This window comes from Thunnus maccoyii, chromosome 16 (assembly GCF_910596095.1).
Source record: "Thunnus maccoyii chromosome 16, fThuMac1.1, whole genome shotgun sequence".
In the NCBI taxonomy this organism is placed as follows: domain Eukaryota; kingdom Metazoa; phylum Chordata; class Actinopteri; order Scombriformes; family Scombridae; genus Thunnus; species Thunnus maccoyii.
Window position 1 is genome coordinate 28,060,238 of NC_056548.1, and position 72,089 is coordinate 28,132,326.

At 38.9% G+C, this 72,089-nt stretch overlaps 1 long non-coding RNA gene across 2 annotated transcripts; it reads right to left on the reverse strand.

The window, feature by feature from the left end:
- Positions 1-36,570: 36,570 nt before the first annotated feature.
- Positions 36,571-41,969, reverse strand: LOC121881230. Of its 2 annotated transcripts, none has more exons than XR_006091723.1 (3): positions 41,912-41,969; positions 40,476-40,591; positions 36,571-37,160 (listed from the first exon to the last, which is right to left on the reverse strand). It is a non-coding gene; the product is annotated as an uncharacterized LOC121881230 (long non-coding RNA). The 2 variants fall into 2 exon arrangements; XR_006091724.1 differs by lacking the exon at positions 41,912-41,969 and adding an exon at positions 40,907-40,961.
- Positions 41,970-72,089: the final 30,120 nt, after the last annotated feature.

Here is a 72,089-nt window from a genome sequence, read left to right on the forward strand (position 1 = left end):
CAACTAAGCAACCAACTGCAGAGTAGACAATCTGCCCAGTGTACGTGAATGTGTGATAAAGTAGAGAGTTTCTCTGAGCTCACTGAAAATCCAAATTTAACATATCAGACACATTATTGTTCCAAGTGAGTATTTTTATATATCTTAATACATGTCTGGAAGGGATCTTCAGATGTTTTGCCAAAACAGTAAAACACAGTGTTAACATGCCCATTTACAGAGCCAGGGCTGTGCATGAGCACTGGATTTTAGAATTGCTGACTATACCTTTAAATCTCTAAGTACAATTGCACACCACACACTCATTCAGCAATGTGACACTGCATGCCAGTTCCATGTCCCTCTGAAGTATCAGTGTCAAAGCTACATCATGTTTTAATCATATCAATTTGTCCTACGGATCAGAAATGCCAAGATCAATAGAGACAGCATGGGAGACAGCAGTGAGCCCACTGACATGTCATTCTACTCAGATTGCATCAGCTCTCTCCAGCTGATAGAGTTTAATTCCCCCTCTGCTGTAAGAGGAGATATAATCAAGGCGAGTGTGGTGGCAGTGAAATTAGAATATAATTCACGTATATGAGAGTTGTTTCCAGCCTTCCTGCTTGTCAGATCTCTTACACCTTAACGCTGCTGTGAATAAATAAGATGTAGCCTCTGCATGGCCTTGACTGCTATCACCAACTTGTCTTCCGAGTGCCACAGATGACTCACAGTTTAAGAGACACAGAGGGGAACAGATAGAGTCTCCTTCATGGGCAAGAAAACTTTCTGATCTGTGGAACATTTTTATGAAGAGACCACATCTGCAGCAAGATATGAGTTGCATCTGTTATTTTTATCTTTATCTCCAACTTTGTTTCCCATGGTGGCACCATTTTTCATCCAGATGAAGGTTTCATGTACAATTCTGCTCACATTAAATCATGTCACATGGTGTAATCTCCAAGAGATATGAGCATTTGCTTTTTAAAGGCTCATCTCCATTTTTTCTTTGCCGTCTACCTTTACCTTCAAAAGATGTGTTCAGATGTACGTGAAGACAGTTTGATTGCATACAAACACAATGGAAAGACAACATGAACAGAAGCAAATCCACCCTAGGAAGCACAAATTGCAAGCTGAAATGTTTCACTTTATACCAAAGCTCCACTACAGTGGAAACTAGCGATGTGCACAGAGCTCAGTATTTGTATTTGTATCTATATTTGTTGAGGCCGCAAAATTATTCATATTCATATTTGTATTTGTATTCGAATAGAAGTGGAAATAGGTGTACAAATCCAGTTTCTGTTTTTATTACGCTCTTAATTTTAGGATATTAAAATGATAAAATAAGTGTTTATGAACAAACTATCTTATGAAGGAGGTCCCCACACCGCGTCTCAAACTGGAGTTGCCCAGATCATAGACAACTGTGCTGACTACTGAGCTAAACCTAGTGCATTGCTGGTACACAGACAGACCTCTACTTTGTTTATACACCCATAACACAGACAGCACAGCATGTAACGTGTAGGGAGGAACTTCAAAGGCAATTCTTGTTTTGCTCTTTTCATTCATTGCCTATTTTTTACAACCTAACTTTGTGGAAAGGAGAAGGGGACCAACAGGTTATGGGGAGTCCCTTGGGAGCACTTCACGTGTGAAGACTCTCAGATAACCAGCTGGAGACATTCGGGTTGTGCCTTTAGGCTGCGGGGATGGAGCCCACGTCGGCCCGCAGCGAGAAAGTTGAACCAGAATCAACTAATCAACACAACCAGTAATGCTGCAGTGGCCAATCACAGCCAGAGATCAGACTGATTAGAGCTGTAACCCTGCCATGAGGGAAGACAAAACATCACTAGGAAGAGAGGAGGACATTTCTCTTTGTTTGATAACGTTAAAAATAAAGTCAGGTTTAGCTGATGTCTTCCCGACTCATTTTAAAAAAGACGAGAGAGAAGCAGTGGTCGAGCGAGCTAAAGAGTGGATGAGGAGAGTGAGCAGTTGTAGCTAGAAAGCTGGTGAATGAGAGGAATGAAATGTTATTACCCCCACCTCGCACATCCACACAACCCTGCAGAGGTGCGCCTGATAATGGTGCCGCAACCACTAACTGCGGCGTGTATCATGGGAGTAAGGTAAAAAAAATAAAATGAAATGACAGTAGTTTTAAATTTTTTTTCTATATCTTGTCATGTATGAAAAGACCCAAAATGAACATTAAGCGGACTACTTGATTACTGTAAGCGAATTATTTAAACAGCATTTGTATAGAAATGATTCTGTCCCGAGCTTTTTGATCACTATAAACTGTTTCCACCGTACATGAATGTACAGAAAGAGGAGGAAAAAAACTAATGGAAAATAACCAACAATTGTAGTTTCTGATATGTGTTGTGATAATCTGCTAAAAGACTAATGTGTAATCATAATAATTACAAAAATACAGTGAAAATAAGGATTGGAAAAATAAAAAAAGTGTAGTATTAAATGTTTTTGTGGATATTTTCAGTATAGGGAAATATAACATGTACATACAGTATGTCACATTTGCAGACAGACTAGGTAATAAAATGAGCACATGGTCAGACACAGACAGAGCTCATCATTCTGACTGTCTGAGGGAAGACCTTTTTCTGAATCTATGTGCAGACTTATGTCTACAGAGACGTTTACCTGAGTGTAGATGCTGGAATAGTACATTGCTCATAATCCTACTAGCTCTGGTTCTGCACCTTCTCCTGTATTGACCTTGACCTGAATGTAATTTGTGCTAAATATTAAAGAAAAATACATAGAAATTAAAGTAGGCTGTGTGAACTGATCGAGGGAAATTAAGAGACAAAACAGGAAACGGAACAGGTGAGAAAGCGGGCAGGCCGAACAAGGGCAATACATCCTGCAGAGTGGGGAGTGAAGATCTGAGGGTACACCACTCTCTACAGGACTCTACAGACCTGAACAGTTCCATCAGTTCTCAGGAGTGTAGTTCCTCTGATGCTTCCTCCTAAAATCCACAACCAGCTTCTTGGTTTTGCTGATGTCCAGTAAGAGGTTATCAGCCTCTTGCCATAGTGACACGTCCCCCACCTCTTCAGATATAACATATTCTCAGTTTTTATTCTAAGTAAATCAGGACCTTTTTCAAGCAATTAAAATTAACTTAGTAATTAATATAAATTATCAATAAAACTCTGTCAGCTCATTTAATTTTGAACACTTCGGCACTGCCAGCAGGGTTTTGGAATTTTTCTTTTTTTTTTTCTGCACTTTGCTCACACTGATATCAGTATCCCAGGGCAACCTAAATTGCTGTCAAGCTTGTAGACAACTGAGAAAACTTGGTTTTGTTCGGTCTGATGAATAAGTAAACAGGTGGGGGACTATGTGGAGGAAAATGTAAATAGTAGACTTGTCACTTTAAGAAGCTGATATATCTTCATGCTGTCTGTAGAGGAGGAGTCACTGTCGAGCTGCTGGCGTGCCGCTGTATGGAAATGAGAGGGCAGGTGTGTTCATCTCCACAGCTATTGGCTGTCGAATTAGTTACACCTCACACAGAGAGCTGTAAATGTATTGCTGGACTGTGTGTGTGTGTGTGTGTGTGTGTGTGTGTGTGTGTGTGTGTGTGTGTGTGTGTGTAAGTGCGTCTCAGATTTACCAGCAGGTGGATTTGAGGTCTTAGAGGGAAAAATGAGTTCCATCTACCCTTAATGGATTCATATCCCCACACACCCCCCTCCTTCTTTCCCTGCCTCATCCCTCTTTCTTTCACTCCTCCTATCTCCTATCTCCTTCTCACATTCACCTTTTCTTCATCCAACATGACAAAAGGTTCACAATTGGTACAATCAAACATCTCCATAGTCTGCACCGTTTATCACAATCATCACTCTGTGTCAGCAGAGCCTTACATAATGGACCAAAAAATTCAAGTCAATGAAGAGAGCCTTTCACACACACGTCTCTGAGTTCACCATCTATTCATAGAGGTGTGACTGTAATTTTATTCATATTGCTTCATGCTTCTGTCTGCCCGAGGCAAATATTTTTTCAATCAGTTGCCGTGAAATGTTATAACTCACAGTAAACGTCTGTGAGAGAGCTCTGGAGGCCTGTGAAGCGTAGCTCTGAGAGCTGGATGTCTGCCATTGTCTCTGGACAGAACATAACACCCTCACTTTTCAGTGGCTTTCCTCTTTGAGTCAAAGCATGCCTATTACACATCACACCTCAACAGTCGCTGTGTCTCATAGTTCAGGGCCATTCTGGTGTGTTCTTTGTGAAGTTGAATAAAACAAAAGCAATCTCTCAGTCTGTGCCTGCTCTTGATTTTCAGTGTGTGCTGCCCCTGTGTGTTTGTCCGTACTGCCCCCTGTTGATCCTCATTAGTGTTAAGTCTGCAAACTTAAAATTCAAAACCAAACAACACAGAGGAGGCAGTGGCAACAGTCACATCACACGTCAATTTAATGCTTCATTATTTACTGTTCCCTATGTGTATATACACCATATGGCCAAAAGTATGTGGACACCAGGGCCCGTATTTATCAAACCGCTGAAAGTGAAATTTTGAACTTGAAGTCCCAGAGAAACGTAAGTTAGAGTATCTTTAGCTTCGGTACTTTGACATATTTCCCAGTGAAACGGAAAATGTGAGTGGTGTACATTCACAAGAGGGATTTAAATAAAATCCTTCCCATTTGATTGGACTGCTAAAAAGTCTTGGCTTAACGAATGCAGCATGATACAGAGCTGCAGAGGGAAACGGAGCTGTGAAGCACTGTTGGCCTCCACACACACCTCCCTCACCTGGAAGAGGGAGAAATGAATGAATTAGACATCAACCACATTCTTGAAAACAAAACTTTTGCTCAATGATGTAACATACTTCCCTCTATCATGCTGCTCTGCCGCAACTACAACCCACACGCGGTCAAGTGCAGTTTTATAAGATGGGTGCGGTTAGCTAGTTGGCCAAAGTGCCATTTGATTGGATACATTTTTGTGTACACCCCTGAATTCAAGATGAGTCATCAAACACTGTAAAATGTTTTACAGGAAGAGAAGACAGGCATTTTGGTATAAAAATACTCAAAACTGATTTTTTAACGTATATTTGGCATATAACAAGAGATAACTGACTATTTGACACAGGGACACAGGATTAAAACTGTGAAAATGTTGTTTTTTTAATTTCTCTGTGTCTTTAAAGTTCAAAAAAGTTTAAAAGTTCACATTTTTTTCAAGTCTATCTTAAAACAATACTCACATGCTCCTATGTGCATTGGAAGATTTTTTGGTCTCTGTAATCATTCCTCCTGTCCATACTGAAACAAAGTTACAGTGAGATTACTATCAAATTAAAGCTTTACTATCCCTGCACAGTGGCTCAGTAAGGAAACACTGTCTGAGGAAACACAAAGAAGGATTTCATACTAAAACATTGTAACTTTGAAAGATACACACTTTATTTTTGTAAATCAGACTGGACTGTGGATTTTGTTCCCCGTCATTTATACTGAAGTTGCTTTAAGTAGGGATCTCTTTTCAGCCAGTATGGACAATGGGGGACGATTACAGCTACCAATAATTCATATACAATATAGCATTAATCATGATGAATATTATTTAACCTGTATTAATATGTATAAAGTAGAACATCATAGTGTTTTATTTGCAGCTACTGCAAAACATTGCCTAACAACTGCACATTTTATAAGATTTTTATTAATCATGGGTGCAAACAAAAGGATGAGAGCTGCTTGATTTAGTTTGTAATCACTTTCCATGTGCCTCCACTGTCTGCATTATTTACTGAAAGGAAGCGCAGACAATTAAAGTTCACCTTATTATCTGATTTCTGATGAACCTTGTCTACCAGCAGCAAACCTTATTTCTATTTCAGCCAATATGCTGTTATTTCATTCATCACTATTAATCTTTATACATTTATTAGATTGGTGGTTATTCCACATGGAATGGATGGAAACTTTCACACAAATAAAATAAACTTTGACAATGTTAAATCATATAATAAAGTATATAAAAATATTAACTATGCAGATTTTTTTTAAAAGAAGGAAAAATGGGGCAGACGAAGGCTAAAACATGGTGTAATTGGCTAGTCCTGCTCCAGCACACCTGTGATTAATGCTGTTAACACAGCCGTAACCATGCATTCTTTGGGTGGTCGTGTGTCCCCCAATACCGAGAAAATACCTATCTGTCCCCAAAATATACATCATAAAATATATTAAATATGTCCTCCTTTTATGGCCCCTGTCAACGGATCTGTCTCTTGTTATTTCCTATTTGTTTTCAATTTATTTACATTTATTAAGGAAAACATAAGTGTGTGACCCCCCTCCCACCCCATTGTACACTTGGTTGGGCCCACGGTTAGCTATCACACACAGTTGATTGTCTGATTTAGCATGTTGTCGTTGCTATTAATGTTCACTAAAGAAGATTCAGAATCAGATCTCCTAACATTGTAATCCACCTCACATTGTTCTGTGTTGTGATGGTAATCTGACAGGGTTTTTTGGTCAGTCAGTGAAGGAACAAATGGATGAAATAATGTTTCCTAAAAAGCAGAGAAAGCAGGACCAGCAGCCAGACATACCAGGTTTTTTTCAGATAGTAAGTAACTAGATACTTACATAGGTAATGTTAGCTTAGTAGATAAGGTGATAGCTAACGTTTCATGTAACTGTTACTACTGTACATTGTAATCTGTTCTTTATACACTTACTACATAGCTAGCTAAACAGCATGATGACATTAAAACAAATACAACTAGTAATACAAGAAGAATATTCAATATATCAAATTAAAATGATCATCAAGGTCAGTCATTGTTCTTCTGGTAAAGTAATGAAATATGGTCACAGTGCAGGCAGCACAGAGAGACAGGCAGAGGAAGAGGCCTGCTGAAAGCAGTGGTGTGACAGGGAAATGCTCTGGAGATACAGATGATTATGTGAGAAATTAGAATGCAAGACTAAACAGCTTGATCACATTAGTTCTAACCCAGGCCTATATGTCAGCAGTAAATAAAACCAGTAATAAAAGCAGAATATTCAAATTAAAATGATCATCAAGGTCAGTCATTGTTCTTCTGGTAAAATAATGAAGTCTGGTCACAATGCAAGCAGCACAGAGAGACAGGGGCAGCCACTATCTTTGAGAAATCACAGACTATTCCTTTAAATGTTAATGTTCTAAATGTGCAAATTTTCATATATAAATATCATGGAGTTGTGGGAAATGCACTTTTAAAAAAATTATGGGGAAGGCTCTCATTCGGACCCCCCAAATGTCTATACTATGGCTACGCCCTTTGCTCCTACATTTCACTGTAAATATGAGAAGTTGCTCAAACCAAATCAAACAGGACTATGGAATCGTAAAGGACTAGATCAACATTTTGAGACTTAGATGAAAAGATTGAAAAACAGCAAGCCTGGCTCTGTCCAAAGTTCCAACAATCTTGGTTTTCCCTTGCTAGCAGCAGGGCTTCAATTAATATTGTTCTATGTTTTGGGAAATACACTTACCCACCTTCTTTCAGAGAGTGAGATAAGAAGATGGATACCAATCTCATGTCTGTGGGTTAAGTACAAAGGTGGAGTCAGGACATGATTAGCATAACTGAGCATAAAGAATGGAAGTAAGTGGAAACAGCTTGCCTGGCTTTGTGCTAAGTTAAAAAAATATGCCTACTAACATTTTATAAAAAATGTTGTAATTAATAACTATACTTTTTTTTAAATCCATACACAAACATTAATGTAAAAAATGACAGAGTGTCAGATGATATGACTCTGCCCCAGTTCTATACTATGTAATAATATAGTTAAGTATACTCCATATACAGTAATAATCTTTACAGTAGAGTGTTTTAACAACTAGCACATAAGTAATTGATGTGCTATCCTATATTTTATATAAGAAATTAGACAGGAAGTAAGTATATCACCAGACATTGAATAACACACTTGTCACACCACTGTCCACATTTTTTTCCACGTATGACATTCCACCATACAGAGGAACTCCATGTTATACACACATTCCTGAATGTGTCCGTGACCTGTGTAGAAATCCACGTTGGAGTCCTTTGGCTAAAGAGCATGCTGGGTAAAATGAAAGGCCATTAAATATCATGTGGCCCAGGTCCATCAGAGTGAATGAAATTGCAATACAAAAGAAGAATTGAATCCCTCATTCTCAGATGAGCCATGATGGCTTCTTTAATAAGAAAAGCAGAGAAGCAATTATTTCAGATTCAACACAGTGGTGCATGTCTGGTGCTGTCAGGCTATAGGCGCTGCCAGTGTCTAACCTGCCAAAACCAGCTCGCCTCGCACTGAGCACTGTGGATAATACCTCAGACCTCTGAAATGAGCTATTCCATCCTAATCTAAATGGTGCTGGTCTGCACCATTCCCTCATTCTTATTATGAGCGAGCTCTGATCTGATTCTGATACTTGAAATGACACCAACTTGGGTTACATTTGTAAATGGTTAAAGAGAATAATTTACTAGTGTTTAACTGGTCAGTAATAAAACAGTAGGTTTAAGAGTTGCCAGGGGTCAAATGACCAGGGAGAAAAATGTGGACTTGAATAAACCTTTTTCACAGCAGACATTTCGATGGTCAAATACAGACATAGCTACTAACATGATTGCTGCATTACAGTGCAGTTATTGCTGAAACAGATCAATCAATAATCTTATTAGTTTGCTCACAAAATTCAAATGTCTGGTCAAATGTCTGACCTTATGGTGATATACTGCAATATTGATGATTTGGCCCATGAATAAAGCCATATTAGCCCGACTAACTGAGCTAATCAAAATTACAAACAGGATATTATACCATAATCATGCAACACATTGGGGGCTGTGTCATTTTTAATAGATCGACAAGTCATGGTCTCATTACATTTACAAAACATATTGACACAGTGTGCAGTGTGTTTCAGTGTTTGCATTGCTATTCCTCTACTTCTAATGTGCGTCAATTTGTTTGGAGTGTGTTTGTTTGATTGACAGATGGGTGAGCCATATTAAGGTGCTGTCCCAAGAACATGAAATGGAAATGTCACTGTCAGTCAATTGTAATTATATTATAGAATCCAAATCCCCCCCCCCCCACCCCCACCCACCCCAGTTTGGAAAACTGGGGGAGGTCCAGTGTTTTTGGACATTTATCCATACTGGGGACTAACAGTCAGGAAATCTTGGCCCCCTTGGCCTTCCATTTTATACTTTCCTCCCCATTTTCTCTTGCAAGTTCTCCAACTTTATGGAAGTGTAGTATTAAATCACTGGAGTTCCTCATGCAGCATCCCATGTGTGTAAATCAGAGCAAGTTGTTTGAAGCCTGAAGCCTGAAGCTGAGAAGCCTGCAAAATCCTTCAGTTAAAGCCTATTAAGCCTATTAATTAAGCCTATTAACAAATTAGAGTTTTCAAGTACAATTACATTAAACCACCTCAGATTTTTTTAGTCCTTAGTTAACTGCTTATAAGCCAGTTTTGTTACACTAAGTAACAAATCTTAATCACATTATTGCCATCATTAAATCCAGTGTCCATTAATCTAGAATACAGTAGCTGTAGAGCTGTAGTGAGCTGGGACGACTTCTTTCTTTGCTTGATTTCAGATTAATTCAATATGCCACTTTAATAAAGTCCTCAGCCATCTTGAATCGGAAGGTGTAAAACACTGATTTATTTGCCACTCTGCTATATTGCCAACATTTAATAGCTTGTGGGTTAATTGTTAAGGCGTACCGAGGGTCCCTGGGAAAGGATCAATCATACACAGCCGTAATAATGACTTTCTAATGGTTCATTGAGGCTGCCTTCCTGCCCTGCAGAGTCCGCCTTTATTCACACATCATGGCCAACTGTGGGGGATATTTTTACGTCCTCCATCCAGATGAAGGGCATATCAATTTCTGCAGTTCAGAGTCTGTGTAATAAATCAGGGAATTTAACATAGAAGGCCTCAGAAGTTCGAAGTGCAGAATCACTCAACTTGGATACACTTATAGGCTTTAGGTGTAGGGGGGTTGTAGCATGTAGGCAGGCTATCCACTGCATCGTTATGCTGTGCGTTTTTCTATGTATTATTAATGGTCTGGGATACTAGTTTGTTATTCATGGGAAGTGAGCCTTGAGGGCTGTTCAGCGGAGGTTGGACAGTGAGTACTGGTCGAAGGCAGGGAATGATACTGTAAGGTAGCAGAGAACATTTGTAAAATCAGCCAACCAAGAACAGCTAGAAACTTTATATTCTCCAAAGAGTTTCCCTATGAGAGGTATTATGAGATTTTTGTTTCTATGTTTGAAATTAGGGAGGCTACTTATGTTAAGGTTAGTGGCCTCAGTGATCAGGCAGGCTCTCCTTTTCACATGTAGTTAGGTTAGATATCGGACCTGGCACGCCACAAAATACAGTTTTTGGGAGACTCTGCATATTTACTGCTATAAAACCCCAAACCAAAAGATACTTTCTCTGCAGCCTGCCCTAATGTTTACAACCTGTGTGCACAGACATGTTTCAGTTTGCCCACAGGCTATGAAGTCTGCCAAAATGCTTCAGAGCCCACAGCAGTACTGTGGCTAAATGGAGCTGGTGCACTGGTAATTGGGAGGTGCCAGCTGACCAGATAGAGCTGAGTGTTCACATTCTCTGTGTCCTCATACTCTGTTAATGGCTAAATCACAGTAGTAGCGTAAATGAGCATCTGGAGAGTCTGGCCAAGTTCAGCAGAATTATACACAGTGATGTGTGTGAGTAATTTGAAAGAAAAAAATACACTGGTGGACTGCAGCCAAGTGCTCTATGATAACATTTTTTCTGTTTTCAGGTAATTATTGTAAGTGCAAACCACTCAGTGCTGTGCTGGGATCAGCCTACATCATCGTCTCAATAACGGCCCACCCCAAAACATGTGGAATGTGGGGATTGAAAAGACCATCAGGTGCAACAATAGTTTGTTTATCATGTGTAGTGTGTAGTACTGAAGGACAAATGAAAAATCTGGACTAGCATGTCAGAATTTTTTGCGTTCTCTCACCTTTGACAGCTTCTGTGACATGTTCTGTAAATGCTCACAAATAGGAGCACTTCTCCTTGTGCAATTGTAAACATGCTTAAGCTAAAACTTAATATTTGGACTAAAATATGTTGATTTGCAAATAACATTGTTAATATAGGTGAGAGCACAACTCAAAGCCCCAAGGGTGTATTCATCATCTGCTCACATCTCAACACTATTTTAAATGTGAATCAGGTGGAGTACAGTAGAGGAGTGAATTAGTGCCTGTGCAGCTCAAACTCTGCAAGTCTACGATTCATTTATAGACAGCACTCAGTGATAACTTCACCAATACTGGGAATATGATTTATATTCCTCTTTAGCTTGCAGTTTGCCATTCCATGAAGTTTCTGTTGACTGCATGAACATCTTTCAAATTCACTCATGTTCCTCTTTCATTGCCTTAGGTTTAACTCTCCTACATATATCTCTCAAATAATTAGTATTCCCAACAGTTTGCAAAAGGTAAATTGCATCATTTATCTCACATCTCCACACATCCCGGTGGTGGTACCTAAAGATATCTGTGGTCCATAGCCTGGCTCTGGTTATAGAGGAAGAACGCTGTGTTTTGACATCACTGGCTAATTACAGTATGTTGATGTGGAGCTCCAGAGATTTGCTTTGCCTCGTTACACTGATAATGACTTGTAACAACTCCCCAAGAGACAAGAGAAAAGTCATCAGATGAAAGAATCCTTATTTGATGAGTTTTACAAGTCTGGAGGTGAAATTCCTCTGCATAGCCTTGCCTTAGGAATAATGGGCATTATAATTATACCGCTTCATCAGTTTCTATCTGATGGCTTTTGGCACCAAGTGAAGCTTTACATTGAGAGGGGGACACTGATGACACAACCTTCCAACTTTAATGACAGTATGCAGTGCCAGGATGTTCTTTTTTTAATTCAACCATCACAAAAGTTGAGGTGATGAAACATAAATATCTTGTTGGAGGTATTACTGTAACATTGACAAGTGATGCTAGAGAAGGATCATCAGGTCATTGAAATGAAATTGTTAATTTTCTTGGGACCATGGATTTACTAAGGAATCTAATAAACAACCTGCTTATTAAATCATCAGATAACATAAATACAAAGTTGAAAACATTTGTCCTGAGGGTGGCACTGACTCATTAAGTTTCAAGAATAAAAGTGTAAAACTTCAGGGAACCATGAATATTATTAACAAATACCATGGCCGTCTGTTCTCTGGATTTTGAATATTTCTTATGTTTAAACTTTCACCTAATGGTGGCACAACAAGAAAGGTTGGGGAGAGTGGGTGGAGGGAAATTCATCCTCTGATGATCATGAATATCCTCAGACAATTCCATGGAAATCTTGTCATTAGTTTTTGAGACACATTGTGATGCATCCAGTTGTGGGTAAAAGGGAAATTTTGATATGAAATTTGCTCTGGATGGAAGATCAGAGGGTCAGCAAAACCAATTACCAATCCTCAGGGAATCATACCAAAGGTAGTGGTAGTTGTTGGACTAGTTGACAAGATCCAGTATGTTGCACAAAAGAAGGACAGTGGCATCCATAGGTTGTATTGCTAATAGATTTTTAGCCAAGGCTAGCAACATAGCTCGAAAGATCACAATGTTAGTTGGTCAGTTGGTGGACTGCTTTGGTTCAGACTGAAATATCTCAGCAACTATTGGATGTATAACCATCAGATTTGGTACAGGTATCCAAGGTCCCCAAAGAATGAATTGAATGAAATAACTTTGCTTATCCTCTGACTTTTCATCCATTTGCCTCCATCAGGTCATATTTTTCACTCATCCATTGCAATACCTCAGCATTGACCAGATGTATTGGCACAAATATGATTCAGGCCTTTAAAGTTCCCAAACGATCAATCTTAATAACTTTGGTGATGCCCATTCAGGGCCAGCATCAGGATTACACTTTTGGTTTTGAGTGACATGTATTGACTACTATTAAATGAAATGCAATGACATTTGGTATACAGTATATATTTATGTTCTCCACAGGATGAATAGTAATAACTTTGGCAATCCCTTAAATTCTCTAGCACAATCATTTAAACTTTTCAGGACAACACACATTGTGGTTGTCGGCTAGTAATTGTGTCAGTTGACGCCTGGAACACAAACCGGACATACCACACAGACAAAAGAAGTGAAAGAATGTGCAGTAGCTAGAGAGTGTCAATCTAGGGAGCAAATGTGTTAATACTGCTTTTTTTGTGTGTGTGTGTGTGTGTGTGTGTGTGTGTGTGTGTGTGTGTGTGTGTGTGTGTGTGTGTGCGTGCGTGTGTGCGTGTGTGTGTGTATGTGTGTGTGAGTCAATGGAAAAAGGATAGTGGCATGATGAGTGTCAAGTGTCACTATGGTATGTATCAAGACGCCACTGCTGTGTTGCCCTTTAATTTTGTTAAAATACAAGGATGTTCAGCCCATATAATAAATAACTTTGTGATTCTTTGTCTTGTCATTTTGAGTAATGACAATGGCCTACACTAATGCATGCTAAGTATACTAAACCCTCTCTGTTTGGCTGTGACCTTGTAATCCACACTGTGGGAAATTAGGAAAAGTGACAGAACCTTTACTTTTTGTATGCTCCTCTATCCCAAATATAACAAACCAGGTAAGAAAATGAATTCTCTGGATATCTGGAAATTACATTTTCAAAACATAACATCCAAAATATTTGGAATAACATATTAACCATGTTCTGTATTGATTTAAGAACTGAACGTGCAGTTAAATGCAGTTTCAGAAATTAAAACAACAGTAACATTGGTCTTAAATACATCTGTGGATAAAATGGTGCAATTCATGACATTTACTTTGTCTCATTTTCCACTCTGCCTCAACTAAATATCACCAGATAAAATCCAGCAACAGCACAGTGTTATTTTAGTTTCATCAAAGTGATTTACCTTTCTGAGAATAAGCCAGCATTACATAGTGAAATTGAGTGGATAATCTGGCATTTACAGATTTTTGCAGACCTTCTAAGGACCTTCAGACACTCATATTTCAAACAGTCTTTTATCTTTTTTCATTCTGCTGCACACATAACCAAACATGCAGCTATTTAGAGCATACAGCTGTACAGGACCCTTTACAAAAACTCTTAAAACTTTACACACACAGTAACATACAGTACTCGCAGCAGTGCTGGATCCCAGCTTGGGAGAGGTCTGTGAGAGCTTGTTTGACATCTTATCATAAATCAGAAGAAGTAGGCCACATTATGTCCCTTGGCTTTGGCTCTAAATGAACTGAACCATGTTTTACTCAAAGAAACAAATGTCTTGTAATAAGCAGGACCAAAGACATTACTCTTCTTAGTTTCCTTCATGGTCCATTGAAGCGTTCTGCATGCTGTCAGTGCATTTCTGTCTGGCCGTACCTTGAATTATCCACCTGCAGGTCATTATCTCTATTCTGCATATCTGACATATCGTCATCTCTCTCATCAAGGAAATAGCCCATTAAGCTGTCCCCTTTATTTCCCCTCCCTGAATAACAGCATTTTCTTTTGCGATCCTGCTCATAGAAATCCAGGGGAGTGTCCCATACAATAGGTTTTGCTTGAGGAATCACTGTAAACTGGCTTCAATTATCATGAGGGCTGACCGATAAGGGGTGAAAGGCATCATTCTGCTGATGAGAAAGTCTTTAATGTTACACCCCTTGTCATCAGCCAGCCATCATCTCACAATGGCACTCCGCAGGTCTGGCATATAACTGTAATTGGGACTTAGTTAGGAGCAGGTTTGGTTATTAGCAATAAGTAATAATTATCAAAGATAATTATTAGTTATTAAAAAACAATAAAAATTATTAATTTGAATTAATAATAATTATTTGTTAGGGTTATAAATGCCTCAATTAACAAACATCTATCATTCAACTACACTAAACAAGACAAACATACAACACCAGCAGGGATGTGTGTGCATGTGTGTGAGAGAGAGTGCGTGTGCAGGGATGGTGTAAAAGAGGAAGTAGGAGGGACAAGATGGCGGACGTGAACCGCTTGGGGTTACGTCACATGAGAGTTTCGGTCGACAGGGTTGACCACGAGATTTGAACAGAGGCTGCGATTAAATGGTGACTGCCAGTCAACATGTGCCTCTGATCACTAAGATGGTGTTGGACAAAGCTGAGCGTCTGTGTTGCCTATCAACACATGTCTGACTACAGAGTAGCGTATGGATGAACATCAGAGCGTGTTTTTGTGTTCATGCAAGTGAGGTAAAGAGGGTGAACGCACCAAAAACCAAACGATCTCAGCAATCATGAGGAGAGGTGGCTCTTGTTTTTATTTCTCATAGAGACGTAGCGTGTAAACGTCCTTATTCTCCAGCTGCGGTCTGATTACAACAAATGAAATGCAACCCACAGTCTCACACATGATGGCGAACCAACACAGAGCAGCCCAAGCAGTTGGACAAACACCAGAATCAGTTAAGTGTGATAAATACAACCAAAAGTAACAACAGCAGCAATAATACTTCAAAAGCATTTACAGGAACACAACCAGCACAGTCCATGGTTTCACAACAATTAGCAATCAATCTTAAAATAACACGCTATCAATAACCTATTACTGCCCAGACATAGCCTCTTACTTGAACCATTTAGGGAAGCGAATAGGTGATTGTGTAGTCCGTCGATTAGGTCCAAACTCAGTTCTTCAGTTCGATGCAGATGGAAGCCGCTGTCCTCGCGTTGTTGGTGGGTTGCGGCAGCTGGTCTTCTCGGCGGGTGGGTTGCTGGTGGGTCTCATCCAACGTGGGTCAAGAGTTTGAGCAAGCTGGACATCACGAGATTGCTATGGCTGCTGGGAGCTGGAGTCCGTTGGCACTCTTTTCACTGGCCTTAGGCAGTGGGAGTCCCATGAGGGCCTGGGGTCAGGCTGCTGTGTGGACACACAGGCCTGGCCATTTGTTCTGGCATGTGTGCGGCCCAACACTGTATTCCTTTGGTACTGTGACAGCATCCATCTCCTGGACTTTTTGTTCCAGACTTACCTAAAGAAAAAAAAAGATAAAACACACACAATTTGTACATGATGATGCTTGTGATTTGCAGTAGTTTTGTAGTAGTTGTATTTGTAAATGTAATTATAAATACATGTAAATCAGTGGTTTAGTAAGGTAATTGTATTTAACATACAGCAAAATGTCATCCTGGTTTGTCATTGCTGGCCTGTGGACATGATGGTTATGATCCAGGTTTCTTGGAAGTGTACATCAAGATGTTGACTCCAGTTCTGCAGTTGATCTACATGTCATACAAATGGCAAATTATAAAACACTTTAAACATATTTTCTCTAATAGATGAGGGATAAAATACTCTCTGATTTCTTCACCTGATATGTCCACAGTGAACCATGTGATTGTGAACGCACACTTTATTACTAAAAATGCAGAACTATTTACTTACCTTAAAGGCAAAAACTTTTCCACATCCCTCAGCCACAGATCAGGGTCTGATGTGCAGTCTTGCTCAGTCCAGATGTTGCTGTGGCTCTTGGGCAGCGTTCAGTGGTGGCAGGTAACATGGTGCAAAACACCATGACTAAAAATCACACAGACAATTTGGGCAAAACAAAAAAGACAGTTCAAAAAGTAAGTAAAGTTTATTTGTATAGTACCTTTCACAGATACAAAATCACAAAGTGCTTCACATTAATAAAAAATACAAAATTAAAGGCAATATTAAAAATAGCAACAATAACAGACAGTGCAAGGTTCACAAGTTAAAATCATAGCAACAACAAACAAATGAGGACAGAGACACATAAACAAGTACCGAATTTCCAAAACACAGATGAGGAAATAAGCCACTATAAGAATGTTTCAGCTATGTTTCAGGAGTCTAGGGATCGCAGCAATAAGAGGAGAGAATTCCATAATTTGGGTGCAACAGCTTAAAAAGCAAGGTCACCTTGGGTTTTATAGCGAGTTTGAGGGACAGCCAGTAATTTTTGTTCAGCAGACCTAATAGCCTGATTGGACATATAAGGGAGGAGGAGGTCAACAATATATTGGGGTGTTTGACCATGCAAGGTTCTATAGGTTAGCAACAGTATTTTAAAATGGATTTGAAATGTAATCGGGAGCCAGTGCATGGTTCAGAGAAGTTTGTTTTAAACAGGTAAAAAGAGTATTACAATAATCTAAATGAGAAGAAATAAAAGTATGAATAATAATCTCTATCTCAACTTTGGTCACCATAGATCTTAATTCAGCAATGTTCTGCAATTTGAAAAAAAAACATAAGCACATAAGCTGGCTGACATGATTATTAAAGGACAGTGATTGGTCAAAGATGACACCTAAATTTCGAAGGTTTTGCTGAACACAAACACTTAACAACCCCATATACTGCTTGATGTTTGGAATAATATTTTCAGGAGCAATTATAAGAGCTTCTATCTTATTTGCATGTAACTGAAGGCAGTTGTCAGCCATGCAAATCTTGATGGCATCCAAACAATCATTTAAAATGGACAGTTGGTTACTCTCATAAGGTATAAAAGAGCAATACAACTGAATATCATCAGCATAAAAATGATAAGAGATGCCGCTATAACAGCTAATAATCTGTCCAAGAGGCAGCATATATAAAGAGAACAACATAGAACCCATGACAGAGCCCTGTGGGACACCACATGACGGAGGCATCACGCAAAGTAATGCGACAGTCAATATCAATAAATAATAAAAGTCAATATAGGCCAATATCTGCAATAGTAAGACTTGAACCAAACCAGCCTCGTTCCCAGCTGTTGCAGTAGAACATCTTCTGCTAATCCTTCAGTTCCTGACAGGATGTCTTCATCTCTGTTGTTAATACACACACAGTGTAGTTTATAGCATATGCTGAAAATTGTTATACTGTGTATACTAAGATGCAATACATCAATGCAAGGGCTGACATCACGTCTACAGTAGGGATAACACCACATACCAGGCTGGCATGACACTTTTCACAGCTTATATTGTGAGCATTGTTTTTAAACATAGGTGAGGAAATTACACACACACATCTGTGCTGTTCTGCAGCTGCTCTGTTTTGACTTTCAATCTTTGTCACTAGCTAGTTCTCTGCTATATTAGAGTAAAATGAAGTTAGCAGCTTACCTGTCCATAAGAAGAACAGCAAGCTCGGCAAGCTCAGCCGCCACTGAATCAGACTTTCACCATCTGAAGCAACGTGTATGCGCATCTGCATTTGTAGAACCGCCTATAGGAACGCTCACTCTCTGAAATGACCCATGATTGGCTTAAATCTCCCGGCTAGATTTTCTAAAGTCTGAATCCAGAGCCAAGAGGAGGTGCAGAATCTAGTGTTCTCTCAGACCATTTGAATTACAATATGCTGAAAGGTTATCATGGAATTTTTGTCCAATGACGCCAAAAATAAACTGCCTACCACAGTTTGAAATTATTGGTTTCCTTCCAGGATTCTGCTGTTTTAAAAGCTGGTGCTGAGCGTTAAGAATACTGACAAAATAAAATACTTCTGTCAGTTTGTTATTATTGTCGGGAAATGATGTCTGATATGTAAAGGATACAAGATCTCTGACAGCATGCATGCTTTGTAAAAAACTGTGCTTTGAGGTTAATAATTAGACCAGCATCCAACAATGATCGTGTCAAGGTACAGAGAACATGTTTGTGAGGCGGAAACAAAGTGTTATGTTATATAGAGCCTGCTCGAGAACGCCAGGTCTGGATTATGAACCATGTAATTACGTCCACAGGGAAGAAATCCTGCTCTGATTAAAAGGAATAGAATATGAGTTGCTCCTTTGCCAGATGTAGCTCCAAACAATTCTTGTCTATTGAAATTTATTCCTAGACCTTGGAAAAAGTCAGCAAACTCTCAGAATATTAAGATGCTATTAATAATCAAAGGAACCAAAGTTCTAGAAACTGAAATATGTAATCATCTTCTTGAATATAGTGATCTCTGTCATTATGATGTATGAAATTATGTATGACTCATCCCAGACACCCTTTTGTGTCATTCTTATACTTTATTGATGAAAAATGTCAGTCTGCATACACCTCGTTTGATTTAGTGCAGGTAATAAAGGCTCTTAATGTTTGTTAAATCACAAGAGATCCAAGCAGCATTTTAATAATTAATCCACTTAGCTGGGGTACACTCTTTATCAGCGGCTGCAAGAGACTCACACACTTCCCTTTGGCCTCTTGAGACCCCCTCCACCGCCTTTCCACCACCTTTTGTCTTTACATTTCAACTCTAATGATCCTGAACAGTTTGTTTACTCTAAATGCTTAATAAGGTGGAATGCATCACTGATGAATATTAATGTTGGTGCATAATCGCGTCCTATTTTGTTTAAATAATGTAAGAGGAAGGGAAATCATTAAGGAAATGAGTGTGTGTTTAGGCCTCTGATGCCAGACATGTGGGCAGTCACAGGAAAATATTACTAATTGCGGAGGTTACTAATATGTTCAATGTAGTGGGATGATTGCCAGTCTGAAACAAAAATAACCTTCTGACCTGTGAAATTTAAAAAACAGGAGGTCACATCAAGCTTGAACAAAGTTTATATGAGGAACAAAAAGCTGGAGGTGAAGTAACTGAGGATGAATATAACCCTCATTTTTCTTTGTCCGTTGCCTTTAATCTTAGGGACTGTATGAAAATTAGTGGTGTAGGGAGTGGGGCTGAACCTTATTTTTCACAAAATACAAGACCCTGCTTAGACAGAAAAAAAAACCTGCAACACCCTTTCCTTAACATCTCAAATTAATATAGTGTTACAGTATGATTTATTACCATTTGTTTCACCATAAGCCATATCTAAAACTGCATGGGCTGAACAATATTTTTGTTGCTTACCCACAGACTCCTAATATTTAAGATAAATATGATCAGACATCTTATGTCCTTCATAACTAAACCAAGTATGTGATGCCTCAATCGCATATTCTGGCATGTTGGTGGCTATGTCATACGTTCACTTCATTTTTTGGAACTTTGATCATATTTAACATAGACATTTGACATCATAACAGCATATAAATAACAGAAAATCACAAAAATCATGATATGTCTCTTTTAAGTGGATGCATGTATTGTGTTTACTGCCACAGGAAAGGAATAAATATCTTGTTCATGTATGACGTTGTCCAGGGTCAGACTGGGAGCAAAATTCAGCCCAGGCAATATAATTCAATAGAAAAGAATTGGCCAAAAAACCCCAAAACAAAACGTAGGTTTCTCACAATTTTAGAGCTGATATTGTGAAACTAATATATTTTGCGTTGTGGACCAACATAGCTAGTACACATTTTGATGTGAGACTGGGTTGCCAATTACTATTGGTCATGCAGGCAGCTTTTTCTCCTCTGTCCCATTCTAGACTTTCATCGGTAGTCAGTGACAGCCTGAAACATGACAACAGCTCAGAAGGCTGCTCCAAGCATATCACTGCACGCTGAATTGGACCCTACTCTGTGCTGCTGGAATGTCCACACAGCTCCAGGAAATATGTTTCCAGTCTTGCGGGGGTTGACAGGCCATGCCGACAACTTCAAATGGCCCTGTCCATCCCAGTGTCTGGTAGCGAGCAAGCATGTGTTAACACATGTTGTGAAGAAGGCCTGAGAGATATGACTCCGGGGGAACTAGAAGACTAAAAAGAAGTGCATTATTTCTTTCTTTGCAAGAGAATGTGCATGATAGGCTTCAATATTGGCCTGTAACATCTTGCTGTTGCATCTGTTTTAATTTGCTATTGATGTAAACTCAACACTTCCTCCATGTTCCTCTGTTGTCTTAATGCAGGATGATGTACATTTGCACAGCACTAATTCCATCAGTACAACAACAGGGTCATGTCATGCTCATCACTCTGCTGCTCTCACTTTCTCTTCAGAACAGAAATGCTGTTTTCACTCTAATTATTTTCAGTTGCTCCCATTTCTCCTTTTTCTGATTGCCGCTAAGCTGCCGTCAATAAAACTCAATACAACTCAACTCAACTCAACAGAATAAAAGTCTTTCTCCTGTTCCTGGTAGTCTTTTGTTGAGTTTTATTGACAGTGCAGCAAAAACAAACCCCAGCAAAGTAGAAAGCAATTTGAATTAGTGAATGAAAACAGTATGTGAAGCAGCAGAGTGGTGAGTATGACATGACTGGCTATTATGTGATTATTTGAATAATGGCTTTTATTTATTGTTTCTCCTATCAACCAAGTTTGTTTGTTTTTTTTGTTGTTTTTTTGTGGTGGTTGATGGAAGTTTTTAGTGGGGAAATGTTGGTTCCACTCAGTCTATCCAACCAGCAACAATACACCACAACATTAAGATACAGTAGCAAAATGTTACAAAGCTTCAAAATATTACAAACAATAAATGCGACAAATGTATATTAATAAATACATGTTTATATAAATTAATATGTAGAGAAATATATCAAAAGAAAAAATGATTAATTATACTCATTGTTCAGCATGACCATGGCTCTCTTTCTTTTATTTCTATTTTCTATTTCATAGCATTTTCATTTCCATTGCTTTATGCCACTTTTACCATTTTTATGTTACCTATGAGGAGGGTGACAAAGTCATGTTTTCAAATCCTGCAGCCACTGGCTTTAAGAATAAACACAGCAAGGGAAATTAAGTTAAATAAGGTGAAATATTGGGGAAAAATATTATTTGCTGTGCAGAAATCATTAAAAAAAACATGAATTTGAAAAAGGCTTTTTATTTATTTTCGTATGTTTCATGTATAATTTATTGGTTATTGTTATGGCCATAGCCAGCTCCCTGTGTGACTAGCCTTGTTCAGTCTTCTTTATGTCAATTAGAATGTGTGGTCTCCTGTGTGAGATTGGCCCTGATCCTGGCCCAAAACCCATCCTACTTCCTGGCTGCCATCCGGACAACTGTGATTGGCAGTCTGGCTCTCGTTTCGTCATCGACATATTACATATACACAACAAAGTTGTCATTCGGGGCAGCTGTGATTTTAATGTGAACAACTGTGTCTCTAGTGCTGTTTGTTAATTAGAGATCCCCTCCAGACATGTTTTAAGATGTATATAAAATACTCTACTTTGAATAATAATTTATGTTTGACATAGTTTTCCCTGAAAATTACATCTACTTACATCTACCTCTTTCCCCTCATTAAAAATTCCAGAATCTATGAATACTTTTTCAGTGTTTGTGCACTGGAGGCTTCAAGTTTCCAAATCACACATGTGTAAGTTGAATACTGGACCACAATTGGCTCTGAACTAGTTGTGATGTCACAAATCATGTTCATAGGTAAGCCCCTTAAACTCATATTTTTGGTGAGCACAGAGAAATGTTCCTCCTTCAACAGATGAATGTGGAAAAAGCCTTCTAGTGTCAAACTCTGCACATACATCATTCTGCACAATGAAGCTCCAACATCTAACTAAAGTAACAATAAGAAAAACACATTTTTGAGTGAGAGGGGGACTTTAATCTTCTGTGTCGACTAGATTTTTGTAGTAGTTGAGAAGTTCTGAGGCATTCACTTGACAAGCTACCTGGAGACTGGCATAGACTAGTTTTCTGTAACTTCTTCACATGTTCACATCCACACATGTATAGATGTATAGATTCACAAGGAGCAGAGCTGTTGGTTTAAATGTGTAGTTTGGACAGGTCAGCTAACTGAGATTTTCTTGTTGTTTTAGAGACCTTTTAAACTTCTGAGTTAAGAGTCCTCTTTTGGGTCTATTGATGTCTTTGAGTTAGTGAACCCATGGGCCTGCTTTTCATTGAACTGTAGTTTGCCTCTTTTGTTGTTATGTGTAAATCTTGCCTGACGATCAATCCTTGCAATAAATAATTGTATCTTCCCAAAGTCTATTTCAATGTTATGTTGCTTCCCTTTCCCCCAGAGAGCTGGTTTGTAGTAACAGATTTCATTTCACTCATTTCCTCCCACAACTCTTTTTGGTGACCTACTCCTTCTCATACTTATTTAAACTGGGGTATTTCTTTGATATATTTGTGTGTTTATGGATGTTGTGAAAATAGAATCACCCTTATTAACATGATTAACAGGATTAGCTTTAATGTGGCTGCCACAGAGGCTATTATGTTACCTAAAGCATTCTTTTCAAGGATGTGAATGTGTATACATGTGTGGATGATTAGCTGCATGTGTGTGGTATGTTTGTTTATTACTTTTGTGATGCCTCCCTGGTGTATCCCAGCATGCACAGTGATGTTCCTGCTCAGCAAGGCAGCCAGTGCTGGGTCATTTGTCTGCATGGTTATCAGCCACATCCAGCAGCTCTGCCCTGAAGCTCTGTATTAGTCCATCCACAGGCCATTAGGGAGTGTCAGTGGTATAGTGTATGTGTGTGTGTGTGAGAGAGAGAGAGTGTGTGACAGAGAGAGAGAGAGAGAGAGAGAGAGAGAGAGAGAGAGAGAGAGAGAGAGAGAGAGAGAGAGAGACTGCACCGACTTTCTAAAACTCTATCCCATTTCCATCGTCTCCCTGTACCACCATACTAGCATCACCATATGATCAGGAAGCTTGATGATACTAAGATTGACACATTGCCAGTCGTGGGGTTGAAAATGTAAAAGTTTGTCCTGAGGGTGGTGCTGGAGGAAGGATCATGTAGTAGTTAAAATCATCATCATCAAGGTTTATCACCTGGAAGGTATGAATGTGCTTTCATGGGAAGCTGTCAATTAGTTATGGGACATCCTGTCTAATGCAAAGTTACATTTTATCCTGAGGATGGTAACAGAAAGCTCTTGAAGTGTTCATCAAGGGTTCATCCTTTGGGGGAATATGATTAACTATGTGAATTTAATTGACAATCAGCCTTTTAGATGTTGATACTTGACATCTGATCATGTGCCTTTGCATTTTTTTAGCTTATAGTAATACATTAACAAGCATTCACATTATTGGAATTGTGCCTGCATTATGATCGTATCTCAATGTACAAAATAGGTCAGAGGGGCTCATGGACTTGTCAACAGCAGTGCAGGATACTATCGAGGGACTGTTTAAACATTCAAGGCAAGGTGCCACATCCTGCCTGGACTTTCTGTTTGTTTTTTGGACTCTGTGTCTTAGTGTTTTCTAGGGTTTCCTGTGTTACACTTCTGTTGTCCAGTCCTTCTCGTCATATGGTTTTGCTTGTTATGATTTGAGTGGTCGGGTTAGAGAACTGCCTTTGTTGGTTAGCTTAGGGTGTTGTGTACTTGGATTGTTCTTGGATGGTTTAGTGTAGGTTGTATTGAGAGTTTTCTGGGTTTTGGTTTTCAGTTTTGCTCTGTGTTCCCCTGCTTTGTTCCTGCGCTCCTCCCTGGCCTGTTTTTCTCTCCACACCTGCCCTGCATCTTGACTTGTTAGCCCTGCTCTGCTCTGTGTTTTCCCCACACCTGCCCTGTGTTAGCCTCGCCAGCCCTACCCTGCTCCCTGTGTTTCCCCAGCCGGTCGGCTCCCTGTCTGTTCCCGTTTCATCACCTCACTCCCCTCTCCTGAGTTCTCCACCCATCTCCCCACCAGCACCTCATCTCCTTGTTAGTTCAGTTGGTTTGAAGTCCTGGTTTTCTGTTCAGTCTTTGTCAGATCGTTTGTTCTGTTTAGATGCCTGCCTATGCTCCTGTTTGCTGTTCTGTCAGCTTTTGTTTATGCTGCTCACTCCTAATAAAGAGTTTTCTTCAGACCTGCTTTGCCTCCGGTCTCTACATTTAGGTCTAATCCTGCTACTCATCATGACACAAGGTCAACGGACAGGGATAGTCTAAGACATCTGTAGGCTACATTTTGTTTGCTTGCTAACTGGGCTAATGCTACCTAAGGGGAATTTAAAGTTGTCCATTTAGGGGTTATGGTGTAGCGACACCAAAGGATATGGATATACCTCAGAGACCACAACCCATCTCCTCCTATACACACATCTACCAAACATGACTCCCCTGCAAATCCAATGGCTCAGCGCATTCACAGCAGAATAAAACAGTGATTGCAGAGCTGTAGTCTCATGTTCAGTAAGGCAAAGCGAGGCAAGTTTATTTGTGTAGCATATTTCAACAAGCCAATTCAAAGACATAAAACATAATGAAACAAGAAAGAATAGAAGTTACCTGGATGTAACTCAGTTCTCTTTAGTGCTGCGGATATGAAGCCGACCCTTTGCTCTTTATCAAAAAGTGAATGAAAGAATGTGAAGACAGGTATTGCGTGGAATGTAATTAAAGCATTATACAGCTAGATCACACATGATACCTTTGACCCGTATTGAGGTGGTGCCATCAATGGATGAAATTTAAACAATAAATCACTGTTACACTGCTGGTTTTTACACCAAGACCGCTGTTATCACCTGGACTGTCTCATTCACTAAGTAGTAAACAGTCCTTGATGGCTCCCATAGAAAATCTCAGGAAAGCAGCCACCCTTCATCGGAGGTGGGCAATTTAATCAACCAGTTAGTCCTCATCCTTGAAAACTTTTCTATTGGAAAACCAAAAAGTACTTTCGGAAGACACTTTTGGTAAAGCATAAACCTCACCTTTGTGTCTATTTTCCATATTTGAGTTTGAGTGTGAAATAGGCTCTTTTCTCACCAGCGGGGCTGGTGAGAAAGGGCTGTTTCTTGCCCTCTAGCCTTACAGGGCAGCACTGAGCCCATTATGTCTGGGCACACCAGTATAAGGTGAAGAAGACGCCCTGAAAAATCTAATTGGACAAGCTACACAAGGTGAGATTTATGCTTTATCGGAGATGTTTTCAAACTGTATATTTTGTTTTTTCAGACCTCAAGGATAAAAACTAACTGGTTGGTTTGGCAGATGTACATCTGATCAACTTGCCCACCTCATTCAAAATCTCCACATAGTGGATTAGATAGTCTCAAATGGTGCTGTAAATCCAGCAACAAAATCAAAATCAGTGGAAAAATGTGTTAACACTTGTGCTAGCTTGGCTACCTGGGTTAGTTATGTGACCCTTGTCTTACACATCATAGTGGTCCCTCAAAGTGATGCTGCATTATGGGCTCTACTTATTATTTCTATGCAGAGGAATCGTTTGTCTGTAGCTTTTTGAAAGCAGCTTGAGATAACAGAAAGAGGGGGAATTTTGGTGACCTTTCAACAACTTTTTTTTTTTTTTTTTTCTGAAGAATGTTGCCAAACTGAACAGATTATATTCAAACTGAGTCAAATTGACTGAGATCCTACCACAACGTTAAATACCATTTCCAAATGTGATCCGGCCGATCCAACTACATTACAATTACAATGCATTCTGCCTTAATATGAATTGTAAATGGTTCTGGAGGGAAGTTCAGGGGGTCGTGAAAAACATGAGGATTCATCATTTAAGGATAATACATTTCTGCAGCAGATTTCATGGCAAACAGTAGTTGATTAAGTAAGTATTAAAGACACATCTCAACCAACATCAGTAATCCCATCCAGCAATGCAAAACAAAAGGCAGAAAAGTTTTCTTTCTTACTGGCTGCTAGGGGAGAGACAAATATACATAGATCTGAGGTGGTGAGGAGGAATCAAGCCAGAGGCATGGACTGAGAAAGACAAATGAGAGGTGTATAATACAGGGAGTGTCAATGTCACCAGCTCACAGTTGAAACCCCATTGAATCATTTCCTTCTTTGAAATTAGGGCATCATTCTCCAGACTACCCACTCTCGTCTCCAAAGACAACACATCATTCAACTGCATTTAGTTTTGAGATTATGGGACCAATTATTATACTGCAGTGACATATTAGGGTCACTAATGGCGAATTTAAGAAATGCAAGTGTGTTTTCTCACTAACCTGACCTGCAAACACCACCTGATAAATGCAATTTTAAACTTTGACAACTTCAAATAGCAGCAATAGACCACGTTTAATGTTCAATGATGAAGAGTTCAGTAACACTCTTAAATAGAGAAGAAAAAAATATGTAAAAAGTATTTTGCCCCCCTCATTTATGTTAATGGAGTGGACAAAATATGAGGAACACCAATCAGTATAATGCACCAGTACACCATAATCCAGTACACCACCACCACCACTATGACCTCAATAATAAACATAAAGGAGAATTATCACCTGTCTGAAAATTTCAACAAAAACCAAAAATGTTTAAGCTTTGTAAATGTAGAATTGAAGACAGAGCTGCTGTATTGGATTACATTAGGTTGCGAAGGTGTTCCTAATAAAGTGGCCAGTGAGTGTGTATATATACTGTATGTTTTAGATGAATGTACAATATTGACATTAGCTTTTGAATGAATAAACTTCTCTCTGTCTCAGTCCTGTATGGGTTGATAAAACAGCTGTTTTAACATGCCCCAAATGGCAGCAAGAAGTACATGTCCGAGTCTGTCAGACTTAAATCCTAGGTGTTGTCAGTTTACCAAAAGTGTTAACCAACTGACACCGCTTCTTTTACACAAAAACATCATATAAGCAGTAGAGACTATGTTCATTCACACTGCTTACCTAATTTATGTGCACTCGTTTTATTTCAGCACAGTGTGAGACTCTCTCCTGCATTTCGTTGTCAGTTATAGTTACGCTGAGTTTCTCTCCTCTCCTCTGTTTCACCACAGGTGGAGCACACATACATAGAGCTCCGTGGCACCATTGAGAGGAGAGACAGTGAAGTAGTTGAGTTGACGACACTCGTTACGTTACTGTTACTCAGTTGTTTACCTACTTTTGAGCCACTTTGTTCGAGGAGATCACTGTGTCTCTCCATCTTTCAGGCCCCTGGTACTGTAGGCTAGTTGTGACAGATGGTGGCTCGCTTAAGTCAGGAGGGGAGCACACTTTCACAGAATTTTAGCACCATCTGTTGTTATGAATGTATGTTGGCATTTAAAGGTCTTATGTCTTACGTGAAAAATTCAAATTCAAAAATTCAATATCTTTGAATTTTGGACTGTTGGTAATTTTGGACTGTTGGTAAAAATAAACAGTGAATTTGATGACATTACCATGTGCTTTAGGAGAGTGTGTGAGACATATTTCACTGTCCTCTGGAATTTTGTTGATCAAATGATTCACTGAGTCTGTAGATTAATCGATAATGAATATAATCATTAGCTGCAGCCTTATATGAAATGTTAATTCAGTGTATGTGACACATTCAAATGTAACCTACTATACAAATCACCCAATTTCAACCTAGTCTGGTGATAGGGTTGCGCTAGAAAAGGCACGCTGCATGAAAGCCATAACTCTTCTCAAATACACATTATTCTTGTATTCATAGCCCTCAAACAATCAGTTGTCATATCTTCTTGTCTGATTCTTTGGAGGGTACTGATCCTGGTTTATCTGAGTGACGGAGCATTCAAGAAAACGCACAAATTACCTCTACAGATCTGCCACTAGACGGGCTGAACCCTCACTGTTTGAGAGTCTATGAGTGCTACCCCACTGGCCGCTTAACTATGATATTATTAGTTTGCATCATTTCTAATATTACTTTGCTATATAGAGGAAAACCAATTTGTCCATCAAACACTTGATGATTATTTGGAAACTGAATTAAATTCCCACGCATTTGCCACTACCTGTGATGGGCCCTTACAGTTTCTCAGTATCATGGGAGAAAAGGCCACAATAAATAACTTATTGATTTCTAAAACATGAGAGCTTTTAGTAGCCCCAAGCCACACGGTTGTAATTGGGCAGGCAAGCAGCATTTATCTTGATTATGGTCAATTTGAACCTATAAGGAGGAGGTAAGTATAAGGTATTTGTCAAAGTCACAGCTGGGGATTACATGGAATCTAGTCCTACAGTAGCTCTGTCATCAGATCTTCAGCTGCAGGTAACTTCATTGTAAGACTGATTGTTGGTGGTGTTGGTTGATTACACTGATAGTTTAGGTGGAATTTATGGATTGCAGCTATTCAGTGAAGTTGATGGTGAAAAGAAGCCAAGCAATATTATAGCATCTTACCTCAGACTTCATGATCAAATAGGTTTTATGGTATAATGCTGCCTGTAACTTTCTTGTTTCTGAACTGAAAGCCAAAGACATTCTGTCTCACCCAAAGCCTCAAACTGCAGTGTCTTGGAAATGGTAATTGAGTTCCCTCCATCACTAGTCACATGTCTCATAACAATAAACACTTGACCTAATTATGTCAACAGTGGAAAAACATGTAAATATGCTTAGCTATGGAAACACATTCCAGAGCTCTTTGTTTTGGTTATGCAATAGCACCGATGCATTGCCACAGCTGAGTAAGATGGCTTTGGGTAACGAAGCTCAGCTCTTCATCGCCTCCAAATGTACTGATTGAGAACGGATTAGTGTGCTGCAGTGCTTCCCCCTGAGCCTGCTAAAAGACACTGTTGGGGATTTGAGGATTTACTAATAGCAGGGTCACATCCTGCACAAACAATTAACCAGAAGAGCGAGAGAGAAAGAAACGAGTCAATAAGGAAGTTACCACTGAGTTTAGAGCAATCCTCAGCAGCTGATTTCACAGTCAGAAGAGGTTCAGGGCACAACTTTCTTTCTCTATCTCAAACTGTTTGAGCAAAGATTAATGAGGATTCTTTGAACAAAGGCTTGTTATAGAAAACACAATTAGGACAGTGGAATTCATGCAGGAGTAAACAGCTATTATAAAAAATGATTGGAGCTGGCAAATATGACCTGCATGAGAAGACATTGCGGTGTGTCCTTCAATACACTGCCAGCATAGATGTGGAGTCATGAAAACGTGAAGAAATCTTCCATTTACTCATATAGTCTGCAAGTTTCTCCATGTTATGCATCACATTATGTAACAGGGAACAGTGTAATCTTAATACATCCCTCTTGTCAGGTTGTTTGAGCTGAAATGCGTGCAGTGAGGCTATGACCTATGTGAACTGACAGTCAAGCTGAGAGGGACACACAGGACATTGAAAATCCACACACATATCAAGTAGTCGTGTTAGTGATATCAATGACTTGCCTGGGGGAAACCAAAAACTACAAAATACAAGGATGTTGACTCTTTTCTTAGCAGAAGAGGCCAACAATAGTCACAGTAAGGTCAGGATGGATGTTGGGTCATGCAAACATCAGACTTTAACACTAACGTTGGTCGACATTGTTTAAAAAACAAACAAACATGATCCCAGTCGTCCCTTTACCACGTGGTTATTATTGTAACCATCAGTGTTGGGCTGAAAATGAGTAATTAGTTACAGTTACTTGTTACTTCTCTCAATTAATTACTTGTTAATTACTTTTATTATCCAGTAATTGGTAAAATAATTCAAAGTAATTAGTTACGAGGGAAAGTACTTTTAAATTACTTTTAAATGTCTGCTTCAATTCTCTTATTAATGCACACATAACTTTATTATTGTAGTGTTGCTGTGGCACAGTGTGGGACAAGACAACTGTCAAATTTGATCTATCATTGTACTCATTATCACTATGATGAACAGTCAGCAGTAGAACAATAAAACACAATAGATATATTTTGATATGTGTATTTATTGTAGTCTCGACAGGCTTTCAAATGAAGCATTATTACACTCTTTTGGCAGTGAAAATTAAATAACTACCGTTTCTTAGACATTTGACAGTCCTAATGAAATAAGTGATAAAAGTTATTTACAAAAACATAAACACACTGAGGTAACAGTAATTCAAATCAACTGAACTCCATTTACCAACTGGAGACATCATCTTCAATAATTCTGGACAAACTAGTAGTTTGTATTTTCAGCCTCACAAAGAGAAACTAAATACAGTAGAGTGTAATTCCTTGAGATGCTATCCAACATAGCCCCGAGATCCAATTATATGGATGTACAATATTTAACAAAGGTACCCTTAACAAAAACAGTCTTACCTCACCTCTGACCATTTAGCAGCTGAAGAAATCAATAGCGGTGGATAAACACACTGAGGTTTATCCTTTGTAACCTTAACTCAAATCACCTGAACTCAATTCACCAACTGGAGACATAATCTTCAATAATGGTGGGCAAACTTAACAGCATTTTCAGCCTCACAAAGAGAAACTAAATGCAGTTATGATTTGACAAAAATAACCTTACTTCACCTCTGGCTATTTAGCTAAAGGAATTAACTGAAGAATTAACTGAATCAATAATGGTGGATAAACTTAAGAGGTGCTTTCAGACTCATAAACTAAATACAGATACCTTGAGATGCTTTTCAGTAAGGCAGCAATGTCTGGATGTGCAGTGCTTAACAAAAGGTACCCAATCTTAAATGGCTTAACAAAATACTAGGCTACCTTATCTCTGACCAGTGACCTACATGTAACACCTCAAAATTATGTTCTTACATTACAGACTAACCTTCTCTAAGTGAAAGTGCGTGTGTGTTTTTTTAGTCTTTCTCTGTCTCTTTTTTTGGTCTCTTTAGTCTTTAGTCCAGCAGAGGGGTTTATGTTGTTCTCTACTCACTCACTCTGTTTGCCTCTCTCCAAATATCCATCATATCAGTATTTTTCCTCACAAAAAGCCAACTTTGTGGATTGCAGAAGGAAGTTTTCCAAGCTCCTCAATATTCCCTCAAATCAATGGTTGTAGCTCAAGAGGAGAAGCTTTTCAAACTATTGATCAGATAGCCTATTCCTCTTTGGAAATAGAATCAGGTTTCCCAGGCTGAAGAGTCTTTCTACTGGGGCACTGGACGGAGTGGCTGCGTTATGTTTAAGAGATATTTTCTTTATCATTGGAAATTGATTCAGAGTGTCTATCCCTGTCAAAAAGAACTCCTCCTCTTTGGTAGAACTCAGGCGCTGTGTTGTTTGTCTTCCCTGGTTGCTGCTCCTGCTCAGGGACATGTTTTCTGGCACTCTGCTACCAGATTTGCCTTTGCCAGGTTCTTCCTCTCCTGGTTGCCAGTGTGTTTCCAGTGTGGGAAGGAGTCTGCCGTAAAACAATTGAAGTGGCTTCATGACAGCACAGTGCTCTTTGAGGAACTGATGTTCCCTTTCACTTATACATTTCAACTGTAGTTTGGAGGAGATTGTGTTCAACTTGACCATAGGTATCTCAGAAATTCGAGCCAGGGCATCATAAAACTAATTCCACCTGGTTGTGCAATGTACCAGTAGCCTCTTCACAATAACGTCATCCACAATCTCCAAGGCCAATGTGGACTGACTCACCTTGTTCCACAGCCCTGCACTTTTTAAGGTAACGTTTCTGTAATTGCTTTTGTTTCAGGTTTTGACATCAGCCATTTATCCACATGATGAGGTGCATAAGATGAGGTTCAATGTGTGTGATGTGCATCTCTGATGTGGAGGTAAAAAAAAAAATCACTTCACTTCTTCCTCCTTATCTTCAGAGTCAGACTCAGAGTGCATGCTGTAATAAATCGAAGTAGACATTTTACACAACCACTGCACACACATAACATTTAGTGCACATTTAAACATGTTGACTGAATAAAGGTGCAAATACAAAGATCCATCTCTGGAACTCAAGAATTGATTGTGGATCATTCAAAAAAATTGTAACTAATTGGAAAACTGTTTTTTTTTTAAATTTTATTTAATTATTTATTTTTTTATCCAGCCCTAACTAAAAGGGCCTGTGACTGCAGAAGACTGTTCAGCTTAGTGAGAAAAGCTCTCACAAACAATGCTTAGAGTATACAGACCCCCTGAGGCCCTCCCTAATGCTTAATTCTGTATCATTACATCTAGATTAAAAATTAAACATCATTAAGTACAAAGTCAACGTTTGCATTGATGAGAATGACAACCATCCAGAAATCAGCATCAACGCTGTTTTAATGCACGGGGGGGGGGGGGGGGGGGGGGGGGGGCATTACTAGCTTTGGTGACTTTTAAGACACTTTTAGTGCCTAGTGACATATCTATGGCTAGTTTATGGTCAGATCATAGAGATAGATATAAGGATGGAGACATAGTGCTAGGGATACTCTCTTAATCCCAAAGGGAAATGCCAGTGTTACAGCAGCTACTTCACATAAAGTCACAAAAACAAATGAGGTGAGAAACTAATTTCAGTCAGAGACACTTGCATCAATGAATTGACCTTTTCTAGCAAACTGGTATACAGTTAGTTTTGGTGGAGGATGCTCTGCTGTTTGAGGGAGCGCTCAAAGAATCTGACCAGCAATATGTAAATGGACAGGTACATACACATTTTCACCTAAGAATTTCTAGGACTTGGAAAAAAACTTAAAAGAATGAACATTCTGTGAATTTTGTGTGACAAGTACATACAATGTATGGTGTCAAAATTACACACAGTTATTCCAAAGTACATTTATATTCAATATTCTACTCTGTCTGTATAGGTCTGGTAGCGGTGCTCGAATGCTGCTTCTCATACGCTGCTTCTCGTACGCTGCTGTGCCAGGGTAAGAAGCTGTCTTTTAGATTGTCATACTGCACTTTCCTGTTCTTGCAGGCTTCAGGCATGGGGGGAATGGGGGGATAAATCAGGGATGGGAAAGGGTGGGGGAGTGATCTAGATCGAGCTGATACTTAGTTAGAAAAGGAAGGAAATAGGATCTTGAAATTTGCCAAGGCTGTGGAGGAATATAGTTATTTTCTAATTGAAAGACCAGAGTGCAAGAGGGTTTAGAGGTGTGACCCCGTTGAAAGTGGCTGATTCTCTGAAGTGTGTTGGTGAGAGGCTAGATGCATGGACTTCCTAATAGGGTGCTCCTAGTGATTTGTAAAAGTTTGAAGTAGGAAGAGTAAAGAAAATGGGGAAAATAGGAGGGAAAAAAGTGGAAGCAGTAATCCCAGAAAAGAAAAATGTGGTAAAAGATGTCATCTATGGTGTTTGTGCTGACATGACAGAAAGAGAAATTAAGGAAAATATTAAGGAAGGGGAAGTGAATGATGTGAAGTGATTTAAAACACGGGAAGGTGGAAATCCCAATGCCCCAGTTTTGCTAACTTTTGATGGAAATGTACTCTCAGCAAGGGTGTTCATAGGATGTCTATCATTTCGAGTCAGGAACTATCAAAGGCCTCCACTATGTCATTTTAAATGCCAAAGATATGGACATATGGCTGCGTCCTGCAGGGGAAGCAGGCGGTGTGCAAAGTGCAGGGAAGTTCATGACATCTTGAGCTGTGAAGTGTCAACTCCAAAATATTGTAATTGTGGAGGAAGTCATATGGCTTCGTTTAGAGAGTGTTGCCACTTTGTCAAAGCAAAACAAATTCAGGAGGTCAGAGATCAGCATAGAGTCACATATGCAGGAGCCCTAAAAAAAGTGGAAGGGTATAGTGGCTCAATCAGTTTTGGAGGAATGCCTATCGGTGGGTCCTTGGTGTCTCATTTGCCTTCATCTGCCATTGCTAATTGAGAAGTAGTTGTAATCAACAAGGAATCGCTTCTTGCATTTATAGTTTATGGTGCTCACAAAAAGAAATCAAGGTTTCATATAATTAAGTTTGTGTCTGGAGCAGCAGTCAGGTCCTTGTATTATTAAGTATTATTCTCCCCAGTCACTGCATGAGTTTATGAGGGCAAGCCAAGCATCAATGAGCCACACTGAGAGGGGGATGAGACAGAGGAAGGAGTGTATATGGATGAGGATGACTTCTTTGAGAATACTGATGATTTTTATTTTTTTTCTGATGATCTGCATTCTTCAATGAAATGCAAGAAGTCTTATTGCCAATGGGCAGGACTTTAAGAAATTAATTTGGGATTGTCAGATTAAAATTGACTTTTTATGTGTTCAGGAAACAGGCTAAAACCTTGCCTTGATGTTGTCATTCCAGGATATACATGTCTGCGCAAAGATAGACTTGATAAGCCAGGTGGTGGGTGTGCTACTTTTAACAAATCAGGGATTCAGTATAAAATTTGTGAGTGTGAGGTATCGTTTTAGCTTTTTCTATCTTTTTTATGCTTAATAGTTGAAGTGTGGAGTTCTTAGGGCAAAATAAATTTAGTCAACTTCTATAATCCGTGTAAGCCTCTAATTTTGTCAGAGCTTGAGGATATAGTAAGTAAGGTTGGCTCCCCTGTCATCTGGGTAGGTGATTTTAATGCTCATAACCCCTTGTGAGGAAGTCGGAAAGAGATGCAAATGGTGCTGTGATTGAAGAACTCTTATAATGGCAATCTATGAATGACAGCAGACCAACTAGATTTGAAATTAATTCATTTAAAATGTCTTGTTTAGATTTGACGCTTGCTTCTCCGGGCCTTAGCAAGAATTGGGGAATGGAATATCCTTGTAAAAGACTCAATGAGTAGTGATCACTTTCCTGTTCTGAGCCAGTTTGGAAGGTCCCTCATTATGGATCCTGAGAGCAGAGTTAAGAGATTTGATTTTTTCCGAGCTGAATGGGACAAGTTTGAGGAGGGTAAAGCAGTAGGTTTAGGGGAAGTCAATAGCATTGGATTGATAGATGAGTACAATAATTCTTTAATTGCAATGATCTTGAGTATGTCTTCAGAAACAATCCCTTGCAGAGAGGCCCCCAAGGTGGAACAGGGACTGTGATAAGGTAGTGAGGAAGAGAGGGCAAGCATTAAGAAGTTTACGTAAGAACCCTACTCAGGCAAATGCTATTGATTACAAGCAATGCACAGTATTATCAAGGAAAACTATTAAAATGCAATGAAGAAATTTTGGAGGACATTTTGCGGGACGCTAGGACCGAATACTCCAGTCAGATAGATACGGTCCAGAATCCATAAAATGTCTGGAAAAGTTGTCAAGACAATAATGCCAGTTCTGAAGTTTTGAGCTGCTTAAACATTTAGATGATATTGTGTTAGATAAAGTCCTTGCTCTTTTTAACTATATCTGGGAGGTAGGTAAGTAACCAACAAAATGGAAACATGTAGTAGTATTTCCAATTTTGAAAGCAGGAAAAGACCGCTCCTCTCCATCATCTTATTAACCCATAGCGTTAACATCTGTTCTGTGTAAGGTAATGGAAAGAATGGTTACAAATAGACTGGTTTATTTCCTTGAAACTAATGAATTTTTTGTGAACTATCAAAATGGTTTCAGAATTTGAAGAAGCACTATGGATTCCATTGCAGTCTTAGATCAGGATATAAGGAAAACTATTATCAATAAAGAAGCTGTAGTTAGGGTATTCTTGGATATTGAAAAAGTGCATGATTCTCTGTGGAGGGAGGGTGTTCTTATTAAACTCCATGATGCAGGTATTAATGGCAGGATATTTTATTGGATAAACAATTTCCTCAATCACAAGTCAATTCAGGTTAGAGCTGGGGGAGTTTTTTCTGAAACTGTTGACACTGAAAATGGTATGCCTCAAGGCTCAGTGTTATGCCCAGGTCTAGGGGCATGAGGGCAAAACATACGGACAAAAAAGCAGATGGCGATGAATGCAAAAAAAAGAAGCAATTTATTGCTACACCATGTGAGCAGTATGCCAATATGACAAATGACTGGGTTCCTCGTTAAAATGACTTAATTTTCAATTAATGAAGCTAGGCTTCAGGGTGAATCAAGGCCAAAACAATAAACAGAACTAACTATCTCACCCAAAACAATTTCTAACTATTCCCTAATCAAACAGAAGAGTAAACAAAAGACATTTTCTGAACCTAACTCCCTATACTAACAAAAATGGGAAACAACAGCAAATGGCGATTCACCCTTACTGCTTCAAGAAAGTTTTAGTGGTCTCAACTTTTTACAGAGTTAGAGCTATTTACAGAGTGCATGATTTACAAGGTCTGAGTGATAACACCACATAAAGCAAGGCAGCTTTAGCAAAGTGCTAGGCTCACATCACAGACTAACCGGAAGGCTACACATCCTAACAATGACCCCAAAACTACAACAAAATGAGAAATCAGACTCAGTCTATGCTCACATTCCTATCAATAATTAACACAGACAACGCTTGACAAAAGGTGTCAAGCGTTGTCTGTGTCGCTGCCAGCGCCAACCCCCAGCATCACCTGGAAAGTTAAGTAGACCGGCGTCTTGAACCAGTCAATCCACAGTGGCTGTGGCACTGAGGGGCAGCGGATCCGGGCTGGTACCAGCACCTGTCAATAAACATAGGTCACACAGAAAAGACAGAGCTCCCACTCTGTTATGAAAAGTGTTGCACAATTCAATAGTACACACAAAACCATACAGCAGAGGGCCGTAACATTTAGTCATTAGTCCACTCCTCTTCAATGTAATGATAAATGACATATTTCAAAAAGACCAACAAGGTTTTAGGAAGTCTTTATTTGCAGATGATGGCATCATCTGGAGGAGAGGGAAAAATATGGGTCATCTGTTTGGTCAAACTCAAAGGGCATTGGACCAGGTTATTTAGTGGGTAGATAAGTGGTGATTTAGGATTTCCATCTCTTAAGGGAAATTCATGATCTTTGGCCTCAAGAGGAAAGATCCTGCTTTAAATCTTTCTATGTATGAGTGTCCCTTAGAAAGAGTCAGGGTCTTCAAATTTCTGGGTACATCAATACTTCATTTCCATGAAAGAAAGAAGAAGACGTCAGATAACGTCAGTCAGATACAGCTTCTCTCTCTCTGTCTCTTTGGTCACTAATTTCATCTCTGATGTTTTAATGTCTCTGTGGCTGTTGTCTGAATTTATCTCCTTAATAAGAATGCAGCAGAGATCATATAATGTGTTGTAGGTAGTTTGCTTGTTAAAGTTACAGTGAGCTGTCTGGACTCACTCATTTATTTAGAGTTGATCCAGTTTTTAATTGAGTGGTTGTTCAGTCAGCTGTTGATGTTGTGTGATTAGTGAATGAGTATGCAGGAGGTCTGGCTGCTTGTTGTGACAGTTTCTTCAGGTCATTTTTAAGCTGAATTTTATATTGAGTAATAACCTTAAAGTAACTAGAATAACAAGTATTAACATGTCAGCTTTGTAAACTATATTTTGTATGTCGTGCATATAGATAAGAGTGTGTAAGTCATGTATTTGTGTATGAATTATACTTTCTGATGTGAACCTACACTTTTAGATCTGTGAATGTTTTTAGTGTTCAGTCTTACCAATATTCAGCACTGATCTGAACCTGTATCAGATTATGAGCTTTGTGGTACTTTATATATTTCTGTACTGAGAAAATACATAGGAAACACATATAAATCATGTGATATGTTGTCTGTTTTTAATGAGTACATAAATCTGTTGTCACAATTGAACAATGCTATAAATTTGAATTTCACTTTGTTGGTAAAATGACACATTCTGAACCACTCCACGGCTAAAATGAGCACTTCTTTGTTTAGAAATAATATGTATATGCTAAATGTATTAAAGACACAGCCTTTTCACCATTCAGAGGATTTTGTTTTTCAAAGCAAATTGTTTTATTGGCATATAAAAATGTCCCCCACCCCTCCGATTTCATCAGGTGGGGGACAATGATATAGTGTGATGCAGTTTGTTGTAAGATTCCATGTTGGTTTTCCACCTGTCCTCACCAACTTTTTGAGTCACCAGTTGCCACTGATGTGTAGTGTCATTATTTGGAAAAGGTCTGGGTGCATAATGTGACCAAATATCAAGAATGCTAATACTGGTTGTGGATGGCAACTGGTGTGGCTGCCACACAGCCCATACAGGAAAATTTCATAAATATGCCAGAGCTCAAGAAACAAGCTCAACTGCTTCATGAACTTAATGAAAATCAATACACCTACACTGCAGAGTAGGTGCAGCACCTAAACTTAAAGCTGAACAACCAGCAGCACATCACCTGTAAGTATGTGGAAGCCATAAAAGCCATTAATTCATGTTCATTGCGTACTAAATTTGAACAGCAACAGCACAGCTGCAAAGCTATAGAAGACATATCCAACATTAGGCTAATGCAACCATAACTAGCTTACTGGCATAAGTAAGCAAATAGCCTGTACTGAACAAAAACATGCAGTCACTAGCAACACGGCATTTAGTGTAGATCCTGGCATAAGATGAGTTAAAAAATCAGCTGAACGGTCTCCTGACAGAGTCTGAAAGTAAACACAGGAAAACTCTGCTTCTGTCCTGCATCTGGACCAACAGCTGTTCCATAACCAGCTAACTACCGTTAGCCACCACATTATTTGCTCCTTCATAAACTGTCTAAAACTAGAGGCACCCACAGATTAACTGTGGCAGCAAACTGTGTTGGCATCAATATGATCATCAGATTAAAGAGTAACACTGCCACCTTCTAATGTCGCTGTACAACTGTAGGAATATGATTGGATGTTACTGGCCACACAGATTTGAATGAGCCAATAGTTGTGAGGCATATTAGAAGCAATGTCAGGATCAGCCAGTACAGGCACTAATGAAAACATTTTTTTTTTTCCACCAATGCAATACTAAATTGGTGGAGTACTCTTTTGACCATCATCACCACCGCCCTCATCAAGGCCTCCTTCATATTCTACAGACTCAGCCCAATAAACAGTACAAGCGAAAGCCGGCACAATCACAGTGCACAGCACCCCCTCCAAACACACCAGGAGCTGAGAACGGGGAGAAATTCTTTATGATGCCCATGATAGAGGTCCTCAACCCCAGAGAACATGGTGGAGAAATAATGTATGTCAAACGCCCTTAGACACGCGAAGACATGGCCTCTGTGGCAAGCGAACTCCCTGACATATGCAGTCAAGGGGGCCAGGACTATGTAATTGCTCTGCAGCAAATCATTGTCGAACAATACAAGCCCTCCCTGCATGAACCGCGGAGGGGGGAGGGAGGGGGGGTTCAGGAAGACTTCTACGATGAGGATGATCATCATGACATGAGGGTTGGTGTTGAATACAGAACGGCTGTTGATGGATTATGTTAGAGACTAAGAAATACTCTCCAAGTGACTATGCGCTGGGATGCTATAAAGGTATGCAAACAACAACAGAGTCTGTCGCTGATTACCTAGTAAGACTGACTAAGGTTTTCACAGACAACAGTGACATGCAGAAACCAGATAACCCACAGAAGGATACACCCTGGGAACAACTGAAGACTTGTTTCCTAGATGGCATGAATGAGGATATCAGCCATCAAGTACGTAAACACTGCATTGACCCAAGAGATCGCATAAACACAATACAAGACCAAACAACACATCCTCAGACTGTCTCAAAGGAAGTGATGCGTTTGAGTAAGCAGAATACACAAAGCATCCTGACATCCTTCAATTATCACTACAAACATTTTCTTGAAATCTGATGATGTGTGTTATGTTCAAAGAGGCAAACTAGGATGCTGATGGCATTCACAATGCCATTTCTCAAAACCATCTTAAAGTACAATCCTGGTTTGTTGCAATGTGGCTCTTTATGTTAATAGTTTTGGTCATCATTCCTGTTGGTAATATTGACATTATACTCACCGAGTTGATAGCTGAGATGCAGTGTTGCCTCTCTCCCAGATCTCAGTCGATTACTTTGGTGACTGACCAAACTTGACCTACCTCACTCACTGTAGTTGTGTGCACTCACACGTTACCTGTGCAATGAGAGAGTATTACTGACATTTGAGGTGCATTCACTTTCAGTTTACTTTCCAAATAAAAAAGACTTCGTTGTGTCACCATGTTCCCAGATCTTAGCAATGACTTTGGTGAGTACAATGTTGTCATAACTGATAGGAACTGTAGTGTACTACAAACCCCAACTTGTAATACACCACAAATAACATTTAAAGCAGAATAAATCCATTTTTTGGCCACTTGTGGGCAGTGGAATTAGCTTTAAACACAACATCTGGCAGATATTATAAAGTTGTTGTGGCTAATGTGTTAGCAAACAGTAGCTTATTTACACATCTAGCCTCTTGATGAATGTAAGTCCCATATTCAGTCGTCTTTTTCGTCTTTTAGCTCTGTTTTGGTCTCCAACAAATCCTGAAGGAAATATCTGGCTCTTTAGGTGCTAAATGCTCCACTATGTTCACCAGCTAACTGTGTTTGTTTGCCATTTGGTGCTGAGCAGGTAGTGTACAGTGGTTTTTTTAGAGCTTTTCTCTGAAAACTGCTGCTGCTGCTGGAAACAGCTACGCTCATCCTCCACTTCTTTCAGTCAGTTTGCTCAACAATATACACAGCACAGCACTTTGATAAAGAGAAGTAGGCTGCCACACAATTTTTGGCAAAGTCATCCCACACTTTCATTTTATCCTCATTTGTCAACATGTCCTTGAATCTAATAAACAAGATGGGCTTTTTCCTCTATTTCCTTCAATAACAATATTAAACTCATTTGGCTGAAATGCCACTTTTCACTTCTCTTGTCACTTTTCCTCTTCCTCATTTGTTGTAATGTGTCAATGCGATTTTTTTTTTTTTTAACTTTGACAGAAAATTTCTCCTGGCTGATGGAGCTCTTATACAACAATGTGACAAGGCAGCTAACAGCACTGCTGTATGAAATGAAGATGATGCTATTGATCCTACTGAGAAATAATATCTATTCATGCAAAGTTTGAGGCTAGTTCTTCACTCTTGTTTGAGAGCGACAAATGTCCCACCATAAGTACATTAAATTCTACAATATATATCCTATGAAATGCAGCAAGTGTTACACTATAACTGAACATGAGGCAACATTTACATTATACACTTAATGTGATTTCTAGTGAATAAAATGCTTCTACTGTGTCATTTCCATTTCTTTTATGTATGCTGAGCATTTGATGTATTTTAACATACAGTACATTGCTTACCAGTAAATTAGCCACTTAGTTTAAAATCAATTAATCATACTCTCATTATCATGTGCATGCACTCACTCTAAGTGCTGCATGACATTTCAAAATTCAGGAACTTACCCTGAACTTCCTCTGAAGCTTACTCTGGCCTCTTGTATTATTATTATACTTAGTATTGTTGATATGATATGAAGTTAAAATGAATTCACTGAAACAACTGAAAAGACTGTCCTCCCCAATAAAATGAGAGCATTTCAGTCATTTCAGAAAGTGCCTAGAATGACATGTTTATGTTCAAGTGACAGCGCCCTCTAGCTTCTGTTGTAATTATGATGGAGCAAAGGACGAAATCAGGTGATTATAGAGATGGTTATTATAGAGATGGTTATTATAGAGCGACAAAGTCTGTGTAGGGATGAGGTCAAGGTGGATGAGTCAACAAACATTGCACTTTAACATGGGAGATCACTGATCACTTCCTGTTTCCAAATGTGAGTCAACATTGTTTGTTTTTTTAAAAATCATCGAAATGATCGTCCCTATGATGACGAAGGTCCCCTAACCTTGAGGAAGTAGTCATTTTAACCCAAACCCTAAACCTTAACCAAGTGGTTTTTGTATTTAAACCCAACCAAACCTTAATCATAGTGTTGTCACATCATAAAACAGGTTTTTCTTTCCACAGTGATGTATAACAGTTTTGGAAAGTACTGATGACGCCCCTAAACACTTGTATGTGTCATTCTGGAGTTCATAGACCAACAACGTATGTTGTCATTTCATTTGGAAGACTTGTTGGAAACGACTGAAGCATTGTTTTTCTTGGCAGGGTAGTGTTCTCTATGAATCCCAGATGACCGCTGGAGACCACCCATACAATACCTGTACTTCCACACAGTCTTGTTGACAGGAAGGACGTAATAAACTAAATTCCACCAAGAGTTAATTTCTGTTTTTTTATGAGTAAGGGGTTTGTGATACAGATTGCCTTTTACTTTAGGGATCTAACATCACATATTTTTCACATATTTCTTTTTTGTTTTGTTGTAGGACAGAATTATTCAATATCCCGTGGAAAAGGACCTGCTGTTGTGTTTTTTTTTTTACACATATTATGTTTAATGTCTGCTGTATTTGTCTTGTTTTAGAAGCATTTTTAGTGTCTTGTCTTAGTGTGACTACCATTTTATGAGTGGATATGTAAATGTATTTTGAAAATCAACACCTGAAGAAGCTACAGGCGAAATGTGTTGTTTTCTCCCAATAAAGTCACAGTAAAGTCATCGCAGTGTACGGTGGTTAATTTTGATTTTCACCTTATATGTTCCTGCGACCGACCAGCACCTGACTGAAAATACTGGCTGTGCATGGAGAGTTCTGTCTCATGTTTCTCAAATTTCTTATCTTTTACCTAATTGTCTAATCTATCTATCTATCTATTAGGGATGTGTAGAGAGCCCAGTATTTGTATTTGCATGTATATTTGTTGAGGCAGCAAAATGATTTATATTTGTAATTGTATTCAAATAAAACTGGAAATAGGTGAAAAAAATCACCTAGTTTTTGTTTTTACTACGCTTTTAATTTCAGAAAATTAAAGTGTTAAAATAAGTGTTTATGAATCTTACAAATGAGGTCCCCACATCAAGTTTTGAACTTGAGTCTCCCAGATCATAGGCTACTGCACTGACTACTGAGCTAAAACCAAGTGCATTGTAAATTATTTATACACCCATAACACAGAGACAGCACAGTATGTAACATGTAGGGAAGAACTTCAAAGGTGATTCTTGCTTTGCACTTTTCATTTATTGCCTATTTTTTACAACCTAACTTTGTGGAAAGAAGAAGAAGAACAACAGGTTATGGAGAGTTCCTTGGGAGCGCTTCATTTGTGTCAGTAGTTCAGCTTTATCTCTGGGGAGCACCCCCAACTCCAGGAGTGATGTCCAAATTAGGAAATGTGTGTCATGTAGCAGGTGGATGTGACTCCCCTTGTTGAGACCTGCTGATAGACGTAAAAGCGGAGCAGAGGAGAGAGACTGAAATAGAGATGTAACCAACCTGCACACTGGTATTTGACATGTTTTTTTTTTTTTCTTCCCGAAAACAGATAATTTTTAAAACATCTGTATGAAATAAATGTTCGTAAAAAACCCACTATTTGTGCTTTGCCGAATAATGTATTCGTATTTGGGCACACCCCTCCTATCTATCTATCTATCTATCTATCTATCTATCTATCTATCTATCTATCTATCTATCTATCTATCTATCTATCTATCTAATGTTCTTACCTGCTTGTGAGTCTGGACAAATCCCAGTTGATGTGTCATGTCATCACATCATGTTGTGTTTTGACCACTGCATGGTCAAACCACAACCTTCTCCCTCTCATTACAAGTGATTTCAGTGAAGTGAGTTTGAGGCCCGTCTCTGTCAGAGCTGGTGTTGATGGTGTAGATGCTTGAGCGTGTTCACACTCTCTTTCAGCAGCTGTCACAGGCCTAACTAGTCTTGCTGCTCCCTCGTGCTGCTGGAGATCACGCCAATTAAACCCCACTGAAAGGAGAGATTCGAGGGAGGTAGAGGAGGGGGCAAATAAATGGTGGTGAAATGGGCTGAGGCGCACCCCAGCTGAAGGTAAAGGGGTCAGCAGGGAGTGCTCACAATCCGCCCTTCGCAAATAATTATCCCTGTTTGTGAAACACTTAAATGTGGCTCAACCATTGGAAAATATACATATTAAAGTTCCACCTTCTGCCTGAGGGTCCCTGCTGGTGAGGAATAATAATGTGGTGAGAACCCAGGAAATGGACTGTCTGTGACTGAAATGTGTGCTTGGGGAGAATCTGTGGAAGTGTGTGGAAGTGTGGCATCTTAGTGCCACCTAGAGGCACACTAGTGTACATCACACACCCCACTTCTCTAGTCATCCGCATGGGAAACAATTACATGTGAGAAATCTAATTATTATTATCGAGTGTACCTGAGTGCTCAAAGTCACACAGGGAACAACTAACTACCTCTCCAAGGCCTTATTTATCCACATCATCACTACCGTTAGATCTACTTTTTTTCTCTTCTCACACCAAGATTCAGATGCAGTCAAAACTTCAGGGTAAACAACCTGAAATCCCAGAGGAAAAAACGTCCTCAGAAATGATTCCTCTCTGTGATGTGATTTGTATTGGATGCTCACAGCAGAGATATTCTTGTCTAACAATGTGTTTTCTCCTTTGATTCCTCTGGAGGCTCATTTGGACAGAGCAGAGCAGTGCATTCCTTTCCCCTTCCTCACTTCACTGTGGTGGAATGCATTATCTTATATTTCTCTCAGAGCATCTGCTTTTGATAGAGCTCAGTGAGGCACTTACTTGACTACCTTCACCTTATCCTCCTGATATATATTACAGATGGATTTGCAGCCTCTAATGGTGCAAGTAGACACTGCTGTGTCTTCATCAGAGTCAAAATGTACATCTAGTTTAGGTTAACTATATATGTGTTTGTCTTATGCCTTTGTCCATTTTGACTCTGATGAAGACACAGTAGTGTCAAAATGTCTGTTTGCACTATTAAAGGCTGCAAATATATCAGTGCGCTCCGTTTTTTTCTGTCTGAAGTTTGCTGATCTGAGAGGCACCTGATTCGGCTGCATATTGCTGTAGGAAGAAGGAAGGAAACCCCCTTTTCACTCAGCTATTTCAGATAGGTTAATATAAGGTTGACTGTGATGCATTTACCTGGCTAAGAGAAAGACAGTTTATACAGCATATATGGGTGTGTTCCTGTGCACATATGTAAATGCATATATGTTATGGAGAATGTATATGCATGTGTATATTTGTCTATATTTATATTTTTTATCTTGTCTCTCTCTTTCTCTTCTCTCTGTCCTTTTTCTACAGTTGTAAATATTTATTTTGTACTCTAATTGGAACTAGAGCTCGAATAAGCCAAATTTCACTGCCTCCAATGTTGCTACCTGCTTTGTTGTTGTGCATGTAACATCAAAAGCTCTTGAATCTTGAATCAGTCTGTCTATAATTTTTTCATCCTGATTGTCCATACTTCCATTCTTCCATTTTTTTCCCTGTTAAAGGTTTTTTGGGGGAGTTTTTCCATATTTAAATTGTTAAATTGAGTGTATAACGATAGAGGATGTATTTCTGAGGCAAATTTGTGAGATCTATCTATCTATCTATCTATCTATCTATCTATCTATCTATCTATCTATCTATCTGTCTATCTAATCTTTTCATAGTTGCCTCAAATGAGTGAAACAGTGCCTCTCTTTTTAACAGCTAGTAAATGTCAGCCAGTGTGTGTGGTCAAACACAGTAATACAGTCCGACCAATGTCTACTGAAAGGAAGAAAGATGTTGGTGTCTTTGACTGGAAAACATTTGCTTTGCTAAAAAGAAACAGTGAAGAGAACCATGAAGCCTGTCATACCCTGGCCTCACAACAAACAATACAATGTTAACAACACCATTTACATGAAACCAGAGGGGTGTTTTGTGAAGTCAGATTACCAGTTAAACCAGCTTATTTCAGTAAGTCAGGCTTATTTTCAGGAAATTACTTTAAAAAGAAGGATGTTTAAATAACATGGCCTAAGTTACCATGGAAACTTATCCCTATTTTAGGCTTAGCTTCATAGTGTTACTATCAATCACTGAGTTTTCTAGAAAGGTCCTTTAATATATATATTTTTTGGACAACAGTGAAGTCCTCTACAGTACAGAGGATTAAGATTTATCAGGCTTTGATACACACATAATACTTGTTGGTAGATCACCTCATTGTTGGTTTGGCTCTGTACATGACATTTGTTGACAATAAGAAAAATATAGAAAATCCTTGTTATTTTTGTATGGCATACTGTACATCTAGAAAAGAGTGTGTAAGTCATGTATGTGATACATTCCTTGGCACTTTTTGATGTGAACATAAACTTTTAGAGCTGTGAATGTTTTTACTGTTCAATCTTTTAGTATACAGTACTGATCTATATCAGAGTGTGGAGCTGTATTGATGCGGGACCTGGAATCAAAGATATTCTTAGCACTCTATCATATACGTTACTGCTGGCCTCAGCACTCTGCTCACATGATAAGCTCCTTCTCATTGACTACCTGTATATCTCTTTGTGTCTATTTGTCTTCTCAGTATGTAGATAGACAAGATGTAACTTCCATTAATCTCTCCTTCCTGCATGAATATCCACGGCTGCTTTTTTGTGTGTAAGAGAGAAAGTTCTAAACCCCTTAAAATAGTTTGGATACAAGTTAGACAGTTCAATGCCATTCACATTTGCTCTTCATTTGACATCAAACACATCTCAGTGACAACTAGAAATCCTTATTTCCTGTATTAAAGGTAGATTCTGTGAGATGCATCACTCACTCCCTGCTGTGTAACCTGAAGAGAGTGTGATGTAACTCCGCTCTATATTGGGAAATGCACAAAGGAAATTGGGAAAAAGTGAAATATCTCACTATACTGGCTACTCTTATATACTGTAGCACTCATGCTGCTATATTATAACAAAGTAGTAAAAAACACATCATACATGCAGTATGTTCCCAGTGTACTTAAAGTATATGAATTAGAAATGAGAAGTAGTGTGGATATTTTAACTATTATTCTAAGCTTGTTTTTAAGAAAAATACATTTGTAGAGCTCTGCACCAGACCTTTGTTATGTTATTTCATTTTTTTCTATTATTGTTCTATCTTGTCGGGTAATGTCATGTTACAGTCAACGTCAAGTCAAGTCAGTTTTATTTATATAGCACCACATCACAACAGAAGTTATCTCAGGGCACTATTCATTCAGAGCACTTCTAGACAGTACTCTTTAATTTACAGAGAGCCAACATTCCATCATGAGCAGCACTTGGTGACAGCAGTAAGGAAAAACTCCCCTTTGTCTGATCAACAGTGACTGAAGCCTAAACTGGGCATGCTATAGAAGAATAGGTGAATTCCATAACATGGTGCACATTCATATTTTGGTATTTCACTAAACAACAGAAAGTTGACACTCAGAGATACAATATATACATATAGATTGTACAAATCTGAATATTCTCATGGACAATATCTATTTGCTTTTCTCAATTAAAAATTCCAAATTCTATTGAATAAAAGTACGTAAATGTCGTGTAATGCAAATGATGTCAAATATGTCCTGTTAGTTGCTTCGTCAAAGTCCAGTTGAAGTAAACACTAACATGATATGTTGCACTAGGCGTAATAAAATAAAATCTGAATCCAAAATCCAAATACTTGAAAGACAAAAATAATAACTGAGAATATAAACAGTAGAGTACATCAAGTGTGTGTGGAACATTTGAATATGGTGGATCTAAAGCTGACGCCTCAGGTCTGTCACAGTCAGCTGCTGCCATCTGCTGGTATTCTTCTTTCTGTACAAGACAACAAGCCTCTGGTCTGAGAGAGGAATATCAGAGAGAAGCAGCTGAAACACAATCAGTAATATCTTCTGCTGCTGAGATACAAAGAAACAACTTCATTCTATAAATGTGAAAGGTTCAAAATGTTTGCACTGGTACTTTTCCAAAAAATCATATACTCACATCCATATTTCTTACAGTAATTCTACTATATGTGCACTATGAGAGAACAAGTAACATATATGCAAACAGTATGCACACACATTGGATGCTGCTGAAAATGACTATGATTATTGTGTGAAAGCTCAAATGCATGGAGCTTTTTCATGCTTCTGCCCAAAGGCCCATCATCTTATGATCTGTCCAGGTATAATGCTGTACTAGTGATAACACTATCATTTTCTTCTTTGTACAAAATTACCATATTGATATGAGGACATTTATTTATTTGTTAATTATGCTTTGTTTGTTTTTGCACAAATGACAAGACACAAGTAACCCATAGCACATTAAAAGAGTCAAAAAAGGTGAGATTAAAAAAAATCAAAAGGGCTTGTATATAATAATAACATCTAAAATATAAAGAAAATATATATATTAGCACAAAAGAATACAATAGAAAAAAAAACATAAATAAACAAAAGAATAGAATAATGAATAATTACATGTGCCAACAATAAAATAAGCACATATGCGTCAATGCTTATAACAAGCATAGCATACTATACAACTGCTAGAAAATATACTGGGATAAAGAAAGAAAGAAGTCCACAACGTACAAAATTCTGCAGAAATCTGCAGTTTTTACACATTTCAGTTTTCAATTCAATTTATTTATATAACACCAAATCATAACAAAAGTTATCTCAGGGCACCTTTCACATAGAGCAGGTCTAGACTGTACTCTTTAACTTACAGAGACCCAACAATCCCCCATGAGCAAATACTTGGTGACAAGGAAAAACTCCCCTTTAACAGGAAGAAACCATCAACCACCAACATCTCCTTTGACCTTGACCTTTGACCTTGACACATCAAACAAATACATAGAACAACGGAAGTGATTTTACAAACATCATGTATAATATCTGCATTTGATCTTTGCCTGCTAGACACACCCTGAGGAGGATGATGATGTTGGTCTGTTGATCATTGATACTCAAGATAGCAAGATAGTCCCACTGATTCTGGTCTGATTGTCATGATCAAGAGAGGATTATTCTTATTGGAGGTTTATTGAAGCTCAGCCAGACTGAGCCAGGCTCATTCACGCTGGTCCAGCGTGTCCTCTCTGCTCACTTTATCAATTTCACTGCATGTGTTCTGACCTTCTTTTGTTTTTCTTCTCATTTGGAGAACTTTTAGTGACCAAATATCTATGCCTGCTCTTAAGAAATATACTCTGAATATATAATACTAAATAATATAATATGTCTAATATATAAATGTATTTGTACAGTCCAACACTTTTTTCAGCCACTAGGGGTCAGTAGCTGGGCTTTAGGTTCTTAATATTGTGCCAATAAGTTAGGGTCTGGGGGTGGTCCAGGGTGGGAAGTTCAGCAGTGGGCCCATCCCCTCTGACTGGTCTGGGGGTGGTCCACTGCAACGACTCCCCAAGTCCTTTTTGTAACAACATCAACAATAACAAAATCCTATTATGATTATACTTCCAGAGTGGATGTTGCCATCCTGCCCTCTGCTCCCCTGCCCCAGGTACGTTGGCCAGGGGACAAGTTGGAACATCACAAGACTCAAATCGCCTGCATCTTCCAGTTCCATTATTATTATTATCATTACCTTTATTCATTATTCCCTCTATCTTGTTTCTTTTTATCTTACCCAACCCTACATGTCACGTCACAAATGTGAACTCGTCAAACTCAGCCTCCCAGTTCAATGTCAACTGTTTTGTTGTCTTGTCTTAATGTCTGTATGTTCACTGACACTGTCCAATACCTTGTCTTATATCCCAATGTCTTTTTTTGTGTGTTACATTGCAACAATTAAAAAATCGTTAAAAAGATTTTTGTGCTTTTCTGACTTTTTTCTAATCTTTACTTTTTTGTAATTGTAAAGAAAAACTGGATAGTTTTAAATCTAAAACATAGTCAAATGAAACATGGATATGGAACATTACTCTTCTTACTGCTTGTGAACATGTGTACATACAGTATGTAAAGGGTCATAAGCCAAACAGCTTCATATCCACTGGTTTAAGGGTTCTGATGGCTCACAAGTTAGCACACATGACAAACAGGTTCCTGTGTCTGTATTAGTAGCCATTGTCCTTTGTTGTGACATAGTTCCAGTGGGTACTGAAATAAACTGAAAGATTTAGATATGTGGAGGTTGAATGTAACAGAAGTTACAAAGTTGAAATCATTTATTAGAAAGCAATAGAGATCTTAACTGTAGCCAGTTCAGTTGCAGAGTGCATTTGGTCCCCAAAGCCTGGCTATAGAGATACGTCCAGGATGCAGTTGAACTCTGGGAAAACAGACATATTTGATTATGTCATCATTTGCATTGCACCCCCACCAGCCCAGAGCACCAGACTCTTATTAGGTTTCATGAAGAAGTCTGGCAGCAGAGTGCTGGGTTCAGCCAACATTTCAGCAGAGCAGTGGACTATGAAAACCACACAGCTACTTATTACATGGAGGGAGATCCCGTCTGATGCTGGGTTATGATAAAACATGAGCTTGTGCAGAACGTCCTGGCAGCAGACCACAGTAGGGTCTTTCATTTGCCAGATAGTTTAATGATACTGTAAATCAAGCACATACAGAGATGGCTGTCAATCATTTTCTACATCACCCATATATCCCTGCAGCCCACACAGTCTGTTGCTAGTCATTAACCATCTAAACAGCAGTTAGTTCACATTAGTGTGGTGTTCAAAGATTGTTAATCTGAGGGCTTTGCCATTCCCCATTATCTCTCATGCATATAAATCACTATTAATACAGAAGGTTTGACAATATTATAAACTCTGAAGATTATAAGATAATACTTCCATGCTGGTGTGTTTTCTTCTTTCTTCTTTCTTTTCTTTTCTTTTTTTTTCTTTCTTTCGTTGCTTGTTTGTTTCCTTCTTATTTACAAACATATTTAATTAAAAGTGTTCAGATATGTACCCACTTCAATTATACATACATTTTACATTATATGTATATTCTTAATAAAGTTAGTTATTTTTTTATTGTGTGGGTGTGGATTATTGACTTTACAACAATCTGACTGACTGTAGAGAAACTTACATCAGGTTGGTAACTAAAATTTTCCCTATACTGCCCCATGGGTAATTATTGTGACTGACAAACTATTTCTTTATGCCAGCAGGCACTACGTTTTATTATTTTAACACAATATATGAATATGTGACCCTTTCATGATGGTATCTACCAAAAATCATTTTATATTTAACTAATACTATTACTAAGCATTTTTTATGGAGCTTTGATTACTTCAGTTTCACTTCAAAGTGCAACTAGGAGGTAAATAGCATGTGACTATTGACTGAGTACACTGCACTTAGGAACACTAAACAGGTGACACTACTCAAATCTCATCAGTTCAAGTTGACTAACCCTTTACACAGTAAATGTAAAGCCTGAATAATAAAGATTTTACGGGTCACTACTGTGACTGGAGGGATTAAACTGCCTTCCCTTGAACAGGAATACATCCAGCCCACACTGCTGTACTGTAGTCATTTATGGAAACACCAGTGAATGAGGTGGTGCTATGACTAACTGTATAAGGTCCAAAAGTTTGATCATTTGTTATAAATCAGCTGTTTGTGCTATGTCTCCACAACCTTCATCAAAGAGCTCAAATAGCACCAATTATACTGGTTTTAAAAGAATATATAAACATTTGAGGCTTTGACAAACAAAAATATCTGTGCTCATTCGTGCATTTAACTCCATTTCTAATGTGAAGTTAATCTAAAATTTGAGAAGTGAATTTACGACACAGAGAAGATCGAGCCCTCTGATAGATTGTGTGGTCTGCACGGTGCCTCTTGTGTGTCCAGTGTGTGTGAGGACAGGCTCCAGACCCAAGGCTGTGCTGCATCCAGAATGAGCTTGTATAGAAATGAATGGATGGATGGAGAACATACAGTAGATCATTTGAGGTCAATTTTATCTGTTGTCTTGAAAACTGAAATTTCGGGATGTTTTTTTTTTTTTTTTTTTTAGTTTTGAACATATTTTATCCTTGGAATTAATTGGATTATTCAAACAACTGCGGTAACAGAGCAAAAAAGAAACATTATATATGAGCCATATGTGCAGGACATGCCATGACTGTTCAGAGAGAGAGAGAGAGAGAGAGAGAGGAAGTAGAGGAAAAGAAATACAATTTAGAACCAAGAACTACAAATTACAGAGTGCAGAATAACTGGAATACACTGTACAACAAGAACTGCAAAGTAACAGGGCTACAGAGTAGCAGAGTTTTCCACTGATGATTCCATCTATTAACAAAATGTAGCATATACTGTATACAATTTTGCAAAGAAACGTCACATGTATTAAAGAGATAGTTCAGCATTTTTTAAGGGAGTCAGGACATAATTTCCCTTGTTTAGCATAAAGACTGGAAGCAGAGGGAACAGCTAACCTGTGACTGTGTACAGCTTTATAGAGTCTTATCATCACAGTGAGGGTGTAAGGTATGTTACCATGGTGCCTTTGCAAAGACAAAAACCAAAACCAGTGCTCATCAACTGCATCTGACAACCCACACTGTAGCTGGACAAAGTGCACAGGTGGATGGATAAACTGTTATTTGTCAAGAAATAATTCCAGCATGTGTAACTTCCCCTAAAATTATAAACAGTGTTATCTTTTTCCTTTGTGTTTGTGTACAGATTAAACAAAGGTTTAAAGGTTTGTTAAATATTGAGCTTTAGAGTTGTTGGGAGGATTTTTTTTGTTTAACCTAGGATTATCACCTCCTTACTCCACTTCTGTTCTTAATACAAATAAATAAGACTGGTTTTGATTCTGTCATCTGATTCTTGGAAAGAAAGATCATTGATCATTTTTTCCCAAAGTGCTGAACTACTGTATTTCTTCAGTTTAAGGGTTTAAAAGTTCTGCACGTTTATCCTTTGAAACTCAGAAAATGAGATTTTGAACATCATGAGAAAGCTCCCACAGTAAAACTTTGAACTTCCTGTGTTTGTTGTGACTAAATGACTGGAGGCCAGTTTCTGTATGGCTGCTTGCAGTTCCAGCAGTTTAATTCTGTTTTGTAAGTGTTTCACATGTACACACACACACACACACTCACTTTAGAAAACTGACCCCTTGACCTTCATCTGTAAATCTCCATACCATATTTCATATCCTGCTTGTTAACGTCATAGAGGTGAGGACTATGTGTGTGTGTAGGGGTGGTGGTGGGGAGGTGTTACAGAGACACATGTGCCCCCCTCGGCGACCATGTCACAATTTATTATGTGCCATTTTTCTTCAAGCCGTGCCACGTTTACGGCATCTGCCACAGTGGTGACTGGCCAGGCTTAAAGAGTATTATCAGGAGAATAGTTTTGCATATATTACAGGGTTAAGTGCAAACCAATCTGCTTTATCCAAACATAGCAATCCAAACAGAGCGCCGGGCCTGGGAGACTGATGAGTAACACACTCGGCCGGGGCCCCAGCAACCCCCAGCAACCCCCCTTTTCCACTTTCCCATCACACACAGGGCTCACACTGATTGGCTCTGATTGGTTGTATAAAACACAGCACTGACTTTTTGATTATATTACATATGGTCACGCATGGATTGGTGCCCTGTACTGCAGATACCAGAGCCTCAGCGGCCCCAGAGCAGTCGCCAGAACTCCAGATTACTGCAAGGACACATGGAGGGAAAAAGACGAAGCTGCTGTGATTGTAATGACTCCAGGAAATATGTAACACGCATCGGGATGGTCTCCGGTGTTCAGTGTATTTTGTCCCTTCTTGCTCGCAGTCTTCAGCATGTGAGGCCCAGAGCAGGTCTTGACCAACCATAAACCCCTCCTAGGTTACCGCGGGTTCACTGGTGTCGCATGTCAGGAACTGCATTGTGGGTGAAGTGGCAAAGGAGGACTTCCAAAACAGACTTTCAACAGGTCAGAGGGAAATTGTTTTGGCGTTTTAAATGGAACACCTCCGTAAGCAATCCATGCTGGCCTCTCATGTGCCTGCCTATCCCTCAGTGGAGATAGAGGGCTCGAGGGTTTGTGGTTGGGGGCCTCGGCCCAGAGGGAATGCAGCAGATAGGGCCTAATCCGTGAAGCCCTCGGCCAAAGCTGATTTCCCATGTAGCCCCATCAGCTTGAGTTACAGATTTAAAAGACAGGACCCTTCTAGTATCACTTGCCTTTTCACCTCTCTCAGCTCTGTTATTTCCCAGTTTTAGGATTTTTAATCCAACAAGCAATTGCAGACAGCTCACCTTACAGCACTGCAGACTGAGCACAACCACTTGTGGGACTTTCAAAAGTTGTCTTGTGGGTCATTCACTGTTCTGGTGTAAAGAAAGGAAGCAAATTCGCTGTTTGTTAAACATGATTTAAAGGTCAGCTAACACAAATTTCTCACTTCCCTCTGGTGGTATCTATCCATGCAGATAGTTTGGTTTTATCTGTGTAGGTTTTGAAATATCTGTTTCTGAGATGTCTGCCTCCATCCATATGTGGTGGAAATGTATAGAATTCTATTTGTGCTTCTCCGGGCACTGAAATATTACATTAATTAAATTAATTAAAAAAAAAACTTTTTTGAAATTGAACCACTTAAAAATACCTACTGGAAATGGGGGGAATTCAAACCACATATTTTCATTTTATGCTGTTCCCTGTAATCAGTGTATTATGACCCATGTCTTAATGCCTGCAACGGTGGTTTTTGAAGTAAAGCATTTCAAAAATATTTTCAAGACTTCAGAAGTGATTAAATGTCACAATTAGGTATTTAGTTGCTCATAAGATTAAAATTATCGCAGCTATAATTTGCCTCCATCACTCTGATCTATACAAACAGAGAGTAAGTGTTTTTGTTATTTGGGTTAATTAACCCTTTAAAGCAGCTATAAGCAATATTTTTCATAATAACAATGTATCAAGCATTACACCATTCTTGCACTTCAGAAAATCTTATAAGCAGCTGCATTAAATCATAAACCTATAAACTCATAAACTGGCTGTGAAACATCCAAAAAATCCTGCACACTGTCAATCACTTGTACTCACTTTATTAACAATGTTTTGGGCCTCAGGCCTTCATCAGGCAAGAGTTTTTTCTCTGGAAACAGCTGCCTGCTGCGGCCAAAAACGACTATGTGAACGGTGAGAGGGAACCAAAACAGTAAAGCTGCAGCTGGACAGCTAAACAATGAGCTGAAACTTGCTATATAGCTCTGTGTCAGTCTCTGTTTCAGAGAAACAGCCCAGTGTACACTACCTGCTCAGCACCAAGCAGGAAGCTCTGAAAAATGAGGCCAATGTGGAAGTGACTTAAACATTGTCTCAAATGGCTAGTAGGGGAAGCCTATGAGAAAATGACCCTACTTCTCACTTGATTGATTACCACAGTAAACAGTTTCCTAATGTGTCTATGGTCTCAATCACTAGTTTCAAGTCGTCTTCAATACAGCGTGATGTGCATTTTGTAGGTTATGGTCACATTTAGAGTCAAATAGATGATAAAACAGAGTATGCTTTAGGGTGTGGCCACGTTCTCATTGACAAGTCATTACGGCAACAACGTTGGTTACGTACCTTGTATGTAATCCCAAATTATAATAGGAGTATAGGCATAGATGTCATTATTTTAGTGTGTTTTCAGTTCATGAAAATTAATTGTAACATTTTGGTCAACTAAAAAGTCTGGTTCAGTGTTTGGTTGTACTCAAAGACCCTAAGAAGTTGGCGGGGCAGTTTTTCCAGTAAGAACATTTTGTTATAAGCCTGTTTTTTGCTAGCCAAAACAGTTAATCATTGACTGTAAATGCACCATGCTAACCAAGCTAGCAGCTAACACTAGCGTTACAGTCAGTTCCACCCTCTCATCCAAATATGGTCACTTCTGGCTCAAAAAGTACAAGATGGCAATGGTCAAAATGCCGAACTCGAGGCTTCAAACAGGAGTCCACAAACCAATGGGTGACATCACAGTGGCTATGTCTATTATTTTTTTTACAGTCTATGCTCCGCACCAAATGGCAAACAGACACAGTTAGCAACTAGCTGGTGAATATAGTGGAGCATTTAGAAGCTAAAGAACCAGATATTTCCCCATGAGTTGGTAGACAGCAAAAACAGAGCTAAAAGAGGGTGAATTTTGGACTTACATTTAACCAGGTGGATAGAAACATGACTCCAAATTAATGATAATGTAACACCGGTGTATGTTGGTGTTAATTATTACTTGGATTAAACCAGAATTTGAGTTGTGGGTAAGAAAATCACGGGGACAGCTTCATCAGAGGAACTTGTGTACCTCTAATATCTGTCAAAAACAATAGGACCACAACACCAACAACAAACTTGATTCATCACTTCACTGTATGAAGTATCACTGCACCCAATCTAAACTATGCTGAACACACACAGACAGAAAAGATGCATATGTTATATAGTTCCCAATTTACAGTACATAAAAATATTAACGATATATTAATAAAATTATATAAAACATCCCAACAACCAATACCAAAATAATGTAATCTACAAAACAAATTTTCACAAAAAATAAAATCAGTCGTACAATAATGTTGCTCTTTAATTGCTGTATGTGGAAATAAACAACTCTTTGCTAACAAGTGCAACATATCAACTTATGTCCACTTGTTTCTGCTGACCCCAAGTGGACAAAAAATCAGTTATTACAGCTTTAAGGAGCTATTACTAAATTACATGATACCAGGACTTTTTAAAAGGAGTAGATATGTTTGAACTGATTTCGATGTGGGTTACATGTTTCGATGTACCAAAAGTTGTAGTGTTTCCATCTGTGCTGAGGACAGTTCATAAAATGTTTCCACGCATAGTAAGTGAGGAGAAAATTTAAAAATAAATGTAAATGTTTGTGCTGCAAATTTATTTCTAGAAGTGATTTTCACCCATGATTTCACCCTACAAGTTTAATGCATGTATATCAAACCCTCATGGGAGCTGAAGCTGCATGCTAACAAAACAACTGCTGTCTTATCTTTGTCCAAATCACAAGTGATAATCATGAGGAAGGTAACATTTCTGATTACTGTGGGCTGAGCTGATAGAGCGGTGCACCCGCAGACCAACTATATCCACACACTGTTAACATCCAAGCCAAGTCTACCACGGGAAAAAATAAATGAGCAAGCCCTCCCAATGTGGTTCAGTCCTGCTTTCAATTGATGTCAGCATGCATATCTTGGTCAAATTATTCTAGTATCATCTTGAAAGAGAGCAAAACATGGAAGTAAAAAGGTGAAACAGATACGGATACAGATTAAAAGTGACACTGGAGCAGGATGCAGCAGAAAATAAGTAACATATTCTGTACAGAGAGTCAGCGCACATGACAAATGTTTGGTATTAAAACTGTAACTCACATGATTCTTTGTGTTGGAACAACACTTGTTTTTGCACACATCCCATGACTCAAAACCAACAGCTGTGGAAACAGAACGTTCCTGTATTCAGTTTTATTCACCTTAGAAGTTAGATTTATGGAGTTCTGCCTATACAGTGAAAATACTGTCTTTCTCACACAGTGTCATTGTTGCAGGGATTTTCTTGCAACATGTTTCAATCAACATTTTTCTATTTGAGCAAGAAAAATGTAACTTCACATTTAAGCAATTTTCAAGGAAACTCTTTAAACATTTATTTGCATTGGACACAAGGCAAATTCACTCACTCCTCGGCTTCTTTTAACATCTTTTAAGAAAAAAAAAAAGATTAAGACTAAAGATGCATTTTTTGGACTATTTTTTTCATTAGATCAAACTAATTACTCACAAAGCTTTAAATACAGCAGTTTGTATTTGTCTGGATTTTCTTAATGTTACAACTTAAATTTACCAGTCACTAGAATGTTTTCTTAGATGTTGAATAGAGTGTTTTGTTGGTTTGGAGTGGTGTCAAATAAAGGGTTCTGTTGCTGGAGGTTTGTACTACTTAGAATATTATAACCTGGCACTGCTGTCATGCGTGGTAGCCAGCTGTCTTTTTCCATCCATTCCGCTCAACCAAATTTAATATTACGATATAATTTCTTAACCCTATAACTTCAGGTTATAGTCTCAGTTTAATTTATTATTCTATTCCTGTGCAAGCAGAGCAACAGGTCCTGATCCAGCTAGGGAGAACAGTAACAGATGCATGTGCATGGCATGTGAGACAGGTCCTTGTCTCCTCATGCCATGCACATGCAGTTATAGTTCCTCATAAACAATGACTGTCTGCCTCATGAAAACACTCTTCATCTGTAGCTGCTGCCACTGTCACGAAGTGTGTGAGGTTGTGGTGTGTGTAGCTGGGGACCTGATTAGGGTGATATATAAAGGTTACATTCACACACATGCCACATTCATGTAAGTCATCTATCATGTAGCAAGGGACAAGAGGGCTTTTGAGCACAGCAAGCAAGACTGGCTTCATGTCCAAGGCTGTAGACTGAAGGAGTGATGTGAGAGAGCAGTAGGGGAGCATTTGAAGCCCCCCCCCCCACACACACACACACACACACATCTGTCCACTGGCTTGACGTTTTGTTTTGTCACGGCCATTGTGGCAAGAGCTGTCACTAACAGAGAAACAGCGTGACCATGTTGATTAGGCAAACCTTTCGGGCAAGGAGTGGAAATATGCTGTCAGCTCATTACAAAAATACATAAGCTCTCACTTCCAATTACTCACTTAGCAGCTGGAGATTAGACAGGGGAGCGGCTGCCAACACCACAGTCTTTCTGGGGGTCAGTGGAGATGACTGTAATCACAAGTTATATCAGTTTCTATACCCCCAGACCACCACCACCACCACCTTATCCCGTCATCCATCTTTAAACACAGCCTGCTGCCCTTTTACTCAACTCACCTGAAAAGCAAAGTCAAATATTTATACTTGTGTGTTAGCTGCCTTTTAAGTGAATTTCATAGTTCATGAAACTTCACAGGCATGTTTGGATGAATGTTGCCTGAGGACACAGTGTGGGACACAGTGGGTTATGTCATATTGGTTTTCCAATCACCCAAACATGTCAGTGGAAACACAGTTCATTGATGTCTGTTGTGTTCTTGGAACTGCATAATCCAAAGTCCCTCTTCATAAAAGTTGGTGGAAAACATCAACTTTGGTGAGACTTTGAGTGTTAAAGAGCTGATTTAACCAACAAAAGTCAATAAAACACAATATCCCTTTTCCCTCTAGTGCAGTGGTTCCCAACTTCTTTAGCTTGTGGCGCATAAAAGAAATACAGTAGTTCAACATGTTGGGAAATACTAAGAAATGTCTTTGCTTGTCAGGAGTGAGGTTAATATCAATCTCATGTCTGTGTGTTAAGTACAGTGTGTAGTCAGGTCATAGTTAGCCAAGTTTAGCATAAAGATGCAGAAGCAGAAACAGGGGGATCGAAACAGCAAGTGTGACTTTGTCCAAAGTTAAAATAATACATTAATGTAAAAACAATAATTTGTGGTAGTTATGTGTTATAGAGGTGAAAATATAGTATGTTAAACCAAACCGAGTCTACAGCCATGCTAGCAGCTCTGTGAGGTTATAGGCTACTTAGGCACAGCAGTAGTGCCTGGAATTGAAAGCTAACATTAGCATTCTAACTAATGCTCACAATGACAATGCGCACATGCTAACATTTGGCAGGTATCTTTACCATTTGAGTTCAGGATGTTAGCTGTTAACTGATGGGAATGTCATTTTTTCATGTATTTCATCATAAGGGATCAAACCAAGTATTTAAAGTTACTTGAAGTTTTAACCAGATGATGGCACTAAAAATCACCAAGCTAAAGGGTCACCAAATTCATTAGGATTTATCCTGTACGGTCCATTAATGTTTGTTCAGAATTTCATGGCAATCCATAAAATAGTTGCTACTTTAGTGTGGAAGTATGAAAAATGTTGTCCTCCTGATGGGGGCGTCAGCTCAGAAAATATTTGTCATTCTTGAGTGCATGGACCAACCAATTCTGTTGTTATGATAGTTATGATATACCTCTAGCATGGCTAATAAATATAACTTTTTGAATTCCTTTCGAACATCTTGTAAATCTTCCCAAGTTGGGAACCACTGTGGTCTATATCTGTCATCTATTTATCATTCATTATTCATATCACGTTATTTGATCATAGTTAATATTAAATTTACAATTGCAACTTTGTACTTTTATGTATTAGGGAAAAAATCTCTTGAGCATAAAATATCTGCAATGGGAATAATAAAAATCTGTGTCATTTTTCCAAAAATGAGAGAACCCCAATTACTGTAGCTATTGTAAATGTATGTCAAAAAATAGCAATGTTGACAGCTTGATTCAAAACTTAAATTTAGAGTTAAACTGTAGCTCCTCATATTATCATTGTAAAGATATTTGGCGCAGATACCTATAAAAGTCAGTTCAGTCACCAGTCCTAAATCAGACGTAAGAGCATGAACCTCGCCTCGACCATGACCGCCAAATCAACAAGGATTCTTGGCTGGAAACCCCCACCCCTCCATGGAGTCTCAGCCTCCTCTGTGATGCTGATATCCTCCAAACCTCCCTCCCAAAGGCCCCTCTCCTTCCAGTAAGGATCAAATCTGTTAATGCCTGACGAGCCCTGTAAACCCGCTGTCCGTCAAGACTGACTTCGCTGTTTTCTCAGAGTGGTGAAGGAGAGGATGTGGAGCCGGGAGGCCTCAGAGAGTCAGGCTCTGATTGCAGCTCACAGTCTGTATACATGTAGGCTGACGGGTGGGGGGAAAACGGGTGAAGCAACACCAGACTTTGTAGATATCATGTCATCTGCCTGGAAAACCAACAAAGCAACCTGAGACGCAGGTCATGCAAATAGTTATCTCAGCGTTTGGAAACGACCGTGTGGTTATTTTATGGACTATAATGAGGATGATGGGACTTGATGTATTCTTGTTTCCTGATCATTTATTTCAGGAATAGTTTTGAGATGTTGGAGAACGATGACTTGTATTTCATTTGTATTTCTAATAATGTTGGTGACCTGACCTTCGATCTTGCACCATTATCATATATGAAGATACCACAGGTAGGTTTACTTCTCACAGAAGGAATGGACAGACCATAGAGCAGGAATTGTCCACTGAACACAATTGATTATCTAAATCAGAATTGAAAATCCAATCATGTCTTTCACAAATCATATGATACAAATTATACTATACAAAAAAGTAATCTCCCACCTCCTGACATGAAAGTCAGATATGCTACATCCCCATCCACCACCCAGACCTCTACACACCTTGTTTAATAAAGTACAAACTACTTCTGGCACTGGACATAAATCATGAGGTTAAGAATCATCTGGGGATACTGCATGGGCTGCAATGAGATAAACCCTTTTTTTATGGATTTAGCTGTCAGAGGCCAAATATTTGCTGTTGGACCCTTGCTGACCCTCACTATACATACAGTTTAACACTGGGCCCCTCTGCAGGTCAGGACCACTAGGAGTCTTAGTTGATCATGTAGGTTTACGTTTTGCAAATTCCAGTCTAAATTTCTATTGCAAATTAATCACAATGCAAGCTTCCTGAGTCCAGCAGAGATCCACACAAACATCTAGTTTAGAGGGAAAATGCCACATAAACAATTTCAAAGAATATTAATTTGTAAATGCACCATTACAGTAATTCAAATAGAATGAATGAGAGGCTTTAGATTCCCCTCCACTCAGAAATGTGTTTTTTTTTTCCTTTTTATGGAAAAACCATATCAGACACCGTTATTCAAAGCAGAGTCTTTTAATATGTCTTTAAACATGTGTGGATCTTTAAAAGAGCCAAAGTAATATAAATAGTATTACATGTTACGTCCCACAGAAATAAAGGTACTTTATGTCATCTTACTCAAAATATATAAAAAATAAATTCTGCCTCAACTTCAATGCAATGGTGGTGAACAGAGCTTTGTACCGAATTTTTTTAAAAGTTGGATCTAAAAAAATTCATCAGCAGTGTTTTGTTTTTTGTTTTATATAGAAATAATCTTCTGGTTTCGCAGGATAAACCACAGACCCTCTTATGATCAATTTTTGGCAACTACTTTTAATAAACAAATAGTCTCTATTAAAAACTGTTGACAGTGTGTTCTGTGGATTATTAACTGGGATGATTTTGTTGGAAAAAAGATTTTGTTTGTTGAATTTGCTAAATGTCATTTTCCAATGCTGTGAGCACCAGAAATGGAATTCCATTCACTGTATTGTATTGGAGGGTTTTGTACTGGGGCATGAATAGGTGCCACAAGGGGGAAGTGGAAAAATACTATTTCTTGTTTGTTTCTTTATTTTTGTTTTTTTTGGGTGGGGACTTTAGGTGAACTGACCCTTTAAAGTTGGCCTGATGTGTGTCATTGTGTACATTGTGTACTGTCAGCAGATTGTGATGCTCTCAGATGATTCCATTACTAATGAATATATCAGTGTGTACTGTCTAGTGTGGGAAAACTGTTCATTCACCCTGATCTGTATGAGAGGAAGGCAGAACTTGGCTAAGTAATCGCTGAGTCACTGGTCCTGCTCCAGAACACCATCACATAAATGGTTGTATATTACAGTTATTTTTTACTGTGGTACAACAGAAACATTAGTTACTGTCCCTCTGTCTACTTAACATACCGAAATAAAAGCAGATGAGCACATGATTTACTCCTTTACTGTACTATGGCTTTTTTCCACAAGAGGGCAGGAGCAGTCTGTGTAGACATATTTCTGCAAAAGGTTTACACTTAAAGCCATCTCTCACTACATGCACACTGTCCTCTCCTCAGCAGTGTACAACAGCCCACTGGCTGTTTAAAGCAGGAGCTGGCAGCCTGACAAGCAAATCTAATGCAACAGTCAATTAGGATCTACTCCCTGCATGTCAGCCATAAGCAGATACAGCTGTTCCTGAGTGAAGCAGCAGCTCCGGGGGAAGCTGTATAAGACATACATGTTGAAAGATAAAAAACACTGAGCACTACCCTCAACACTAAATATAGCGAATCCACAAGTACACGCCTTTCTTTCTGATACAGGAATCATCATGAAAGTCCTGATATATTTGGAAGTTTTGATAAGAGTGTTGAAGACAAAGACACAGAATGTGATAAATTCTCTCGGGGAGTCAGCAGAATGAATTTTTTCCTTTTTTTTGCATATAAGAGTGCTTCTCACAGAAACTCACACCACTGATTGAGAAGAAGAGAAACGCTACCCAGCAAATATGGACACCACAGCAACAACCACATGGCACCAAAGATGAAGACACCACAGCTTGCCAAAGCTTTTTCTGGGACCCCCCACCTCTCGACATGATATATAATAGGCAGTGTAAAAGTATTCACCTCCTACTTAGAAGTTTTCATGTTGTATTGTTTAACAACAGTGAGTCTAAGTAAATTTAATTTGGCTTTTTTTGTCACTCATCAACAGAAAAAAAGACCATTTAATGTCACAATGAATCCCTTCAAAAGTCATTAAAATGAATTACAAGTATTAAATGCAAAATACATGCTTGCAGAAGTATTCACTGGGGCAGCCAATTGGTTTTACAGGTCATGTAGTTAGTTAAATGGAGATAACCGAGGGGTTTGAGTTGATTGTGGTATGTAAAAAATCTGCCTGTATCTGGAAGGTCCAAATTTTTGTAGGTCAGTATCATGACCTACACCACACAGTATATTGTCTTTGAACAGGAGTGAGAGAGACCAGCATATGACAAGACTTTAACTAACTTTAACACAAATGCCTTGTGACTTCATTTGGACTTTACACAGACAAATATTGACCTGTTTGGGACTTTAAACTCATTGATCTTGACTTAGGATGTGACTCAGGATGTCACAGCCAAGACTTTAGACTTATTTGTGACTTGCAGAACATTGATCTTGCCCCACCTCTAATATATTAAGTAATAATTACTTTCTTACCATGTGTTATAATCCACAGTGGATTTCCTTGTTTCTGAGTATTTAACAGAAAAGCTTGATTAATCAGTTTGTCATTTTCTTGCGTGTGAAGGAGCAGCTATTATCAGATAACTAGACAGAAGGGACTTTGTGTAATTCATAGCATGCTCTTTTCCACTGATGATCTATCATTTTTTTTTTTTTCCTCTTGGGAGCACAGTTCTATTGTTGATACAGCCCATAATTTTGATTTATCCTTTGGGTAAATAAAGAGCGGTTTGCTCTGGCCCTTGGAAGAACACAGCCTTCAAATCACTTGATCATTAATCCACACATTGTTTTATTTACCCCTCGCTCTCAGCAACTAGGAGACAGAGTGGAGGAGGACAAGGGGGACACTCCGGGGTCAAAAACAAGTGATCTACTGTGAGTCCCTGCCTATAGGGTGGAGGCGAGTGGGGGAGGACGGGTTGACGTTGCAGGGTGATATAAATGTGCTGCCTGCTGGAAGTTTCAGGTGGTGCTGTGGTGAATGTTTTCTGGATAATGTCGCCGACAGAGGCGAGCAGCAGCCAAAAAACCCAGAAATCCCCCGAGGGTGGAATTGAACTTGGGGCAAACGTTCCACTGCAGGTCAACAGGGCATGTACACCTACAACTCCCCCGTTCACCCCCAACACCCAAACATAAACCTGAGAGCCCAGCCATGTCGCAAGATTCCTCGACTCACCATAACCCCATTCATCAACTTACCCAGTAAATCCACTGATTAGAGGGTTTTCTTCATTCTGTGGAGCTTTTTTTTATTCATTTGGCAGACGCTTTTGTCCAAAGCAACCTATAATAAGTGCATTCAAACTCCACAGGAACAAGAGCTAGATGTCATCAAAAATTGGAAGTGCAGCCCTCCCAGAGTTTGCAGTAAAATTTATTTTTCTGTGGAAATAAAACATAATTAAGTGCTACTATTGGGTGTGAAGCTGCAGTCTGAAAAGCCAGTCATCCATACATGGAAGAGTTTGTTGGTTGCGCAGGAGTGTAGGGTTTGATATGGCTTGGATGTAGGAAGGAGCAGTTCCCTTCACTGTCCTGTAGACCAGCACCAGAGTCTTGAACTGGATACAAGCTGCAGCAGAGACCCAGTGTAGTGAACTGAGAAGTAGAGTGGAGTAGGAAAACTTGTGAATATTGGTTGACAATACTGACTTACAGTATTATATAGATTCAATTACATTCAGTAAGAAAGTAATAAGAAAGTGAAATACGATAATATATGATAAATATGCAATCCAGTAGAAGAGCTACATCTGATGTAGTAAATGTCACTGTCAATGTTAAGTTAAGAGAAGGATATACATCAGCCAAAGGGATTTTTCACAACCTTGCAACCCAAAGTTTGTTCTTATAAAGTTTATGATTTATAAAACATCAATTAAGTATTTATTCAAATATTCCATGCATATAACGAGACCTGTTTAACAGTGATGTTGATGTTAACAGTGATGTGAAAATTGTTGGCTGGTTTGTTTTTTTTATTGTGTTCAGATATGCATCCTTTGTTGTTAGAGATCAGTTTACTATGTCCTCAAAGGTCCAGAAGACAAAATATTTCACATTCAGAAACCTGTGTTCATCATTGATTAGCATCCTCCACCATAGTAATGTGGTTCCAAATCATTCGGCCTTTAATTACTCCAGAGAAAACTCATCAGCTTGTTGATTGTTTCCTCAAACATTTTCATACTGGGGGATGTAATCAAATAATGTGAACATCCTCCTGTTGTCTTATTTATTACAGTCCTCCCTCAGAGTTCAACTTTCATTAGTCATGTTTGCCGGGTCAGAGTTTTAAAGTCCAACTGAAACAAAAGTCGTCAGTTTTTTACAATCAAAAATCTGTGACAAAATGATTTTCACATTTGTTTTTAATATTTTTTATCACTGAAAGGAATTAATAGGTCTTTGGAGAACCAGTGTAAACAAATTTGCAGTTAACTGTAGCTTACAAGCCGAGGACAGGTAGTTTTGTTAGCAGTGGCATTGAAGATTAAGAACCACACCATTTAGCATCTAAACGAGCCAATGTTTAGATTTAGCTGTTCAGCGTGCTACAACTGAGTAGCTGATTAGCTATCCTCAAAGCTGATAGCAGTGCACTTTTCATTGTATGTTTGTTTGGTCGCTCATTCAGCAAGTGTAATACAAGACATGTGTCCATGAGAGACATTAGCCAGAGAGCTAATGTATGCTACTCTTCAAAGTAAAGTTCCTTTTATGTCGTGTCTCAGGCTGCTGATTGTTAGTCAATGTCTTTCTCTCTTTACTTTAACCTTCATTGGCTCTCTCTCTCCTCATGCCTTACATACACTCCCTATAACCCCATCGCCCCTAAACCACACCCCGTCCCCTGGGCCTGCAGCCTCAGCTTCACCCTAAGGCAGTAATAAGTGGTCAGACCTTCATCCCAGTATACACTCGCTCCGCTCTCCATCACCAACCAATTGAAAAACCACAATTACCCCAGTCTGCGGTGTACACCATGCAGTGCAGGCGAGGCGGACACGTGTTTTGATAGGTATACTTCATCTAGATTATTCATGTGTGTTTGCCTTGGCATGAGCCCACCACAGCAAACACATTGTACCCCCCTAGCAGAGTGAGACAAGGCTTAAAGACCTCCAGAATAGAAGTCAAACTATAAAACCGCAGCGCAGCATATGGAACCAAGTCACCTCCTTATTCACTTCCACTGTCACATACCATCAGTTTGTCAGGGTAACTGCATTCTAGGAATTTAGTGTGATGCAGTGAAATTGACCTTTTTTCCATCAATCTGCTCCATCTACATCTATTATTACTGTTATTACTTTCCTACAATTCCCAGAATGCTTTTCACTAGCCCACATAGATTAGAAGCGTAAAGTGGAAGGAGTGATTTTCGATGTCCAGGGTTATAGAAGTTTAAGTCCAGTACATTTCCTCCATAGAGGAGGGGTCAGCAACCTATGACACATGCCAGTGTGGGCAAGCAAAACTATTTTCAGTGGCATGAAAGAAAGCAAAGAGCCCTGGCAAATGTGGGGAAGCAGAGGGTTAGTGACAATGGTGATCAGTAGGAACATCTAGTGGCCGTTGGTGGCATTTCACTTTAAGGGACTTCTGCATTAGCTTCAGCCCCAGGTCATGGTAGTTGACACTTGGTTGAACAGCATGCTGATGGTGATGGTGGTAACTTACCACTTTTTAGCCTAACATTTTGTTAGCTGATAGTGTTGGTTTTGTTGACAGAAGTGTATGTTTTGTTGCTTTCTAAGTTTAGGTAGCTGAGGAAGAGTGGTTTGTTTGGTGGCTCAGGCAGCATGCTAGTTAGCCTCATGTTGTTAGCTAGTTGTTGTTGGCAAGCATGTTGTTAGCTGATGTTAGACAGAAGTTTATGCTTTCTTGCTAAGGTGAGATAGCTGAGAAAGATTGTTTGGTTTGTTGTTTGGTGGGTCAAACAGCTGCCAGTGATGGTGGTGATGTTGTTAGCTGATGATGATGGCTGGTGATTTTATAAATAGGTGAGGATTCAAAGGCAGTTTAAAAGTGTGTTTAAATCAGGGCTAGAGAATGATGTCACCTGTCCAAATTGGGAAATGTGCGTCATGTAACAGGTGGTTGTGACTCCCCTCATTGTGACCTGCTGATAGATGTAACATTAGAGCAGAGGACAGAGACTAGGATGGCCTGCACGCTAGTATTTGACATGTTTTTTTTTTCTTTCCAAATACAAATAATTTTAAAAATATTTGTATGAAGCAAATATTCGTAAAAAAAAAACCCCACTATTTGTGCTTTGCCGAATAACATATTTATATTCAGGCACACCCCTATAGTATGTACCACCAATTTAGGGGTTCATCCCCAATCTGGTTTAAGCACTAAAAAACCTTTAAAATTCACCAAGTGGTATGAAAGCAATCTCTGAAATTCCACCTTCATTAAAAAAATGATATCCCAATTAATGTTATAAATTAAAGTTGAGCTTTCATGTTATTTGGTCAATTTAAGGTTTTTTATCCCTTTGAAAAGCCCTTAAAACATACAGGTAATCAATTAAAAACACCTTAATATATTACAGTCACTGAGTTTATCCCCAACAAAGTTATGTGTGGTAAAGTGGTGCAGACTGCAGACTTTTTTGAATCAGTGTGCGCTGCCAACAATAATGTTACTCTGACAACAGTAAAAACAGACATGATACTCACAATGATGGATTACCCAATTCAAGCAAGCTTCAAGCTTCTGCAAATTGGTTTTCATACCACACAGAAATGATGGTATTTAGTAATGGAAAGTATACATACAGTAAGTACTGTTGGTTACAACATGCAAATACAAATTTAGGATGGACCATTCTTTTTTAGTGTTGTGTTTTGATGTTGCAGTGCCTTGTTACTTTTTACAGTGCAGGTCTTGTCCCCTGGAGGGCGGCTCAGCACAGGGTTGTCAAGGGCTTTACGATCACCTCCTCCGCCTTGGAGATCGGTGAACACTGGCAGCCCGTGGCTTTGACCCGCACTATAGCTCCTCAGATTTAGGGCTCCTTGGTGGTTTTAAGCCAGCCGGGTAGGGGTGCTGGGGGGAGGGGAGATGGCTAATTGAAGTCAGCAGATGACGGGTGTGCTGTGATTTGTGTGGTGACAGGCAGTGTAATTACACGGCTGGTCAGAAAGAACATTACAGTAGTTAAGAGCTTTCGCGGGCGCTAACTCGGCCAATAAAAGGATCCTTACACTTAGGTATTTGTAAAGCATGGGCAGTGCTGTCATGCTGCTGAATATGCTGTGTGTTTGTGTGGGGGTGTGCTTGTGCAAACTTGGCCTCAATTTACTGTGTATGTACATTTTTTTATCCTTCCTTTAACCACCAAATCTCTGGAGATATCTCTTACAAAAGATGTAAGGATAGAGTGATTAAATTACACATTTCACATAAAACACAAAGAGGATCAAATCTTCCAAATTTAGCAATGTGGATTGAACAAGATTAAGAAACAAGCTGTAAACACAACATCTGACATACTATCACCTTACAGAGTTGTTATGGTGAACATGTTAGTTTAACAGTTGCTTATTTACAAATCCAGAAGACCTAGATTAATATTAGCATTCATTCGTAATCAAGTTTGTGTCCGTCTGATGAATGTAAGTCTAATATTCACTCATTTTAGCTCAAGTTTGGTCTCCACCAATTCCTAATATATCATATAAACATCTGGCTCTTTAGCCGCTAAATGCTCCACTATGTTCACTAGCTAGTTGCTAACTTTGTCTGTCAGCTATTTGGTACTAAACAGGAAGTGTACCATGGGTTTATCAGAACCTTTTCACTGCTGCTGCTGGAAACCAGGTTCATGAGACTGAATAATGCAATAAATTTGAAAACCAAAACAATTAGCTGAAAGATGCCCTGTAGAGCTGAGGGGAACTGAAGGGTGAGTGAAAATTCTCGGTGGGTTCATCACTCCAAGCAGCACCCTTCACACTACACATATGTATTTGATCCATTGTTAATATAAACATATTCATCAATGCAGCTTTAAACAAAAAAAAAATCCTTGCAGGGGAGTTCCAGTTCATGACAACTTGATATGATATGATTTATTTATGGATTACAGGCACAAAAACAAAATCCAAGGGATAAGATGTTACAGTGAAAACACTTATTTCCAACATGGTCCCAAGACATCAAAAGACAAAGAAACAATGAAGCACAAGACATTCAACATAAAATTAAATAATAAAATCCTGAAATCCAAAAACAAGTCACCACAATTTAAATAAAAAAATAATAATGCCTACATCAACAACACCGTATTGCAACAAGGACAATTTGATGGTTAAAGAAAAAATGTCATTGAAGATTTCATTATAAATCATTTTAAGTCTATAAACTGACTTGTGTAAGCCCCTTTCATTTTGAAGAACTGGATGTGTCACAGAGGGCTGTTCCTCAACATGGCAGCAGTGTACAAAACGGAGCTTTTGGCCACATTATTAACCTGAGGAACTTGACATGAACACATACTGGACCTGGACTTATAGCAATAAGTATGGACCATTATTATCTGTGAACACAAGTACTGAGGAGCACGCCCATTGAAATACTGTACATATAATGCAGCTGATGACACTATATAAATGACGACATGGGAAGTTTTCTTAATAGAAAAAAAACTTGTTCTGCAAAACAGGAAGTTGAGTTTGCTGGCACACTTAGATACTGTTTTAGCAGCAACAGATTCACAGGAGAGTGACTGGTCCAATATCATTCCTAAATATGAAACACATGTCTCAGATACAGTTTCAGTTCCATTACAAAATACTTTCACTCTGTTTGTTCTTCACAGCTTCTTCTTATTTCCAAACAAGATAGACTTGTTTTTATCCAAATGTACTGAAAATGTGTTATCTATAGGCCACTCTCTTACACTTTCTAATTCATTACTGTGCCCTGAATCTCCCTGACATCATTCACAGATACCAGTAATGCAGAATCATCAGCATACAACAAGAGCTTGCATTCCACAGACACTGGCATATCGTTATACATAAAAAATAAAAGAGGCCCTAAAATAGAACCTTGCAGAACCCCACATGTAATATCCTATGGTTCTGATAAAGCTCCTTTGACATCACAGACTTGAGTTCTTCCTGTAACTTAGGTCTAATTTTCATAGTTTCTTAGTTTCATCTCATCAGATTGTACTCACCAAAGTAATTCCTGAGATCTTGGAACATGCTGACGCTGCTAAAACAAAGTCCGACAGGTCAAGAAACGTGAGCATGGGTCTGAAAATCAGACAAGTTGTAAACAAGCCAACAGTTTATCCAGATAATCTAAACCACTTTATCCAGAGGTCAAACTGAAAGTGAGCACATCTAAGGTCTATTATCTCCTACATCTATGGTTTATTATTAAACCATATTCCAAGAGATTTGTGAGAGTTAGGAGTACATCTCCTTATTGTTCATCCCCTGATTAATTAAGAAAGACAGATATTTTGTAATTAGGTTTAGGGTATACTGATAAACTGCATAGATTAAGATCACAGCTCAAAAGGGTAATGTTATCAAAGATAAGCTGTATAACTCCTGTACCTCACACATACTGTCAGCTCTTGTGTAAAATGGTCAGATAAATACAGTAATTTAGCATTTTAATCCAATAAATCACCATGGAAATAAGGACAGAGGTGGTGAGGCAGTTAATATGTAGCTCCTTATACTACAGCCACATGTTGGGTATTTAAATGGCTGTGGTACTACTCTGCAGCGTGTATTTGTACGTGGCTTTATGCATATCAGTGTATCCATCCAGCCCTAATCCAGCCTCAAGGCTTGGGCTCTCTGGAAAGATCCAGAGGCCAAAAAGATAGTCGTGGACAAAAACAAAAACAAACTCCAAACCACACGTCATCCCAGTGAAATATGGTAATAATATAGGAGGAAGTTTACATTTTGTAAAAATATGCGTTATTTGTCTTAGCTTTCGTTTATGAGTGGCTCAGCCGGCCGTGATGAGGGAGGCCATTTTCTGAAATGTTTCTGGAAGTGGACCACAGAGCAGCCAACACCCCTGTCTATCTTTAGAGCAGGGAATCCACCCAAGAGCTGTCAGTCCAGCCGCCAAATCCATGACTGCTAAAACTCTCCAGACCCCCAAACACTAACAGCATCATTCAGAGACATCCA